General features: G+C 38.9%; 1 protein-coding gene and 1 pseudogene across 1 annotated transcript; one reads left to right on the top strand and one right to left on the bottom strand.

The window, feature by feature from the left end:
* Positions 1-6,530: 6,530 nt before the first annotated feature.
* LOC111915121 (alpha-1,3-arabinosyltransferase XAT2-like) lies at positions 6,531-39,182 on the top strand (annotated as a pseudogene).
* Positions 39,170-46,314, bottom strand: LOC111915139 (DExH-box ATP-dependent RNA helicase DExH3). Its single transcript, XM_023910816.3, has 20 exons — positions 45,798-46,314; positions 45,390-45,544; positions 45,147-45,234; positions 44,849-45,076; positions 44,627-44,722; positions 43,132-43,320; positions 42,890-43,049; positions 42,696-42,826; positions 42,441-42,608; positions 42,100-42,372; positions 41,819-42,013; positions 41,520-41,723; positions 41,374-41,443; positions 41,130-41,278; positions 40,737-41,042; positions 40,597-40,656; positions 40,366-40,518; positions 40,171-40,281; positions 39,590-40,089; positions 39,170-39,495 (listed from the first exon to the last, which is right to left on the bottom strand). The coding sequence occupies exons 1-19, from the start codon at positions 46,131-46,133 to the stop codon at positions 39,619-39,621; spliced, it is 3,543 nt and encodes a 1,180-aa protein (XP_023766584.1). The 5' UTR covers positions 46,134-46,314; the 3' UTR covers positions 39,170-39,495; positions 39,590-39,618.
* Between the last annotated feature and the right edge of the window lie 25,775 nt (positions 46,315-72,089).

Raw genomic sequence — 72,089 nt, forward strand, 5'->3', positions numbered from 1 at the left:
AATAGAGCGAACACTCGATCTATTTCGGGTCCTAATTTTTCAGGAACCGAAATGAACCGAACGCTCGGTCCATTTCGCCTCATATACAATGGTGACATTTTGGTTGTATCTTTTGTACACTTTATTGTATCTTAATTTATTTTATGTTTTTCTCTTACTTTTCATAAAATCCAAAAATATTTACTTTTCTGTTTTTAATTCTTTTTAGAAAATTTCATATAATCCAAAAATATTTTCTTTTCTGTTTTTTATTTCTTTTTCAGAAAAATCACTACAAAACTCGAAAATATTGTCTTTAATACTCCTTAAGAAAATAACAAAAGATCAAAAATAATTTTTTTTGTTAAGTCTTATTCTTAGTCAAGGTTATGGACTACTTCTTATGATGGAGCTGGAGTAGGTATTATTCTTAATCTTTGTACTAGCTAAGTGTCCCTAGAAGCATGTTGTTGCATGTCAACCAAAGCCTCCAAAGATTATGAGAAAAGCCTTAATGACTTGATATATACAAATCTTGTCTTCCCAATTAGGCTGCAAAATTTACTCTAGTCATGAGCTACCTTACTCTTTTCCTTTTAGGTTAAGAGTTTTCTGCATGGTCCTTCTATATAGCAGAGGTACTTTCGGCTCTTTAACCACCTCAACATTTTTCTCCATCTTTTTTTTTGTTTCACAATTGTAACCCATGAGACTCTCAGCAATTACCAGTGAGGTTTATGGTTACACAAGATCTGTGTTGATGATCTTAGATACGTTCACCACGTGCTAAGTGAAACCCAAAATCCAACACCTTAAATGAATTGACGGTCAACGCATACACGTTCAAGCTATTACTTGTTATCTCAAGAAACCTCTTTTTATTTTTGAGAGGTCCTTATGAAATTCTCTATCACCAAGGCAATTCTTCCCATGGATCCAATTTATTTGTCTCTGAGATTTCTACATAACTATCACCAAGTCACTAAAAAAGATCCAAACCAACTTGTTTAACAAGATACACTGGTCTCACAAGTCATTCTTCCACATTCGGTCTTATGTCAAGTAACCATGTATGGATTGAAGTGAAAGCCACCCTAATAGCTTTATATTAAAAGATGCCTTCCAATGTCTCTTTACAGGCATTTGATCGTAATTCAACGGGAAACCAAACAAGCACTTTGAAGTCTCTCTTGACTTTGAAGGTAGAGATTCGTGCCCGGGATCCACTGTTTTAAGTCTTCCTAGACATCACATATATCTCACAAATTATTTGCTTTATTTCTTTATCTTTGACACTATCTTGCATGAAAATCATTGATTTTCCAAAGTAAGGTTCGGTTTCTAATAAGCTATTTTCAGAAATATAGCTTCGGTTCATAATGATGGAATGGAGTCTTTTAAAAGCAAAAGGATGAGTCGGCATGAATTTGAAGGTTCTGGAATCTAGAACGATAAGTATGAGATGAACATGGAAAGGCACGTGAATTTGAAACGATAGCTGATGTCATGCCTGTCTTCACTATTTTCGGTGTAACAATTGTCTAATCACGATTTTCTAGGCGTCGATTGAGATATTTTCGCCTGTGATATGATTATGATTTGTTTCTCTCTCCTGATTGACAGTATAAAAGGTTTTCTCAAATTACCTTTACCCTTTTTACTGCTCTCATACTTGTCAAAGACGAATATCGGCGATTCTTCCTCCTATGTTCATCATCTTCTTCATCGAGCTTCAACAATGGCAGAATCTTCTTCAGTCCAAGAAACCTCTGCTCGATCAACTCTTCTCTCTATCAAGGCAAATCAGAACCTTCTGATCGATCTCACACCGTTTTCATATGATCCATATATGCTTAATGTGGTGGAATGTCTCAAGTACTTTCCACTCGTTATCGAATCAACGAAGGTTGAATCTGTCCCAATGTCTTTTCTCGCTCAGGTGTACTCTACTGCAACATACAGCAAGACAAAAGATAGGGTTTTCTTTGACATTCTTGATCAAAAGATGTCGATTTCCAAGAATCGGTTTTGCTCACTGCTAGGTCTTTCTTACGAAGCCTCCATGGTCAACCCTGACTCCATCACCGCTACTCAGCCCTTTTCAATGTTCTACAATATGGGGTATACGGAACTCCTCACGGCAGTGACTAAAGTCAAGAAGTCTTGCCTTCCTCCATGGTCAACCCTGACTCTATCACCGCTACTCAGCCCTTTTCAATGTTCTACAATATGGGGTATACGGAACTCCTCACGGCAGTGACTAAAGTCAAGAAGTCTTGCCTTCCTCCTCAATAGAGTGGCCTCTTTACTCTGTTGTTCAAAGGCCTTTCTGAGAGGGTTGTTGGTTCAGATGGGGATAGGAAGGTTTTCATAACCCTTTTCTATGGTCTTTACACTGGAATCAACATGGATTATGGATCTGTTCTTTGGATTCAGTTGGTGCAAATTCTCTCCTCTACTTCGCGTCATTCTGAAATCTCATGTGGAAGGTTTTGGACTATTGTTACTCACTGGGCTATGGAAAGGTTTCACGTCCCTATTATGGCAGACTCATTACTTTCTTTGATTTCTACCTTTCATACGACTAAGATCATAGTCACTGATCCTTTCAAGTTTCCCTTCAACGGGTCTATTCCAGCCTCTATCTATGCTTGTGTGCCTGATGCAAGCAAATTGTTCCAAGAATACAAGAAACTTCCATGTTCCGGGCCAAGGGAGTTAACTCTGGAGATGATCATGTCCATAGAGGAAGCTGATAAACCAGCAAAAAAGGGCAAAAATCCTGATTTGAAAAAAGAAGGAGAAGGAGGGTCAAGTGTCCAAGGTGACTACTCCAAAGAAGCGAAAGTCTGAGAAGGCATCTCCCTCACAACCGAAGAAAAAAAAGGTTAATAAAATGTCCAGGAATCCACGACGTGTTTCCACCAGTGATTCAGACTACACTCCCTCAGAACAGCAATCGAACACTCCACCAAGAGAAAGCAAAAGTTCTGACTCAGACGCTGAAGATTCGGTTCGTGGTGGTACACCTCCAGTTTTGCCTACGTATGAGGTACCAGTTCGCTCCAACCCACCTTCACCTCCACCTATCTCAATCCTAATATCCATAATTCCAATCCCACCTGTTATCACCTCCCAACCCACAACAACTATTCCTATTCATGCTCCAATATTCTCTGAAGCAACCACCGTCACTGCTACCCACACTACCAAACCCGAGGTTCGTGCCAACGTATCTGATATGGGGGTTCATACCTCAGTGGCTGAAACACTTGTTATCTCAAAACCTCTCTCTCCTACACCATCAACAGAAACCGCCACAGTTCTTGGGGGTGAGGAAGTCGAATTTGACTTTTTCTATTATAGTCCCTACATGGTGCAAAGCGATGATGATGATGATGCCCCTGTCACCAAGCGGCATCTCAAGGAGCTAAATGAAAAGCTAGACAAGCTTATGGCCTCCTCATCTACTCAGGATTCTTTTTCTGAGTCTGCTGTGAAAGGCATGATGGCCACCTGGATTAAGGAACACGAAGCTTCAATCACCAACGTCACCTCAGCTATTGATGCTTCAGCCAAAGTCTGCACCGAAGCTACCAAAAAAGTCGATAAACTAATTCATGATGCTAATCCTTTTCTCGAGTCTTTACATGGTGCTGCAAAGCAAAATGCCAACAAGGTCAATTCCTCGGTTCAGACCCTAACTCAATCTCTTCAACAAGAGAAATAGCATTTTGAGGCGTTTCGAAAGAACCTAACCTTTGATCATGTCAAGCATCAAGTATCTGTCTCTGAGCGTTTGGATAAACTTCAGGTAGATCTTGCCTTGGAAAGCATAGTGATGGATGAACTTTCTCTAAAAACCACTCTCCTCAAAACTCAGACTCAGAAGCTCAATCAAGCGAACAAGGAACTTGAAGCACTGCATTCGGAGCGGTCTGTGGTAAAAAGCTCAATTGGTGATGTACACTCGATTCTTCTTCATCTTCTCGAAGCCCATGATTTTGTTCTTACGATCTTGGTTCGACGTCATTTGGCTGACAAGTTGAGGCATGCTCTTGACATTCTAAGTCGAATTGAGGGTGTTCTGGAGTCCGTTATCCCTCCGAAACAAGGGGAGAAGAAAAGAAGTCTTCGTCTCAACCACCGAAACCTCAAAAACCAAAACCACAACAATCGAAGGTGGTTACTAAACCGAAGGGGAAAGAAGCTTCGGGTTCTGGTATACAAGATAAAGGAAAAGGCATTGTTGATGATGATGATGAGGACGATGTTGATGATATAGAAGAAACGGCTCCTAAATCAAGTTCTTACAAAGTCAAGCCCAATGTTCAAAAGATTAAAGAAAGAGTTAATGAAGCGATTAATAAGGAGAATGAAGTGAGAGAAACGAATCTTCTTAAACAAAGGAAATTGAAGTTTCCTCTGTAGTCGTTGGAAAGGCTTCGGAAGGAGGTAATTGAAGCTCCAAGCTCACATTGGCTAGAGCATGTTCTTTCATTCGATGTTGAGAGTTCTAAAGATTCTCAATTCGATATTCCAATCACTCGTAAGGCTTTCATCTTTCATTGCTTTGAGTCTACAGTGGCGATTTCTTCTCCTGACCCGAAGGTTGATCAAGGCTTTGCCCGAGTACTATCATGAGTTCTCTCAACCACAGTACCTGACTTGGAGTAGCAAGAAGATCACAATAGTTAAAGTACTGAAACCTACTCCAGCAGGGAAGTTCATTAATATCAAGCTCAAAGTGACTCAAGGATCAGAAAATTCGGTTCATACAATCTCTCTTGTTGATTTACCGAATCTGAATCCACATGATTGGATTCTCCTGAACAACATCTTACTTTCCATCCCAAAGGAGTATGAGCCAATTATAGATCACATCAAGTGTATGATGGTGTGTTACATTCATGAAGTAGGAAAGATGGATCAGGAGATTGCCACTGCTATATCAAAGAAGCCCTCAATCAAGCCAATCGGGAAAGCAGGTGACATTAAGTTGATGGTGAATGGTAAACTAGACCCACAGTTTCAGATTGTTATGTTTCTTAGATGCAAGGGTCAAAGGTGTCTGTTTTCTCTTGCTGATAAACACCTATTCTCTAATTCCTGCTTGGAGCACATACTTGCGATTATCCATAGGTGTGATCAAAATAGTGAGGCAGACAAGAAGCTGTTTTCAGATATGCTTCGGTGGTACATGGTTTTCAAACAAACTCTACTTTCCATCATACCAAGGTTGTTCAAGGTTGTGAAGCGACCTCCTCAACCTCCACCAAAGTGAAGTCTCACCCCAATTGACGCAAAGGGGGAGATTGTTGGGTCTATTGTGTAGTGTCTTGGGCTCGGTTATTAGTCCAGTTTTGTCACCGGTTTCAGCATGTCCAGCCATGTGTTTTGTTTTAGGGTTTTGTATATAAGTTGCATGCATGCAATCTTATCATTAACGATTTCATTATTATTATCATTTATTGTCTTGTAAAACCCTGGCTCACCTCTACAGTGGAAGTTCTTGATCGAGCTCTGCTGAGGTGTCACTATATTGGAATCATTAAGCTCTATTTTGAATCAACTCGTGTTTACATTGTTTGATTAGTCATTTTCTATTAACATGTTGAAGATCTAAAACAATCTAAAGAGTTTTTCGACTCATCACCCATGGTATGCATTTTTCTGGGGTTTCAGTCCAAACCTTGACTTTTTTGGACTCATGGTCCTTTTGGCCTAGTTTGTACATAGAATTGGCCCCCCGACTTAACTTTTGTTAATTTGTTGTTGTTAACACCCTCATGTGCCTCTCATATGATGGGTATAATTGTCTTTTCACATCTAAGGGACCAGTTTCGAACCTAAAAAAATATATCCTCTTTTTTTTAATTAATACCTATTTATTTATTTTAATAATTAAAAATTAAAATAGGTCTCTCTCTCTCTCTAAAGTAATGGAAGTTACAGAAAACATCACTAGTTACTACGTTTACGTATTAGTTTAACGGATTGCTTAATGGATCCCGAGCTCTTTTTCAAAGAAATCAAATTGTAACATCCTGTTCATTAAATAAATAGATAGATAAAATTGATGAACGAATATTCGCCCTATATCCATATTAGTTAGTGGAGTGTTGGTTTTGGAGAGTCGAATGTTATGATTTAGATTATTCGGGGGTTAAAGAGTAATTTTAGGACTTGTTTTGCAAAGGATTTAAGTGGTCAGGGGGTGTTTGTTATTATTCAGACTTAATTTGAAGAGATTTTGAAAGTTAAGGGTTGAATGGTAAGTATTGGATTAAAGTTGAAAAGATTTTATGGGGTCAGGGGCTAAAGTGTAAGTTTTGGGCTTAATTTGAAATGAATTTAGATGGGAAGGACCATAGTTTTTATTATGGAGATATGTTTTGAAGGGATCGTGTATATATAGTTACCACCTCCGAAACCCTAGCCCTAATAGAGCTCAGCCATCACCTCCCCCTTATGTCTCCCTCACCGGCCGCCACCCTACCCTCCTTACTTCTCCGACCACCAAGTCGTCGTTGTGCCACTCTGCTGAAGACATGAACCACCGTGACCCTCCAGCAGCCACCGAAGTCCATGGCGCTATCATCGTTTCCCTTGCTGGTGACGATGAGGACCATCGTGGGTCTCGTGTTCCTGTTGTGGTAGTTGTTGTTCAAGGCCGTCATCTACCACCGCTGCACCGCCTCTGTGAAGAAGACGAAGTCTCCACCGTAAGCGCCGCTATTGCCGCCTCTTGGCATCTTTCAGTTGTTCCGCTCACCGGTTGCCACCTTGAAATGTTGTGTGTTCGTGTGTGTGGGCCGTCAGTCGAATAGGGTTGTGAAGAACCACCATCGCAAATCACCGCCTCTCTGTGGTTCTATCGGTCCGTCATACACCACCATGAGGTGGGTGGTCGTGTTAATTCCCGAGCACGAGGCATGTTTTAGTGTGTGTGTGTGTGTGTGTGTGTTCTATGTAGTTTTGTTTGGCCAGAAAATTGAGAAAAGGCCACCACCACCACCGTAAGGTGGTGGCTGCCACCATGTACCACCGTCGGCCACCACTAGGGTGGTTTTGTGTGTGTGTTTATGATTAGAGAGTGTCTGTGTTATTGGGAATGGTGTTGTAAAGTGTAATCATGACGGAATAATGAAAAGAAAACCCGTAACCACCACTGTGACATGGTGGCCACCGCCGTGAGCCGCCATCGACCACTACTACGCGAGGTGGTAGTGGGTGGTGCCCGATTAATGAAACCCTAATGGGTCTTATGAGACCCTAGTAGGCCTAATGAAGCCCTAATTGATCTAAGGACTGAGTTGTGGGCCTATTGGGATATTATTGGGTTGAAAACCCTAATTTTGGATAATTAGGTTTGGACTTATCGAGACCCGCATTTTGGACCATTGGAGTGAAGATATGAGTCAAGCCCGATTACACAGTATGTTTGGACTTAATGGATTAAGCCCTTAATGTATTAACTCCTTAATGGGTTAAGTAGGAACACTTAACCCTAATCGTCATTTTATGTGAAAACCCCTAATTGGGTTTGGAGGCTTGTTGGGCCACTTATTGGACTAAGCTATTGTGGGCCTTTGTGTGCCAATTGGGAACACATTTTTGGACTAAGGGAAATTATTGGGCTTCAGGATGATACCCATTAGAGAGGCTTGGGCCCAATTTGGAAAATTGGGCCATAAGTGGGCCATAATTAGGCCTTGAGATTATTAGCTATTAGGCCATTAGAATGCCAATTGTTTGGGCTAGAATAATTTGTTGGGCCTTAAAGTAAGTCTATGTAGAGTTTTGGGCCCAATTTGGAGAGTGAGTTGCACCTTGGGCTTGGAACCCAATTATTAATTGGGTATTGTTTAATGTTGACAGTTTGGGAATCTATCATCCAGCAGCTAGAGTTTTATCCACAGGATTTCAGCAGTGCCAGGTGGGTCTCCTCACTATACCGATGGGTCTAAGGCACCAAGGTCGGCCGATTCAGTTAGTTGTAGTGTTTATTGTAGATTCAGATTCACTACTGATATGCCTGGTATGCATGTATATGTGGTACTTGCATGGAAGACCATGGGGGGAGCCCATGGCACCATATGTAAGACCATATGGAGAGCCCATGGCTTTCCTATTAAATACCATGGGGGAGCCCATGGCACTTGGATGTAAGACCATGTGGAGAGCCCATGGTTTCGTATTGAAGACCATGGGGGGAGCCCATGGCACTTAGGTGTAAGACCATGTGGGGAGCCCATGGCATCCTAGATTAAGACCCTAGGGGAGCCCACGGCATCCGTATATGTTTATATGCATGGTTATCTAATTTATATGGTTATATGACTGATATAGTTATCTGATTGATATGGTTATGTGATTGATATAGATATATGATTGATATGGTTTATGTAGTTGTTATAACTAATGTGGTTATATAGATTGTGTGGGGTATGCTCTGGGGAACTCACTGAGCTTCCTACTTACAGTTTTGTTTATTGTTTTAGGTATCATCGATTTGGAAAAGAAGAGTTTGGATTGATCGCAGTGCTCATACCTATGATTTCCGCAACGAATGATTTTGGGATGAACTCTGATAAATGATTTACTTAACGATGATTTGAAATGTTTGTAATAAATGGTATCAATGTTTTAACTAAATTAAAAATGAAATTTTTACCCTTGATTTTTAGGTCATTACAAGTTGGTATCAGAGCCTTGGTTTGAGGGATTCGGACATACTTTAGGGTGAGTCTGAACTCAAACTAAGGGTCTAAAAAGTTTTCAAAAGAAAAATGATTTTGAGTAAAGAATTTATAAGATAAGAAAGGGTGTTGTGCATGCAATCAGTCAAGCTCAAGTAAGTTTCCCCGAAATACCCACATTGTTATATATTATGAGTTGATTATGAATCTGTGAATCGTGTGCTGGTTAGGGCTAGGGGAGATGTTTGTATATGTTGTATGAGCTGGTAGACTTGCATGCTAGTGTTGCGTAGTCAGCGACAGATTGGCCTGCTATGTGATGATGTAGTCTTAGAGATACCGGATACCATGCTAGAATGAGAATGATAATTTTTATTAGTAACTTCTACGTATATGCTTTCAAAATTGTATGCGGTTAGGATCTTATAGCCTTAGAATAATTGATTTAGCCTTATTTCCTATTCCTTTTTTGGTTGTGGTCCTAGGGTACATTCTATTATTCGACAATCTATTAGATTATGTTTTGTGTATAATTTGCATGCATAAGGAAGCCGACAATGAGGATGGATGGATGTGGATAGCACGAGTTACGATATGTGGGTTGAATGTTGTACGATAGTCCTTTGGATTTGAGTGCTACTGCATGAATGTTGCTTGATTTGTGCTTTGTGGAACTCCTGAGTGATGGGAGTCAGCCACTAGGTGGATATGACAATATCCAGGAGGTGGATGGCTGGCATCATGCGAAGTTCTTCAGCAGCTGATGGCAGGGTGAGGTTGGGAACCTAGGGGAGCCTAGGATATGCTCCAGTGAGTTAGTGGGGCGATTCGGTGAGGTTGGGAACCTAGGGGAGCCTAGGAGGTGCTTCGGTGGATATTGTGTTGTTGTTTAGCAAACATTTAGTGCATCATGGGAGTAAGTGACTTAGAGGATTTGGGATGATTCCGGAGGAAAGTATGGATAGGTGTGGAAGGTAGTATTGGGCCCGTACTACTGGAAGCACAGGATCCATACTTGAATCGGGGAAAGTCATGGAGAATCTAAGAAGCCAGGGAAGGAGAATTCTTTGTTATGATTGGACCGTGGGGACAGCTGTTGTGCAGAATGCGGATAAGCATGCAAGGGGAAGGACCATGGTTTGGTCCCGACTCTGGTGGAGAGCTAGTTAGCAGAAGGTTTCCAGGATTTTGAGTTCGCCTTAGATCTCTTGTATCAAGCAACAAGGATTGATTGTGCGATTTATTTCTCTTTCGGGATTAGAGACTATGTCTTGGGGGTTGTTTGTAGCCCGGTTTAGAGAAGAGATCGCTTCAGCTACTGCAGTTCATCCGTGGATGATTGAGCTGGTAAGTGTGCCAAGGTGCGAGACCCTGAGTGATATGATTTCTAGAACTCGAGAACAGGAATTGATTTGGAGCACATTGGGAAGAGGGAATCAGATCAGGTGCATACATTGGAGGGTCACAAAAAGGGACCCAAGAGTTCGATTCAACTTTTAAGAGGCCAGCAGGGCCGGATTCAGTACAGTTCTTGCGGGAAACTGCACCAGGGATTTTTTCGTTTCGAGGGTCTTAGTAAGTGTACCTCTAGGTTTGGTACCTTGCTTGTGTTGGATTATACCTTCAAACATTGTCATCTGCCAATTGCATACCGTGAGTTACGGAGTGGTTAGTGAAAGGTTGTATCACTCTTTGCTGGTTTGGAGCGTTCAATGTTATCTGGGTTTAGGGTCGAGCTCGGCCCAGGGACATGATGCGGAAGGTCCATGGTCAGGATTGGTAACTCAGCCGGTATGCTCGAGTTGGCTTTTGGAGGTGCCAGTGGAAGTGGTCTACTGCAGAGGTTTTGGTCTGGGCATCGGTTATTTGGACTTCAAGATATAGGTGGGGCATCATTTCAAGGCGTCTGAGATTATTAGAGAGGCTTGGGCCCAATTTGGAAAATTGGGCCATATGTGGGCCATAATTAGTCCTTAAGGATTATTAGCTATTGGACCATTAGCATTCCAATTGTTTGGGCTAGAATAATTTGTTGGGCCTTAAAGTAAGTCTATGTATAGTTTTGGGCCCAATTTGGAAATTAGGCCATATGTTGGGCTTTGGCCCGTCACTTGTCTATTTGTCCTTTGGAGAGTGAGTTGCACCTTGGGCTTGGAACCCAGTTATTAATTGGGTATTGTTTGATGTTGACAGTTTGGGAATCTATCATCTAGCAGCTAGAGTTTTATCCACAGGATTTCAGCAATGTCAGGTGAGTCTCCTCACTATACCGATGGGTCTAAGGCACCAAGGTCGGCCCATTCAGTTAGTTGTAGTGTTTATTGTAGATTCACTACTGATATGCCTAATACGCATGTATATGTGGTATGCTTGTGATTATATGGTATGGTATTATGCTAGTTGTCTTTGTGATACTTGCATGGAAGACCATGGGGGAGCCCATGGCACCAGATGTAAGATCATGTGGATAGCCCATGGCTTTCCTATTAAAGACCATGGGGGGAGACCATGGCACTTGGATGTAAGACCATGTGGAGAGCCCATGGTTTCCTATTGAAGACCATGGGGGAGCCCATGGCACTTAGGTGTAAGACCATGTGGGGAGCCCATGGCATCCTGGATTAAGACCCTGGGGGAGCCCAGGGCATCCGTATATGTTTATATGCATGGTTATCTAATTGATATGGTTATGAGATTGATATAGTTATCTGATTGATATGGTTATGTGATTGATATAGATATCTGATTGATATGGTTTATGTAGTTGTTATAACTAATGTCGTTATATGGATTGTGTGGGGTATGCTCTGGGGAACTCGCTAAGCTTCCTGCTAACAGTTTTGTTTATTGTTTCAGGTATCATTGATTTGGAAAAGAAGAGTTTGGATTGATCGCAGTGCTCACACCTATGATTTCCGCAACGAATGATTTTCGGATGAATTCTGATAAATGATTTACTTAACGATGATTTGAAATGTTTGTAATAAATGGTATCAATGTTTTAGCTAAATTAAAAATGAAATTTTTACCCTTCATTTTTGGGTCATTACAAGTTGGTATCAGAGCATTGGTTTGAGGGATTCGGACATACTTTAGGGTGAGTCTAAACTCAAACTGAGGGTCTGAAAAGTTTTCAAAAGAAAAATGTTTTTAAGTAAAGAATTTCTAAGATAAGAAAGGGTGTTGTGCATGCAATCATTCGAGCTCAAGTAAGTTTCCCCGGAATACCCACATTGTTATCTGTTATGAGTTGATTATGAATCTGTGAATCGTGTACTGGTTAGGGCTAGGGGAGATGCCTGTATATATTGTATGAGCTGGTAGACTTGCATGCTAGTGTTGCGTAGTCAACGACAGATTGGCCTGATATGTGATGATGTAGTCTTAGAGATACCGGATACCATGCTAGAATGAGAATGATAATTTGTATTAGTAACTGCTACGTGTATGCTTTCAAAATTGTATGCGGTTAGGATCTTATAGCCTTAGAATAATTGATTTTGCCTTATTTCCTATTCCTTTTTTGGTTGTGGTCCTAGGGTACATTCTATTATTCGACAGTTTATTAGATCATGTTTTGTGTATAATTTGCATGCATAAGGAAGCCGACAGTGAGGATGGATGGATGTGGATAGCACGAGTGTAACGCCTGTGTTTCCGGGCTTGCCATTTTTAGCAATGTAATAGTCTAGGTTAACCTTTGTAACCCGTTTTGAAAATAATAATATTGTATTATTTGAGTATTATGTGTTTTGTGCTTAATTGCTTAATTATGTGGTTTGATTAATTAAGAATAAAAAAAATAAGCATCAAAATTGAAGTGTAAAATAAACTTGATATCTTTGGTTAATGTTGTAGTAGTTGAAACGAGGTTTTCGAATATATATAGAACGCCCAAATCTTACTTTGTATAAGGAAGTTACGATTTATCGAAGTTTCGGCTTAGCGGTATGCAGCCTGAAATACTCGATTTAAGATCGAGCGGTTTTTAGCCGAAGTAATCTAAACGAGGATCGAAGGTCTCGTTGTTGGTATCGAAGCGATAAAAAGTTAGGCGAGAACGGACGTCAAACGAAGAAGTTATGAATTTATAACGAAGTTTTTCTGTCGCGGCCTATTAAAAATAAATAATAAAAATAAATTTAAAATTAGCCGACGGAGTCTAAACGAAAGTTGTAGAGCGTAGTCTCACCTTCGCGTGGATATAAAGAACGTCGAAAACGGAGTTCGTATGAGGAAGATATGAATTTCTGAAGTTTATTAAATATTTTGTAATTAAATTTAATCTTTAATTCCGGTATTATCCGAGGACGAGTCATCGGACTCATCCGAAGTACGCCCCGTGTACACCGAAGTGTCGACACTCGCAGCAAGTGGCTCGGATGACGCATGCAATGACGATTTCGGAAGCAGTACGCGCCGCGTACTGCAGTACGCCCCGCGTACTCCGAGGCTCCAGCCTCCTATAAATAGGATCCGAAGGCAGCCGAGTCTTTTGTTCATTTTCTCTCTTCTCTCTCCCGTTTTGCATTGTTTTGCGTTCCAGAAATACCCCGAAGCCCCGGTATCATACTCGATCCCCGAGGCAAGTCCCGATATCCCGAAGATCCCGAGAAGTGTGGTTCCCGAGCCGAAGCTCTGTCCGCGAGAAGTTCGATTTTTGTGAAGATCTTCCAGATCTGCTGAGGATTACTACTTCTGCAAGTCGTAGTGTTGTCCGATCATCTTCTGATCAAGTGAGTGTATACTACCTTTCATAAACACGATAATAATACAAGTATTGTTTGAGTGTATTAAGTATATTGTTGTTTATATGTGTGAATGTATATTCACTCTCTTTTATCTCATGGATCTGATTTGTTTTCTATGAAATACGTGTTATGTGTGTGTGCCTCATCTGTTATGTGGAATATGTATTGATTAAAGCATGCTATACAGGTTTTTAAACTATGTATAAAAATGTATATTTTTATCTACTAATATGTTGGGTAGAACATGGGTAGATAGTTGGTGTGTAATAAACAGATGAGATGCCTCGTTGTTGTTTGGTTTAGTCATCTAGCGGAGTTTAGATGACGACCACGGACTTTTCTAGATAGTCTTGTGGAAACATTAGCAGGTTCGCCACCTGTAGGTGTTAATGAACTTGGGTGTTCATTCGTTGTACTCCATCCCCCTCATGGTTGCCTTATTTGACTTATATTGCTGAGGAACCCCCGAAGCATGTGTTGTCGCCCCGATGAAATATTCTTAGACTAGGTCCCTTATGTTAGTTGTTTTAGGGACATAAAGTGAGAATAACGGGAATGGGTAATTGGGTTATTGTTGGTTGGTGAAAATTAAATATGATTATTTATTGTGGGTTGAAAACCCTATATGCTCACCAGGCTCCCAAGCCTGACCCACTCAGTTTTAATTTGTATTACAGGAAGTGGCGCGAGGGCATAAGATGGATGAACCATCAAGTTGTTTTGTTTACAAGTCTGTATATGTATATATTTGTTGAATGACTTGTAATGTTATCGTTTATGCTTATTGGTCTGTATCGGAACATGACACCCCGAGTTTTGATTATATAATAAAAATACATTTCTTTTATGAAATGCTTTGGTAAACATTGTTTTATCATGTTTTGTTTTTGGAACAAATTCCGCAACTCTTTCAAATCAAAAGGATTTACTCTGAAAATATTTTAAAAGCATAAATGAAAAATCGGTCTTTTCTGGCCGAGATTTTGGGGATGTCACAGTTGGTATCAGAGCATTAGTTTAAGCGAACTAGAAATTTGTAGGATTTCTAGACTTAAACTTAGAATGCTAAGTGAAATTTTGAGATGTGTGTCTGTGATATTTTAGACACGAGCACCAGTTTATTTTAGGAAAGTTGCCTAAAATGCTTTATGTGCTAAATGTTATATATTGCCATATATGATATTATTTGTTCGGATCTATGGTCTGTTGCCGACCGGATCTAGAAACCTTATGTGTATAGGATTCTAAGCGTACGTCTACGATATTAGAACTAGCAAGTAAACGTTTCGGAGCGATAAGGATGATTTGAATATCTATCGTGATTGAGGATCTAATTTCACCTTATTCGATGTGTAGATCAAAATGGTGAGAACAAGAAGTGGAGTTGGAAATGCTGACGAAAACAGGAATCAACCACCAGTGATTGAATAAGTACCTGTCGTAGCAGCAGCACCTGAGCCAATAACCATGGCTGGTGTGCAAATGATGATTCAGAAGATGTTAGATCGTCAGATGGATGAAACTAGACGGTTGCTTCAGCAGAATCGTGAAGAACTGTCAATTCGTGTGGAGGAGCCTGAATTAAATGAAGGGCACTCGGAAGGTGGAAACTTCAGTGGGTCTGTTGGTCAAACCAACCCACCGATAGTTAGGCAAGATAACCATGATGGAAGGAATGATGGAATGGGATGCAAGTACAAGGAATTTCTAACTTGCAAACCATCGACCTTCAATGGAAAGGAGGATCTGATTGGAGTTATGGATTGGATCTCCGAAATGGAGTTAGCCTTCATGACGTGTGGCTGCAGAGGCAAGTTGCAAACTATCTATGCAGTGCGTCAGTTCCGAGGTGGAGCCGTTCATTGGTGGAACACTCTAGGGAAGACGTTAAGCCCTAATGAGCCACTGCAATTGACATGGGCAGAATTCTTGGTGCAATTCAAGCGCTAGTTCTTTTCGCCTCAAAATTTGTTGGAGTTGGAGAACAAGTTCCTGACCTTGACGAAAGGCAGCATGTCGGTTGATGAATACACCAATAGCTTCACCGATAAGATGGAGTTTGCCTTGCGTATCGTTCCAGATGAGCTGACAAAGGTGGACCGGTATGCGAAGGGACTCCCATGGGAGTACGAGGTGCCAGTACGTCAGGCACATACTCTAGAGGCGGCTATTTGGGCTGCCAAGTCTGTTGAGAACATGATAAAGGGAAGAACCACCGACAAGGTTGAGGTTGGTGAGAAAAGAATTTTTGAGGGAACATCTGGTTCCGGTAAAAAAAGCAAATTTTCGAAATCTGATTCGAAAAAGTTTGGAGGAAAAGGAGGCGAAGTGAAGTGGTGTGATAAGTGTAAGAAAAAGCACTTTGGGAAATGTAGCGAGGATGTAACCTGCTACAAATGTGGAAAGGTTGGACATTTTGCCAATGAATGTCTGAACAACAAAAGGATGTGTTTTGGTTGTAATGAAGAGGGGCATATTTTGAAAGACTGTCCGAAGAAAAAGGAGGCAGCTAGGCCCAACATTCCACCAAAGCCGAAGGCGAGAGCCTTCCAGATGACACTCGAAGCTGCAAAAGGTGAAGCTGATGTCGCTTCAGGTACCTTTCTTGTTAATGAATTACCTGCTCAAATTTTGTTTGATTCTGGAGCCAACTACTCCTTTATTTCGCATGAGTTTGGTAGAAAGCTAGCTTTGCCTGTTGATAGACTAGATAATGCTTTATTAGTCGAAGTCGCTAGTAGCAAGTTTGTACCTGTTAGTCATCGTATGAAAGACATCTTAATTGATCTGAATGGGAATAAGTTTCACGAGGAATTATTGCCTATCAAACTAAATGGTTTCGACATCGTGTTGGGAATGGATTGGCTTAGCGCCAATGATGCCGAAATTTTGTGCAAGAAGAAGATAGTTAAGGTAAACCCGCCTGGGAAAGATTCGTTTATGGTGTATGGGGACAAACGCAGAGTGAATTCTAGAATCATTTCCCTAATGAAAGCCAGAAGGTGTTTGACCAAGGGATGTACATCATATTTAGCATTCGTGATTGATGCTAAGAAAGAAAAGAAGGTGATGCAGAGTATTCTAGTGGTGTGTGAGTATCCGGAAGTATTTTCCGATGATCTTCCTGGATTACCCCCTGATAGACAAGTAGAGTTCAGAATAGACTTGTTACCAGGAACCACGCCAATAGCAAAAGCACCTTATCGATTAGCACCGACGGAGATGAAGGAGCTAATGATGCAACTTCAGGAGTTATTGGACAAAGGTTTCATTAGACCTAGTTCATCGCCCTGGGGAGCTCCGGTGTTATTTGTGAAGAAGAAAGATGGAAGTATGAGAATGTGCATCGATTACAGAGAGCTGAACAAGGCAACAATAAAGAATAGATATCCGTTGCCGAGGATTGATGACCTATTTGATCAATTGCAAGGTTCGAGCTATTTCTCCAAGATCGATCTTAGGTCAGGATATCATCAGCTAAAACTAAGAGAGCAAGATATCGAGAAGACTGCATTCAGAACTAGATATGGACACTACGAGTTCTTGGTTATGTCGTTTGGACTAACCAATGCTCCGGCAGCATTCATGGATTTGATGAATAGGGTTTGTAATCCGTTCCTTGATAAATCCGTGATAGTGTTCATAGACGACATTCTGATTTACTCGAAAAGCCAGGAGGAGCATGGCAGACACTTGCGAGAAGTGTTAGAAGTTTTGAAGCAGGAGAAGCTGTATGCAAAGTTCTCTAAGTGTGATTTTTGGATTCGTGAACTCCAATTCTTGGGTCACGTGGTCAACCAAGAAGGGATAATGGTTGATCCAGCAAAGATTGAAGTTGTGATGAAGTGGGAACAACCGAAGAGTCCCACGGAGATTCGAAGCTTTTTAGGATTAGCCGGATATTACCGAAGGTTTATCCAAGGTTTTTCTTCAATTTCTACTCCATTAACAGCTTTGACCCATAAAGGAGCTACTTATGCTTGGAGTGATAAGCATAAAGAAGCATTCGAGAAGCTAAAGAAGAAGCTATGCGAGGCACCGATACTTTCTCTACCCGATGGAGTTGAAGACTTCGCTGTTTATAACAATGCGTATGGGGTTGGATTGGGTTGTGTTTTGACCCAAAGAGAAAAGGTGATAGCATATGCGTCTCGACAGCTGAAAAAGCATGAAAAGAATTACCCGACTCATGATTTGGAGTTGGCAGCGGTAGTTTTCGCTCTGAAATTATGGAGGCATTACCTCTATGGCACGAAGTGCAAACTTTTTACTGATCATAAGAGTCTCCAATATCTCTTTAATCAGAAGGAATTGAATATGAGGCAACGACGCTGGCTAGAATTACTTAAAGACTACGACTGCGAGATACTTTACCACCCCGGTAAAGCTAATGTTGTTGTTGATGCTCTCAGTCGGAAAGTCAATCTTGAAAGGAGAAGGCCAAGAGCGTTGAGAATTGAAGTTGTCTCGACCATTGTGGAAAGTATAAAGAAAGCTCAAGAGGAAGCTTCTGAGAAAAATGAACGAAAGGAGGAACGTTTGGGTAAAACGTTGGTTTTTGGTACAAACGGTCATGGACTGAAGGTATTCCAAGATCATATTTGGGTACCTAAGTCAGGAGGAATTAGGGATCTTCTGATGGAAGAAGCTCACAAAACCAAGTACTCAATTCATCCTGGTAGCACTAAAATGTATAGGGACCTGAAGCCCTACTACTGGTGGCCGACGATGAAGCTTGATGTTGCAAAGTATGTGGCTGAGTGTGTGACTTGTGCGAGAGTCAAGACACAACATCAGAAACCTTACGGGAGTTTAGAACCATTGTCTGTGCCTATGGGTAAGTGGGAAGACATTGCTATGGATTTTGTCACTAAACTGCCCAGAACAAAGAATGGTCACGACATGATTTGGGTGGTCGTTAATCGATTCACTAAGAGTGCGCATTTCATAGCAGCCAAGGAGAAATGGTCTATGGAGAAGCTTGTGAATTCTTACGTGAAGGAAATTGTGAGGCTTCACGGTGTTCCGTTAACGATTGTATCGGATCGTGATAGCCGTTTCACCTCAAGGTTTTGGAAAAGTCTACAAGAGGAATTGGGTACCAAGTTGTGTTTAAGTACAGCTTACCATCCGCAGACTGATGGCCAGAGTGAAAGAACGATACAAACACTTGAAGATATGCTGAGAGCATGTACCTTGGAATTACTAAGTAATTGGGATGAACATTTACCTTTGGTAGAATTTTCCTATAATAATAGTTTCCACTCGTGCATTAAGATGGCACCTTATCAAGCTTTGTATGGACAGAAGTGTCGTACGCCGTCTTGTTGGCTTGAGGCTGGGGAAAAGCAGTTTATGGGACCGGAGATGGTTCATCAAATTGCTGAAAAGTTGAAAATAATTAAGGAAAGAATGTTAGCAGCTCAAAATAGTCAAAAGAGCTATGCTGACAAAAAGCGAAGACCGATGACTTTTGAGGTTAGAGATTCGGTATTGCTTAAAGTCTCGCCGTGGAAGGGACTTATAAGATTTGGTAAAAGGGGAAAGTTGAGTCCAAGCTTTATTGGACCGTTTAAAGTTCTTCAGAGGGTTGGGAACCAAGCTTACAAGCTCGAATTACCCGAAGAACTGAATGGAATTCACAACACTTTTCATGTGTGTTATTTCAGGAAGTTCACGGGAGAAGTTCCTAACATAATTCCAATTTCTGAATTGAGAATTGATGAGAACAAAAGGTTGATTGAAGAACCAGAGGCAATTGTTGACCGAAAAACAAAGAAGTTGCGACGCAAAATGGTTGGGTTAGTGCTTGTCCGATGGAAACACACGAATGAGCCGAATCTCACCTGGGAGACGGAGAGTGACATGTTGAGTCGCTATCCGCATTTGTTTGTTGATGTGTGATTCCGGGGATGGAATCATTCTAAGGTGGAGAGAATTGTAACGCCTGTGTTTCCGGGCTTGCCATTTTTAGCAATGTAATAGTCTAGGTTAACCTTTGTAACCCGTTTTGAAAATAATAAGATTGTATTATTTGAGTATTATGTGTTTTGTGCTTAATTGCTTAATTATGTGGTTTGATTAATTAAGAATAAAAAAAATAAGCATCAAAATTGAAGTGTAAAATAAACTTGATATCTTTGGTTAATGTTGTAAGTGGCTCGGATGACGCATGCAATGACGATTTTGGAAGCAGTACGCGCCGCGTACTGCAGTACGCCCCGCGTACTCCGAGGCTCCAGCCTCCTATAAATAGGATCCGAAGGCAACCGAGTCTTTTGTTCATTTTCTCTCTTCTCTCTCCCGTTTTGCATCGTTTTGCGTGCCAGAAATACCCCGAAGCCCCGGTATCATACTCGAGCCCCGAGGCAAGTCCTGAGATCCCGAAGATCCCGAGACATGCGGTTCCCGAGCCGAAGCTCTGTCCGCGAGAAGTTCGATTTTTGTGAAGATCTTCCAGATCTGCTGAGGATTACTACTTCTGCAAGTCGTAGTGCTGTCCGATCATCTTCTGATCAAGTGAGTGTATACTACCTTTCATAAACACGATAATAATACAAGTATGGTTTGAGTGTATTAAGTATATTGTTGTTTATATGTGTGAATGTATATTCACTCTCTTCTATCTCATGGATCTGATTTGTTTTCTATGAAATACGTGTTATGTGTGTGTGCCTCATCTGTTATGTGGAATATGTATTGATTAAAGCATGCTATACAGGTTTTTAAACTATGTATAAAAATGTATATTTTTATCTACTAATATGTTGGGTAGAACATGGGTAGATAGTTGGTGTGTAATAAACAGATGAGATGCCTCGTTGTTGTTTGGTTTAGTCATCTAGCGGAGTTTAGATGACGACCACGGACTTTTCTAGATAGTCTTGTGGAAACATTAGCAGGTTCGCCACCTGTAGGTGTTAATGAACTTGGGTGTTCATTCGTTGTACTCCATCCCCCTCATGGTTGCCTTATTTGACTTATATTGCTGAGGAACCCCCGAAGCATGTGTTGTCGCCCCGATGAAATATTCTTAGACTAGGTCCCTTATGTTAGTTGTTTTAGGGACATAAAGTGAGAATAACGGGAATGGGTAATTGGGTTATTGTTGGTTGGTGAAAATTAAATATGATTATTTATTGTGGGTTGAAAACCCGATATGCTCACCAGGCTCCCAAGCCTGACCCACTCAGTTTTAATTTGTATTACAGGGAGTGGCGCGAGGGCATAAGATGGATGAACCATCAAGTTGTTTTGTTTACAAGTCTGTATATGTATATATTTGTTGAATGACTTGTAATGTTATCGTTTATGCTTATTGGTCTGTATCGGAAAATGACACCCCGAGTTTTGATTATATAATGAAAAATACATTTCTTTTATGAAATGCTTTGGTAAACATTGTTTTATCATGTTTTGTTTTTTGGAACAAATTCCGCAACTCTTTCAAATCAAAAGGATTTACTCTGAAAATATTTTAAAAGCATAAATGAAAAATCGGTCTTTTCTGACCGAGATTTTGGGGATGTCACAACGAGTTACGATATGTGGGTTGAATGTTGTACGATAGTCCTTTGGATTTGAGTGCTACTGCACGAATGCTGCTAGATTTGTGCTTTGTGGAACTCCTGAGTGATGGGAGTCAGCCACTAGGTGGATATGACAATATCCAGGAGGTGGATGGCTGGCATCATGAGAAGTTCTTCAACAGCTGATGGCAGGGTGAGGTTGGGAACCTAGGGAAGCCTAGGATATGCTCCAGTGAGTTAGTGGGGCGATTCGGTGAGGTTGGGAACCTAGGGGAGCCTAGGAGGTGCTTCGGTGGATATTGTGTTGCTGTTTAGCAAACATTTAGTGCATCATGGGAGTAAGTGACTTAGAGGATTTGGGATGATTCCGGAGGAAAGTATGGATAGGTGTGGAAGGTAGTATTGGGCCCGTACTACTGGAAGCACAGGATCCATACTTGAATCGGGGAAAGTCATGGAGAATCTAAGAAGCCAGGGAAGGAGAATTCTTTGTTATGATTGGACCGTGGGGACAGCTGTTGTGCAGAATGCGGATAAGCATGCAAGGGGAAGGACCATGGTTTGGTCCCGACTCTGGTGGAGAGCTAGTTAGCAGAAGGTTTCCAGGATTTTGAGTTCGCCTTAGATCTCTTGTATCAAGCAACAAGGATTGATTGTGCGATTTATTTCTCTTTCGGGATTAGAGACTATGTCTTGGGGGTTGTTTGTAGCCCGGTTTAGAGAAGAGATCGCTTCAGCTACTGCAGTTCATCCGTGGATGATTGAGCTGGTAAGTGTGCCAAGGTGCGAGACCCTGAGTGATATGATTTCTAGAACTCGAGAACAGGAATTGATTTGGAGCACATTGGGAAGAGGGAATCAGATCAGGTGCATACATTGGAGGGTCACAAAAAGGGACCCAAGAGTTCGATTCAACTTTTAAGAGGCCAGCAGGGCCGGATTCAGTACAGTTCTTGCGGGAAACTGCACCAGGGATTTTTTCGTTTCGAGGGTCTTAGTAAGTGTACCTCTAGGTTTGGTACCTTGCTTGTGTTGGATTATACCTTCAAACATTGTCATCTGCCAATTGCATACCGTGAGTTACGGAGTGGTTAGTGAAAGGTTGTATCACTCTTTGCTGGTTTGGAGCGTTCAATGTTATCTGGGTTTAGGGTCGAGCTCGGCCCAGGGACATGATGCGGAAGGTCCATGGTCAGGATTGGTAACTCAGCCGGTATGCTCGAGTTGGCTTTTGGAGGTGCCAGTGGAAGTGGTCTACTGCAGAGGTTTTGGTCTGGGCATCGGTTATTTGGACTTCAAGATATAGGTGGGGCATCATTTCAAGGCGTCTGAGATTATTAGAGAGGCTTGGGCCCAATTTGGAAAATTGGGCCATATGTGGGCCATAATTGGGCCTTGAGGATTATTAGCTATTGGGCCATTAGAATGCCAATTGTTTGGGCTAGAATAATATGTTCGGCCTTAAAGTAAGTCTATATAGAGTTTTGGGCCCAATTTGGAAAATTAGGCCATATGTTGGGCTTTGGCCCGTTACTTGTCTATTTGGCCTTTGGAGAGTGAGTTGCACCTTGGGCTTGGACCCCAATTATTAATTGGGTATTGTTTGATGTTGACAGATTGGGAATATGTCATCCAACAGCTAGAGTTTTATCCATGGGATTTCAGTAGTGCCAGGTGAGTCTCCTCACCATACCGATGGGTCTAAGGCACCAAGGTCAACCCATTCAGTTAGTTGCAGTGTTTATTGTAGATTCACTACTGATATGTCTGGTACCCATGTATATGTGGTATGCTAGTGATTATGTGGTATGCTATTATGCTAGCTGTCTTTGTGATATTTGCATGGAAGACCATGGGGGAGCCTATGGCACCGGATGTAAGACCATGTGGAGAGCCCATGGCTTTCCTATTAAAGATCATAAGGGCAGCCCATGGTACTTGGATGTAAGACCATGTGGAGAGCCCATGGCTTTCCTATTGAAGACCATGGGGGAGCCCATGGCACTTAGGTGTAAACCATGTGGGGAGCCCATGGCATCCTGGAATAAGACCATGGGGGGAGCCCACGGCATACGTATATGTTTATATGCATGGTTATCTGATTGATATGGTTATGTGATTGATATAGTTATCTGATTGATATGGTTATGTGATTGGTATAGATATCTTATTGATATGGTTTATATAGTTGTTATAACTAATGTGTATTATGTGGTTATGTGGATTGTATGGGGTATGCTCTGGGAAACTCACTAAGCTTTGTGCTTACAGTTTTGTTTATTGTTTCAGGTATCATCGATTTGGAAAAGAAGAGTTCGGATTCATCGCAATTCTCACACCTATGTTTTCCGCAACGAATGATTTTGGGATGAACTCTGATAAATGATTTACTTAACGATGATTTGAAATGTTTGTAATAAATGTTATCAATGTTTTAGTTAAATTAAAAATGAAATTTTTACCCTTGATTTTTGGGTCGTTACACAAATGACTCTGCATCTGGGAATGTTGGCAAATCATCCTGTTCAATCATACAAATATGGTGTCAATGTCAACTGTTAGGCATATGAAAATGGTCTTAACTGATAATTGGAAAAATGTTACCTGAACTGAAGTTCTTCAAGGAATTCAGGTGTAAAAAGATCTGGTCTAGTGGAGAGACCCTAACCAAGTTTAACGAAAGTAGGACATAAATTGTCAATTGATTTACTCCCATAGGAATTAGAGTTTCAAACTTGCAATTATCGATGTTTGTTTAAGGTAAGATTGATCAAGAATTTCAGAATTTTGGTAAATTCAACAAAATGGGGAACTCACCTTGAAGGGACGAGAAGCATATTTGAATTTAAGAAATCTTCGTTGTCAACATGATCGGCGTTCTTTCCTCTTCTATTGGTAGCCTCTGCAAAAATCTGATATCCAAAATCACTACAAAATCTAAAATCACTCATATCTTGTAACGCCCGTTGATCCGAGCTAGTCAATTTGGAGACGTTAAGCGTCAAAAATGACTTTTTGATAAAAGATTATTTAGAATGAATAATCTTAACTGAGTGGTATTATATGTTTAATAAACTTCGTATGAGGAAGTTATGATTTTTCTAAGTTTCAGCTTAACAGTATGCAGCACGAAACCCGAATTTGAGATCGAGTGATTTTTGGTCGAAGCAACCTAAACGAGAATTGAAGATCTCGTTATTAGTAAAATAATATAATAAAAATAAATTCAAAGTTAGCCGACGGAGTCTAAACGAAAGTTGTAGATCGTAGTCTCACCTACGTGTGGATATAAAGAACGTCGAAAATGGAGTTCGTATGAGGAAGATATGAATTTTTGAAGTTTATTAAATAATTAAAGTATTTAATTTAATTAATAAATTCGGATATTATCCGAAGAGAGGATTCACTGGTCTGATCCGAAGGGTACGCCCAGCGTAACCTTTAAGTAACCCCAGCGTACCTCGGTATTATGCGGTCTGAGAGAGAGAGCCACGATTCACCACCCAAAGCTCGACACGTGGACGGCTGATCCGAACTACGCCCCGCGTAGTGCCTCGTACGCCTAGCGTACGTGCGAGGTTTAGCCCCTATAAAAGGGCAGCGAGGCCTCCGGCTTTTGTTGCTAATTTTTACACTTCTTCACCCTAAACTTCTTTCTTCTTGGCATTTTATACCCCCGAAGGCCCGATATTAGTCCCGAGTCCCGAAGCAAGTCCCGAAGCCCCGAGAACCCGAGAAAAATAGTTTTCGAGCCGAAACTTTGCCCTCGTGAAGCCCGGTTTTGGAGAAAACATCCCGGTTTCGTCGGAAAAGATTATTTCAAGAGACGAGATGTTGTCCGATCATCTTCTAATATTAATTATTTGCTATGAAATATGTGCTATGTGTGTAATATATTGTTGTTTATTTGAGATGATTGTGGAATGGAGGAATTATATAAGTTTTAATGAGTTAAACTATATATGTATTTTGTATCTAAAAATATGTTGGGTAGAACATGAGTAGATGAGGTTGTTGGTAGGTGATAAAAGGTGGGTTGGACCATGAGATAAAAGGATAAAGAGATAAACTTGTTTTAGATCCGAGAGTATGGATCAGAGTAGGAGGTTAGTTTTAGATCCAAGGGTATGGATCAGATTAAGAGGTTAGTTTTAGATCTGGGTATATGGATTAGGTAAGGAGGTAAATTTTAGATCCGGGAGTACAGATTATGTATTTTTGAATTATGTGTTCATACGATAAGGTATCATGCGTATAGTCCCTTTTAGGAACATGATTTTTATACGTGTATTGATTAAAGTATGAAATATACATATGTATGTAAAGTATTTGTTATTGTCCGAAATACGGGTTAGATATATTTGATGATATACAACGTGCGAATCAGTTATGGTTCAATATGTGTTAAGATGTGAATATATGATATTATTACTTAAAACTCTATGTTAAGTATACACTAGTTAGCATTGCCTAAACGGAGTTAATATCGAAAATTGATTATAAGCATTATAGGCTTCCCTAGTGATGGGTTAAGACTTAAATAGGGATGTTTAGTTTAATTAAGTTTGGACATTGGGTAGCCTCTTATTAAGAGTACGTGTGTTGTGAGATTGATGATCGGTGGAGTACGTCCTACATACAGAAGTACATTTTATGTACGAAGTATTTTTCAAAGCTCTGTGTGTAACACCGTAAAAATTTGAAACCATTTTTCACTTTTGAAACCATAAAATATCATTCACATTCATTTTAAAAACATCGTATCAACATTGTATCAGTACAAAACCCCAAGATCAGAATATATATAAACTCCAATGTGTGTGTGTGTACGAATCATGTCGGCGCCTTCCCGCGCTCATCACTGGAACCTGAAACACATAACACAACAACTGTAAGCATATTTGCTTAGTGAGTTCCCCAAAATACCACATACAACACATACGCCACTCGAGGCTATAATGCGACCCTTCGGTCGATGTGTCTCAGCGGGACCCTCCAGTCCCGTAGCTCGTTGGACCCTCTGGTCCGGTCATAGCTCGTTGGACCCTCCGGTCTGGTCTATATCATCATACAACATACATATATCACATAGCACATAATCTCATACATAACACATAAGACCCTCTGGTCATCGCATAATACCACTCTAGGTAACGTATAGTGAGAAGACTCACCTCGGTGTCTCGGTAAATATCTGACTCGGAAGAAATGTGATCTAGCCTCCGCCTAATCACATAAAGTAATACTCTCATAAATACAATTGTACTCAACCCTAAAAGTCAACAAGGTCAACGGTCAAACTTTGATCCGACTCGTCGAGTGCACTAGGGCGACTCGGCGAGTCTACACGTGTCCACTGACTCTCTTAGTCCCTCTCTTGGCACATCGAGTACTTCCCCTGACTCGACAAGTTCCACCCGGCATGAATCGCGGGGCCACCCCGACTCAACTCACCGAGTCTCAAGAACAACTCGGTGAGTTCCGCCTTGAAATCCAGTCCCCCTGACTCTCCCTGACTCACCGAGTTATTCCCCAACTCAGCAATTCCACTCATTGAGTGATTTACGGGAAACCCTCATCCTACTCGCCGAGTCTGTTCTTCGGACTCGGCGAGTTCATGCCATGCACAAACTCCATAGGCCTCCTGAGGTCAGATCTGTTCCATACATTCATAGATCTGGCCTTCCCAAGCATGATAATCACGTAAAGTTCAGACCTTGACACTCATATAACATCTAAATTGTGACATCCCCAAAATTACGGCCAGAAAAGACCGGTTTGTTTATGCTTTATAAAAATCAGAGTACTTCATTTTATAAAAAATGTTGCGGAATTTGTTCCCAGAAAAACATGGTAAATACGTTATTAAAACATTTTCGAAGAAACGTATTTATTCCATTTTAAAACGTTTGGGATGTCATCGTTAATACAGAAACATAAGCATAAACAGAACTTACAATGATTTACACTAGTGATCTATATCTCTTTAAATCTCTCAGTGTAATGTCACTTCATATCAACACCTGTGATATACATAAACTGAGTGGGTCAGGTTGGGAAACCTGGTGAGCACATAGGGTTTTCAACCCACAATAATATAATTATTTTTTTTAAACATCAAACAATCAACCCAATTACCCATTCCCGTTATCCTCACATTACATCCCTAAAACATCTAACACAAGGGACCTAGTCAAAGGACTATCATTGGGATGGAGTATACCTGGTGAGCACACAGTTCACACAGTTCGAATAAACACACAGTTCGAATAAACACACAGTTCGGTTAAACACACAGTTCGAATAAACACCTACAGGTTGCGAGCCTGCTAGTGTTCCACTGGACTGTCTAGAATAGTCCGTGGTTGTCATCTATACTCCGCTAGATGACTAGATCATCAAGAACAGCTATAACGAGGCCTCTCATTATTTTATTTTGTCACACAGCAACTATTATATCTACCCGTGTTTTACCCCGCACATTATGTAGATATAAAATACTTATACAGTTTGAATCACTGAAAACATGTATAAAACGTTCTTCCAATATAGATAGCAAGTATACATATAATATATACACACAGCACGTAAAATACTTCATATCTATGTGTAAGCTGAAAGTAACTATGCACTCACCTGAGTAGGTGGTGACTCAGCACTCGGACAGCGCTTCGATACTCTCAAAACGATATTCCTTCGATAAAACCTAGTACCGATACCACTAGGGTTTAGTTTAACGATAACCGCGACAAATTAATTAGTCTGACTATTATTAAGCATTAATAACGCTCAATATAACTCATAATAATAGCCCAAATAATTATTTTAAGGACCTAATAACATTCCTATAATTATTTGAAAGCTATATTAAAAATTGCGTAAGCGTAGCACACTTACAGCGAATTTTATCGAAAACCGGGACTTAATTGGAGCAGCGTTTCGAAACCGAAAAACTCCTTTTTCTCGGGATTCCGGGAGCCTCGGGGCTTCCCTAGGGTGCTAGGGGTTTAACTAGGGCTTAGGGGGGTTAAAACCCTTTAGAGAGAGAAAGAATTTTAGAGAGAGAAAGAAATTGGTTTGAAAAAGTGTGAAAATTCCGGAGACCCTCGCCCCCTTTTTATAGCTGCGAGGCCTCGGACTACGCGGGGCGTAATCCTCGGCTACGCGGCGCGTTCTCTCGGATAAGGATGCCAGCTTCGCACCAACTGGCTCGCACCCATTCTCGGACCCGGACCAGATCAAGCACGCTGCGCGTACCCAGCTTCGGACGCGGGGCGTACTCCGGACGCTAGGCGTACTCCGGACGCTAGGCGTACTCCGGACGCTAGGCGTCTCTTCGCTACACTGGGCGTAACCCTCGCACCAGGTGTCATCATCAGAAGCGGTTTCATCCGACGGCTGGGAGTTCGGCCACGTCATCACTTCATGCATCAGTTTCGCAAGTTCCCTTTCCAACTTTAAAAATTCATAACTTTCGCGTACGACCTCCGTTTTCGACGTTCTTTATATCCACGCGAAGGTGGGAACGTACTCTACAACTTTCGTTTAGACTCCATCGGCTAATTTTGGCTCGATTTTAAATTTTATATTATTAACGGGCTGAGACACGATTGGTCCGTTAAATCCTCATAACTTCTTCATCCGACACCCGTTTTCGCCCATCTTTTTCTCGTTACGCTACTCTCAACGAGATCTTTGATTCTCGTTTAGGTCGTGTCAGCTAAAAACCGCTCGATCAAATATTCGAATTTCGGGCTGTACACTACTAGTACGAAACTTCGAAAAATCATAACTTCTTCATACGAAGTCAGATTTGGGCGTTCTTTTTATCGATGTTCTTAGTTTAACATATTCTACGACTTCCCTTTAGATCGCTAAGGCTAAATCTCGCTCTATCGTAAATTCACTATTTACGCTTTCCGGTATCGTGCCGGTTCTGTCGCGAAACTTCGACGGGCCATAACTTCTTCGTTATAACTCGGATTTCGGCGTTCTTTATATGTACGGAAACCTTGTGACATACTCTAAAACTTGGTTAAGATTATTTATTCTAAATAATCTTTTGTCGAAAAGTCGTTTTCGACCCCTATTGCCTCTAAATTGACTAGCCCGGATTTGCAGGCGTTACATAAATGGTCTAACTTGGTGATTTAGCCCCAAAAATGACATCCCAAGCTCATGGCTCCCAAAATAACTCATAAAGCTCCAAGGGTTAAGGTCTCTGGACCTCTTTGGGTCCAGATCCAGAACATAGACTCGAGAAGGGACCAAATGCTCCACTTATTCATCCTCTAAAAGGGATAGAAAACCCTAACACTAAGAATCAACATCAAAACTGAAGAAGGTCCGAGCAAAATACCTCAATATGATCTCTAAGAACTCAGAAATCACCACAATCTCTCCTCCTTCAGCCTCCTCTTGCCTTGGTCGCCTCCTTCTTGCAAAAACACCCACAAAAGGATCAAGAATGGCCTCTCCTTCCTCACAAACGCTCTAGATATCTTAGGGTTTCTATCTGGGGGTTGGTGGCCGCAAATGACGGCCCTAAGGGCCTTTAAATAGGTCTCAAACCCTGGAAATGAGGGTTTCATTAAACAGCATGGACTCGTTGAGTCCACTCATGAACTCGCCGAGTCCAGCTGTGAACTCGCATACGAATCCACGACCATACTCGGCGAGTTTAGACGCCAACTCGCCGAGTGTGACATCCCCAAAATCTCGGCCGGAAAAGACCGATTTTCATTTATGCTTTTAAATATTTTCAAAGTAAATCCTTTTGATTTGAAAGAGTTGCGGAATTTGTTCCCAAAAACAAAACATGATAAAACAATGTTTACCGAAGCATTTCATAAAAGAAATGTATTTTCATTATAATCAAAACTCGGGGTGTCATGTTCCGATACAGACCAATAAGCATAAACGAATACATTACAAGTCATATAACAAATATAAACATATGCAGACTTGTAAACAAAACAACTTGATGGTTCATCCATCTCATGCCCTTCCGCCACTACCTGTAATACAATTTAAAACTGAGTGGGTCAGGCTTGGGAGCCTGGTGAGCATATAGGGTTTTTAACCCACAATAAATATCATATTTAATTTTCACCAACCAATAATAACCCAATTACCCATTCCCGTTATTCTCACTTTAATGTCCCTAAAACAACTAACATAAGGGACCTAGTCTAAGAATATTTCATCGGGGCGACAACACATGCTTCGGGGGTACCTCAGCAATATAAGTCAAATAAGGCAACCATGAGGGGGATGGAGTACAGCGAATGAACACCCAAGTTCATTAACACCTACAGGTGGCGAACCTGCTAATGTTTCCACAAGACTGTCTAGAATAGCCAGTGGTCGTCATCTAAACTCCGCTAGATGACTCAATCAAACAACAACGAGGCCTCTCATCTGTTTATTACACACCAACTGTCTACCCATGTTCTACCCAACATATTAGTAGATAAAAATATACATTTGTATACATAGTTTAAAGAAAACCTGTATAGCATGCTTTAATCAACACATATATCACATAACAGATGAGGCACACACACACATAACACATATCTCATAAAGAAATAAGCAGATCTATAAGATAGAAGAGAGTGAATACTCATTCACACATAACACAACCAAATATATACACATAGCACGTATTTTATATATAATACTTCATATTATTGTATTTGGAAGAAAATAACTACACACTCACTTGATCAAAAGATGATCGGACAGCACTACGACTTGCAAAAGTAGTAATCCTCAGCAGATCTGGAAGATCTCTTCAAAAATCGAACTTCTCGCGGGCAGAGCTTCGACTCGGGAACCGCACTTCTTGGGATCTTCGGGATCTCGGGACTTGCCTCGGGGCTCGAGTATGATACCGGGGCTTCGGGATAGCTTCGGCACGAAAAACGATGCAAAAGACTAGAGAGAAGACAAGAAATTGAACAACAAAGAAGGCTGTCTTCGGATCCTTTATATAGAGGCTGGAAGCCTCAATTACGCGGGGCGTACAGCAGTACGCAGCGCGTACTGCTTCAAGTTCGTAAGCGCATGCGTCATCCGAAGCCACTTGCTGCGATGTCGACACCCTCGGAGTACGTGGGGCGTACTCGAGTACGCGGCGCGTACCTCGGATCAGATCAATGACTCGTTCGGATAATGCTTCCGAATTTTGAATTAAATATAAATACCAAATGATTAATAAACTTCGGAAATTCATAACTTCTTCATACGAACTCCGTTTTCGACGTTCTTTATATCCACGTGAAGGTGAGACTACGCTCTACAACTTTCGTTTAGACTCCGTCGGCTAATTTTGACTTTATTTTTATTAATTATTTTTAATAGGCCGGGACAGAAACTTTCGTTATAAATTCATAACTTCTTCGTTTGACGTCCGTTCTCGCCTAACTTTTTATCGTTTCGATACCAACAATGAGATCTTCGATTCTCATTTAGATTGCTTCGGCTAACAACCGCTCGATCTCAAATCGAGTAAAACAGGTTGTATACCGCTAAGCCGGAACTTCGATAAATCATAACTTCCTCATACGAAGTCAGATTTGGGCGTTCTATATATATTCGGAAACCTCGTTTCAACTACTACAACATTAACCAAAGATATTAAGTTTATTTTACACTTAAATTTTGACGCTTATTTTCATTCTTAATTAATCAAACCACATAATTAAGCAATTAAGCACAAAACACATAATACTCAAATAATACATTATTATTATTTCACAACGGGTTATAAAGGTTAACCTAGACTATTATATTGCTAAAAGTGGCAAGCCCGGAAACACAGGCGTTACACCGAGTCTCCTCACAATTCCCAAAAATAAAAGAACAAAATAGGATACTTGGGAATCCGGATGTTACACTGTGTCTTGGGTGCTTGTGTCAGGGTACTATTATGTTCTCGGGTACGATTCTTTCACATACTAAAGTACTATAATGTGACAGAAGTACTATCATGTACAAAGTCTTCTTGACAATTTTGTGTATCGGTTACTGGAGCGTGCGGGAATACTCTATTAGTATTTCCCCATACTTTTATTTTGAGAGAGCTTTGGAGTCAGCGTTTCTTTTATGAAGTGATCGACTGAGCTTCATATGTCAGCGTTTTCTTTCACGAAGTAATTAAGGGAACTTCATAGACTGCCTAATAAAGTGTGTCGGTAATAGACCACTGCTTGGTATGTCTGGTGTTATATTGTTGGATGGGGTGCTTCTGGGGGTGAAATACCTCATGTATTCAGGCCACTACTAGGCAAAGTTCGATGCTGGGATAGGTAGAGTCTGGAGGTATAATACCTCATGATAGTCGGACCACGCCTAGGCATTGTTATCTAGATAACTACCCCTGACTTAATTGTCTTGTGGTTCTTTCTTTTACGAACGAAGGTTCGTGATGAAACTTATTCCATTCCTCTCATTTGATGTCTTTATTAATCCTCGTTTGCTGCCAGGGAATTTTCGAAGCTGCTTCGTCAGTTGTTGTTCATATCGATTTCTTAGGCTAGATCTCGTAAGATCATTGTATAGGGTCAGTATGTGGGGATCGACGGGATGGGATAGATTGTTTTAGAAATATGATTTATATGTGTTAATAATATTAGTGGTTTTGCAAGATCGAGATATACATTATTATCACGTGGTTTGAACTAAGAGCTTTCGTACTCTATGTTCCTTAGGTGATTGAGTTCACCAGGGAGATTTGAACTAAGTGTTCACTAGATGTTTGAACTAAGGGTTCATTAGGTGTTTTTGAACTAAGTGTTCATTAGGTGTTTTTGAACTAGGTGTTCATTAGGTATTATTGAACGGAGTGTGTTCAATGGGGGTTCTTGAACTAGGTGTTCATTAATTATTTTGAACTGCGTGTTCACCAGAGGTAATCTAAGAATCATGGCATCACTAGACTTTGTGCCAGTTCCCTAGGGCAATCCTTAGGAATGAATGGGAGAAGGGTAATTGGTTCTTAGGATAAATCTTTAGGAAATAAATGGAGATGATGGGGGTGGGTAATTTGATTGATTTTTTGATAATTGAATATAATAATTATATTATTGTGGGTTGAAAACCCTATATGCTCACCAGGCTCCCAAGCCTGACCCACTTAGTTTTCTTTGTATCACAGGTATCGATACGAAGATATATTTCATGGAGAGATTAAAGGAGATGTAAAATATTTAGTGTAAATAATGTAAGTTCTGTTTATGCTTATGTGTCTGTATCGGAACATGACATCCCGAGATTTTGTTATATAATGAAAATACATTTCTTTAAAGAAATGCTTTGATAAATCTTTATCATCTTTTGGGAACAAATTCCGCAACTGTTTTCTTCAAAAGATTACTCTGATTTTGAAAACAAGCATAAACAAATCGGTCTTTTCTGGCCGTGAAATTCGGGATGTCACATATCTCCCGATCTCTCTTTCCCTTCTTGATATCGCACTAGCACAATTTTGATTTCCAAATCGGACCTTTTTCAAAATCTGCAATATAGCTTGAAGATGGAGTAAACACATAGAGAAGACGAAGGTGCAGCAACAATCTCGTCGGAGTACATCAGAGAATTGTCAAATTGAATGTGTTGCAACTTTGGGGAAACAATTTCACAGACAGGAAGCTTTCTCGATGTGTCTTCAAACAAATTGTAACATTCAAAAAATTCACGTCAAATTTTTACTTTTAATATCAACAGAAGAGATCGAATATTAATTGTTTACAAAACATTTCCAAATCAATTATCATCAGAGTGTCCCAAAACAGATCATAAAGAGGAGGAGCAGTACGGTCACGCCTTCGCCTTCCCACGGTCTCCTGAAGTACCTGAAACAATAAACTAGAAATTGTAAGCCCGAGGGCTAAGTGAGCTACCCCCAAAATACCAATACCACACTGATAAAGACCAATTCAGTAACGGTCAATCAATCAACATGCATACTGGGCTATCGGCCTGACTGGTCCGTCCCACTGGGCCTACAGTCTGTCTAGATCTATCCCGAGCCTTCGGTATGACTGGTCCGCCACGTGGGCCTACAATCTCCCCGGACCGCTCATAGGGTATGTTGGCCTTCAGCACGGAGCAGGACTGCCTCAACCCAACCAACAAGCAGATAACCATGTGCGCATAACTATCCTATACGGCATATACACACATCAAGCATATCTATCTTACTGATCATCAATCATGAAGTTCTCTAGAACACTGACCTAGCGGGTCACTAACATACCAATCCCTACAGATCATAAAACATAACATACTGTCTACCCTGATTCCAATCAAGCAGATTGTAATCACATGTAGCATGCCATAACTATAATAAATAAAGGGTCGGCCTTGGTGCCGTAAACCTTGTCGATATAGTGAGGAGAACTCACCTCGCAAATGTCGACTCGGAAGGTAAACTCCAACTCTCGGATCACTCGACACAGGCTTCACCACCTATAATCATAGTTCAACATACTCATAAGTCCTTAACCTTATAAGGTACTCCATAACCCAATAGTCAATCCCCTGGTCAAGGTCAAAGTCCTCAGTCAAGGTCAACAGTCCATGTTGACCTCAACTCGTCAAGTACACCCAGCTACTCGCCGAGTCCCTTGAAGCACAATCAAACTCGCCGAGTCATCAACGTGACTCGTCGAGTTCCTTTGAATACCGATCAAACCTTAAGGCCACCCGTCGAGTTCCCTCCTTGCAACTCGACATATATACACGTGTACGTGTTCTTGGCTAAAACTCATCCGACTCGCCGAGTTGTTCTTCAACTCGTCGAGTTTATGGCAATCTTCATCGGACTCGCCGAGTTGTTCATCCAACTCGTCAAGTTCATGGCCATCTTCATGCGACTCACCGAGTTTCTCATCCAACTCGTCGATTCCATCCAGTCCTTTTTCCATACAGACCTATTTTGAGCCATGCAGCGGCTCAAATTCACAGATCCAGGTTCCTAGAGCATACTTATCACGTAAAGTTGCAAACTTTACGTACATGCATTGCTTTAAAAGCTCTTAATGCCAAAACCAAGCTCTTAATGGGTCTTCATGGACCAAAGGAACCTTAATCTCGACCAAAGCTGGAACTTTATGCTTCTATAACCCAAAGAGGGTCCAGATCTGAAGTTACAACTTCACATCTAGCCCATAGCTTGTCATACCAACTTGATATCCTTATAAAACCCTAAATCTCACTCAAAAAGGGAGGTCTAGACTGAAATAAACGAGGGTAATAGCTTAATACCTTCCCAAGAGATGTCCACAGAAGTAGATTCAGATTTCCTCCCAGCTTCTTGCCTCAATCACTTGCATTCCCCAAACTCCCACACCAAAATCTTCTCTCAAAGCTTCAACACACAATGAGCACACACACATACGAGTTAGAGATGCAAAGGGGGCTGCAAAGGGGCTGGAAGAGGCCTGAGCTTCTTTAAATAGGGGTGCAAACCCCGGAAATTAGGGTTTCTCCTTTCCAGCTCCTACTCGTCGAGTCCCACAAAGGACTCGCAGAGTAGCTCACTTAATTCACGATCCCACCCTCTGCTACTCGACGAGTAGGGCTACCAACTCGTCGAGTAGGGCCTAAACCAAGAAATTTATTTTGAAATAATACCTGAGAATCGGGGCGTTACACAAATTAACTGGTTCGCTTCCTGTTAATTTGTGTACATGTAACAAACTCGAAACCCTAATCGCATTAGGGAACTTCTTGTTTGGACCAATTCCAGAATCTCTGGGTGATTACGAATCGTTAGGTCGAATCTGAATGGGAGAGAATTATCTAAATTATTCGATTCCCAAAGGGCTTTGGTTTGTCCCAATCGATTTCAATTTCTCAATCGATTTCAAAAAGTATGTGTGTCTGTGTACGAGTGAATCCTTCTAAATCGATGCAGGTTTCAAACATAGCAATTAGTGTGTGTGTGTGTGTGTGTTAATTTCAATGTCTCTATGTATGAGTTTTTTGAGAGAGATAGAGAGAAAGAGACCCTTTTTTATTTTTTAATGATTAAAATAAATAAATAGGTATAAATTGTTTTTAAAGAGAGAGAGAGAGAGAGAGAGAGAGAATATATTTTTTTAGGTGCAAAAATGGTCCCTTATAAGTGAAAAGACAAATATACCCTCATGTGAGAGGCACATAAGGGGGTTAACAGCAACAAATTAACGGAAGCTAAGTCGGAGGACCAATTCTACGTACAAACTAGTCCAAAATGATCATAAATCCAAAAAAATCGAGGTTTTGACTAAAACCCCAAAAAAATGCATACCATAGGGATCATTTTTGCAATTTTGTCAAAGTTAAAGGCTCACAAAGCTCATGCTTATATATATATATATATATATATATATATATATATATATATATATATATATATATATATATATATATATATATATATATATAACTTATCTACAAAAATAATCTCGGAATAACTCACTAAACCATCCTATTTTGTCTCAATTTATTTTTGGGTAAATTACACGAATGGTCCATATGGTTTGGGGTAATCTGCGTGGTTGGTCCCTATAAAGAAATTTTAACTCGGGTCATCCCTACAATTTGTTTTTGTTTCGAATTTAGTCCTTTTTTTACTTGAAATGACCATATGACCCTTCTTGATATTTTTAATCAGATTTTATTATTAAATTAAATTTAGAAAACATTTATAAAATGAGAACCCGATCTCACCATCTCAATAGTCACTCCACCTAGTCATCACCGACGCCTGCAACACCGTCACCGCTTTCGGTATCCTCTACTACCACCACCGCCGGTCTCCTCCACCACCACTACCCAACTTATAGCGACCTTCTCTGAAAAAGTTGAAACCGGAATTTTGTGTTTTTCTTTCATTGACATCTAAAGTTTTTGCCCCTACATCTTGTAATCACTCCAGCAAACACCCACAAGCTCCTATTCAGCTAGCATACATCAGTTCTTGCTAGCAAAACCAACAAAACAAAATTTAGATACCATATAAATCTAAACAGTGATTCTGATTCCTGATTCATATACAACCCCTTTCCGATTTCTAATTCCTACACACAAAACCCTAATTCGCAACCCTATAAACCATATTTATCATCTACCAGATTCCTAATTCAATAGTATTTGCTCCACCCACCACCAGATTCTAATTTGCAAAAACCCACCTAGAAATTCATTACATTTACTCCAAATTCACCATATTGCATACTTGCTTAAGTCGTTTTTGGCAGTCAAGAATATGTGATCTCTAAAAACCATATACGACACCAAAGCTTCATTTTTAAACCGAAGATAAAACATATGCAAAGTTGGTTTTGCAACTAAAGGGAACTTATCTCAGGCCATCCCCAAAACCTGAAACCAGATCAGTACACAAACATTGACAATCGATTTGTAAATAGCAAGATTATCGAATAACCAATAATCAATACTCGATTATTGCAAATTAACAATCGATGTTTGTTTACTAGCGAAATAGAGAGGGCAGAGTACATCGACGGAGTAGAGGACAATAGTGGTTGGTGGATGCTGCTTGACGTTGACGATAGGACAGGCGGCAACAACATCGTGGTGAATCGAAGGCTTGTAGTGATATTTAGGTCACAAAGGGGTTATTTTGGGGTTCCATCACCGATGAAGTGAGAGGTGGAAAGGGAGAAGAATCAGATGCAGCTTGCCAGTGAAGATATGAGAGGGAGGAGTTCAAGTCGCCGATGAGGAGGGTCAGGGAGGCAAACACGATAGTGAGGAGGTGAGGATATGAGATGTAGATTCCCAATATGAATTGTTTTAACAAATACATTTTCTAAATAAAAAATTTAAAGTAAAAATATGAATATTAAATTGAAAGGGTAAAATTGTCTTTTTATGTTTAATAGGGACCAAACGCATGATAAAAACATATAATAGGGATGGTTCGAGTTAAAAATTCTTTCTAGGGACCAACCATGCAGATTACCCCAAACCATAAGGATCATTCGTGTAATTTACCCTTTATTTTTTATTGGCAAATTGCATTTTTTCGAAAGCATTTTCAGATTACTTCAAGATGAAAGGGATCATAAGAATTCATGGGCGTAGCTCAACCATTTTTACAAGCAATTCATTAGCAGCTAAAAATAAGTCATGGTTGATAAGACCCTACCCTAGAAAAGGAACGGATGCAATGAAATCCATTTGGGAATAGACCATAAAACCAAGTCACAGGCCTGAGTGCAACAAAATTCACACCGATCCAACCATCCTTTTCTACATGGCTGGTTTTTCTGGGAACCATTTTCATGCTTTTTCTAATATCGTAATTCCACTCTTCACAAATTCACGGATTTTTAATCGAAAAGTCAATCTCCTTGCGACGAATTACAAAGGTCGGTGGATAACAAAATTCCAAGTATTACTCAACCAACTTTCGTATCATCAAGTTGTCGATATTGACAATGATGATCAAGTCCATTGCTTCCAAGATGTTGTCGTTGGACTCAGATCACATAAAGAGCTAGGCATAGACACATCAAGGTCTCAGGTATCTCAACGGGTACTCCATTAAAGACTTGCATGACTTTTTGAGGTCTGCTTATAAAGCTAAACTCCAATAATCATATTCATAATCGAAGGCCTTTTTGATGATAATATCAAGAAAAGCTACCAGAAGACTAACAAACGAAGCATGTATTGTAAAAATGGCACAAAAGCTAGGTTACCAAGTAGTGTTGGCCAATGTAACTCTTACTACCAATCTTTCAAGCTTTGCTTGAATTGTGAACTCTTGTGATGTTTTTTTTTTGTTGGGAGTTCATGGAGCAGAACTAACAAACATGGTGTTCCTGCCTGACAATGCTGTGGTGGTGCAAGTGGTGCCACTTGGTGGGATCGAGGGGTTTGTGAAAACGGACTTTGGGGACCCATCAAAGGAGATGAAGCTGAGGCATTTGAAGTATAGTATAGGAGTGAAAGAGAGCTCATTGGCAAGACAATATGCGGCTGATGATGTTGTTTTAAGAGATTCAATGGTGATACACAGGCAAGGGTGGGATGCAATTAGGACTACTTATCTGGTTCAACAGAATGTAAAGCTTGATGTTCAAATGTTTAGATCCACTTTGCTAAAAGCTTTGGAGCTTTTACAAAACTAACGCCATCGGAATATTCAAGTCAGTGAATTTTCGAATTCCCAATATCATACTAAGAATTAAGAACAAAAAAAAAACGATAGTTTTCTTTACATAAATTTGTTAATTGTAATGATACACACTATTTTTCCCTCCAAAAGGAATAAATGAATAAATAAAAATGGAAGCAAATTTGTCGGTATTGTATCACCTGGCACAACACTTTGAAGTATCATTGATTTTAGAGTAAACTGCACTTTTCGTCCTTGTTTTGTTAATTTTTACATATATGGTCCCGGAAGATAAAATTTAGCCTTTTTGTCACATTTTTTGGGAACAGCTCAGGCGTTAAATTCGTACAAATGACCATTTTGCACGCGCCTATCTCCTTCACATCTTCCAAACCCTAAAATCAAACAAAAAAAAAAGCATGACAAAGATACAGCAGTAAAAAACAACAAAGCACAGCACAGGGACGAAATGTGTAATTTAGTACTTACCTTGGTTGGTAAAGATTTTGCAATGGGACTCAGCGCCTCTTTTTGTTTGTTTGTAATAAGGAAGAAATATGGTCGATAGCCTTTTTTGATGAATGGGTCTCACCGGTTAACCAGTGGAGAGCCTCAGAGGCAGCGCTTTTTTCAGCAAGTTTTTTACTCCCACATGGCTGCCCAACAAAATCCAACCCATTGAAAACCACAGTGGACCGGAACTTATTGTTTTTCAACTGTGATGTCTTGTAGCTTGGTGGTTGATGCCCCGCTCTTAAAAGCATTGTTTGTAAGTGATTCTTGGAGTTATCATGCTCAGCTACACTCCCACTTGTTGAAGACATGGATGCGGGTTTTTTATTTTTTGTTTCTTTCTTTAAAACAGCTTGTGATACTTTTCGACCGTGGACAAATCTACCCTCACATCTGTCCCCGGATACTAGCAGTTTTAGAGCCTCCACTAGTCCCTTTTCGTTTTCATTGCCAATGTCTATTTTCGGATTCAAAAGCTGCAATTCGTATTATTCATTTAGCATTAAGATTCAAGAATGAAGGAAATGTTTTCATGTCTGATTAGATGGTTTGTTTACCTTCATCTGGATGAGTTCATCAAGCTCTCTTTTTAAGGTCAGATAAGTGGCTGCTAACCCAGGCTTCATGAAGAACTCCAAGTAACCCCCCAACATTTTCAAGTGTCCATCCTATCCAAAAACATAAAAAATAAAAACATGCCTAAAAACTCCATTAATGAAAAAAATAAATAAATAAATAAAAAAGGAACATACCATGGCCCCTTTGGAAACGGTGCCTCCAAATAAGAGAACTACAGAATCGGATACAGCTGTTGAATCCCTTAGAAAGACAGTATTCACTTTCACCTTTTCATTGAATACAAGCCATGGATATGGAATTCTTGGTTCCTGAGCATTAACTGAATTCTACGTTCGAGAATTTACACATTAATTAGTTAATTTGAAGTCGGAAAGTTTTTAACCAGTGAGATGAACTTAACTTACTAAATAAAGCAATACAGGACCATCTTCCATTGTTTTCAATGATACTGATTTCTCTTTATTCTGCCAAAAAATAAAAATAATAATAATAAACATCATATACATAGAGCCATTAATTAGTTTGAGAGTTGACTGTCACTGACCACAACAGAGCAAATTCCGGGGAAGAGGCCTGAGCATATGATGGCTCGGATGAGATGTTGATCATGGCTCCATGTGTTGCATTTCTCCATATTTTCAACCAAACCACAGTCTCTAAGCAGATGATAAAACTGCTTCCTAAGAGAATCAATAGCTCTCAAAGTTTGTGAGGAAAGGAAATTTCTCCAACAATACTCTGCACCCGATTGCTGTCTTTCAGCAGCTTTCCAACCATCATAAGCACGAAGAAGAGCAAGGTGGTCGCTGTTATCACCTCCAGAAAACTGAGCTTTTGCAGACTCAGCTAACTAAAAGTTCAATCAAAAACAAATTTATATATTTAAAATTTAAATTTTAATTAATAATCAAACCTTGACTGTTGGTTTGCTACTTACATCCTTCTTCTCAAACGGCATCAAAAATGGATCTCTCACACTTAAACCAGCAACAACAGTCATTATTGGATCCAGGCAGTTGAAGATAGCCCCTAATATTAACATCTTCCCAAGCTTTGGCTCAACTGGAAGCACTGACAACTTACGTCCTGCCACAAACCCAAACCAATGTTCCAAATTATGAAAACAAAAAGGAAATCAATCAATTGAATCCAATTCCAAGGTGTTCTGTTCTGTTCATTACCTAATACTGTAAGATTCTCCTTGTCATCCAGAGCTCCAATTATTTTCAAGTATTCAATAGCATTTTGAACCTGTAATATGATGACAGACAAAATATATTTAGCAATTTAATGTGTATGACCAAAGTTAATGAATGTTGAAACTTACTGATAAAGGTTCGGGTGGCTGCAAGGCCTTTGATAAAAAGTCTGAAATACTACCAAGTTGCAAGCTTTTAATTTGGAGGCATAAAGACTGTAAGGGTGTCCTCAAAAGTTCTGGAAGTTGATATTCAGCAAAAGCATCATATACAGATCTGGGATACAAGTGGTAGCACTCCCCTGGTTGCACACGTCCAGCTCTTCCTCTCCTCTACCATAATAATTAATAACATAACAGATGAGATGAATACATAACAAATTTTAAAAAAAAAAAAAAAAAAGATGGAGCAAGTTGATGAGTCTTACTTGGCGAGCAGAAGCCTTTGAGATCCAGGCTGGAAGCAAACACGGGGTGTTGTTGAGTGCGTCGTAGGAAGTCTCTTTAGCTTTTCCACAGTCAACCACGTAAACTACATCATTGATGGTGATGCTTGTCTCGGCCATGTTAGTGGCTAGAACTATTTTCCTGATGCCATCTTCAGGTTTATTGAATATCAATTTCTGTTAATGAAAAAAAAAAAAAAAAACATCACCACCTGAGGGCTGAGGCTGAGTTCCTTAAAGGTGATAATAAGGAAAGGCATTACCTGTTCTGAGCTGTCCATCGAACCATGGCAGGCAAGCAGCAAAACTTTGGTTGGATCTCCAAGTAACGGATGAGATTGGAGTTGATCCTTGAGAGAATTTATATCATCCCAACCAGTCATAAACACCAAAATAGCACCTGGCCTTTCTTTTTTACATATATGACAAACAACATTCTCAATAAGATTGAACCCAATTGAATCCGGGTTCCAACATGACAGGGAATCCCTAGTCCACGGGTTTAACTCTCTCAAATCAGCAGCTCCAAGAGCATCCTGTTCCAATTTTCAAACCACAATTTATTTTTTTTAAACAAACAAACAAGTGAATACTCCTATACTACCTCCGCAGCTGAAGCAATTTGGGTCTTCCTTTTACGAAGAGTTTGTTTCTGCATTTTCCATGATTTCTCTTGGCCATAATTATCAATTTGATTATATGTTGACAGCCTATATCCAGTCATTTCTAAAATATTCTCCAGAAAATAGCTCCGAACTGGATAAGTGAAACCCTGCCAACAAGAAATTACCAATAAAGGCATAGTAATATTATTATTATTATTAATCGCCTTCATTTTTTGTTAACCTAAGTAACTTACAGGAATATGCATCATTGGAGCTCCACCAAAGTAGGAGGAGAAAAGCTCAGCATTTAGGGTTGCACTCATCAAAATTAACTTCAGTTCTGGTCTGCGAGGAAGAAGCTCCTTCAACACGATAAGAAGAAAATCTGCCATGAAATGAAAATTAATAAATATACTTAACAAAAAAAAATAATAAATAAATTACCCACCCTCATTCATCCCTCGTTCGTGGATCTCATCAACAATGACATGAGTTACACCTTGCAAGCTCCTGTCGAGTAGTAATCTCCTAAGCAAAATGCCAGTAGTGCAAAACAGCAGGCGAGTATCTCTTCCTTTTATTCCCTCAAGCCGAACTTTATACCCAACCTTCAAAAAGAAAAAGGAAAAAAATGTTATTATAAATATTGAGAGACTTTATAAAAGTGTGAGAGAGAGAAAAGTTATTTACAGAATCTCCAAGCTTCTCCCCTCGTTCTGCAGCAACCCTCTCAGCAACTGACATAGCAGATATTCGTCTGGGTTGGGTGCAGATAATACTGCAAACTGCTCCACGAGCAGCTTCAATTTCAGACTCTAAGATGTATTGAGGTAGTTGTGTGGTTTTACCACACCCCGTTTCACCAGACACCACAATTACCTGCCAAAACAATTTCAATTTCACTACTTTCTATTGCTTAGACTTCTTAAAAATTTTGAACAATGATGTTACTAACCAAAAAATTTAAAACATAAAAACACGCCTTGGTTTAACCAAAAACTCCTATTGCTAACTAAAATTTGCATGAGTCTATTTTAGGGTTTTAATCTGAATCTTTGGTTGAATTTGGTCAAATTCACAGGCAGAATGAAGAATATAACTAAGCCAGGGTTTTAAACTTTTAATTGAAGAAGATGAAGAGGATGGATATGAAGACAATAAAATAGATCTTGAGTCTTGACACCATTGTGATGATCTCAAACTCTTCCTTCAGGAGGGGGATTTGCATAATGCATTTCAGTGAGAAGGGAGAACTACATTACATCTTCATGCCAGACCAAGACCTTACAACACGCAGACATTGCAAGATGTTCCCAGGAGAGGCCTCATGAGAAGAACACAAGTAGGCAAGGATGTTGTGGAAAAACTTGCTTTTAGGGGGAAGGACGGTTGTATTAGAAACACATATTGTTACTTGTTACTTGTTAGCCATGGAACCACTCACCGGCCCAACCAACCCTTGCATTGGGCATAAGTGAGATCAATTCTAATCAGGTCTTTGTCTTTCCATAGAATATTACTAGTGTGAATTAAGAATTTCATAATCAACTATGCCATTTTAGGTTTAGGCTTTTTTGTTGCCCCCGTCATTTAAAAAAAAAAAAAAAAGTATTTCGTAAACTTTTCTATATATAATTTACAACCAAAATCCAAACCTAACGCATAACCAAACATCAATTTTCAAGTAATTATACCCATTCTTATTCCAACAGTCATACCTACTATCAAACTAATACCACTAGTGATTGCAGATTGCAAACCAAATGCTACCTTAGTTCTTGGAATCATTAACACTGAAATTGTTTTGGAGTTCTGTCATATACTCAACAGTTTGTTTATGCTATGGAGATAACTACATTAGTCTTCCCTATAAATCGGCTAGTGTTTTGATAGAATTACTCAACAGTTAGGTTGCATAGGTCCAGCAATATCAAGTCAAGCAGTTAACACTAACATTTTCCCTGACCAAAGCTACACTGTAGTGTATTGTAATAACTAGGATGTCAATATCCCAAAATTAAACACTTGCTATTATTATCCCAAAATTCCCTATATTTATACCACAATACCGATAGCACTGCAACAAACAGACTGTGCCAGTAGTTCAATTTTTATACCACAAATTTGAAATTCAAAACTAAATATCGCAAAAAATTGAAAGTTGAAACATGAATCCAAAACACACCTGATTTCTGGAAATAGCATTTAACAATGCTTCTTTCTCTTTATATGCAGGTAGGCTTCTCCGTAGTTCTTGCATTTTTTGGCCTTCAACAGATTCCTACAGAACAAATTGATTTGTCATCAGCATCTACCAGTACAATGATACAGTATATATGATAGTATATCCATCCGTGGAATGTAAGAATTACAATAATATACTTTTGCAAATAAGACTAAGATAAACCTGCCAATCTTGTTGTTTATTTCGCAGCTGAAAACTCTTCCTCCGGAGAATTCCCTCTGCAACAGGACTTTGTCTGAGAGGCTCATCAGCCTCACCAACAAGACTCTCGGATGTTCTTGATGTAGGTAAGGTGTTATTTGGATAACCATCTCTGGTAGCAGACTTTTGTGAAAGGTATGATTTTAGATGATAATCAACCCGGCTGTGTAATTCTGAAGGAAGAACCACCTGCAATATTCATGGATGCACATAAACGCATGCATTAAGTTTCAACAAAGCAAGCGACATGAGTACTTACCTCTCTTTGCGGGCGCTTATCATCTAAATCTGATCTGTAATTTGGCAACGGAACTTTACTGAAGACAACTACTTTTGAATATTGGTGGCTGCAAAGATTATTAACAAGACAAGTACCAACAGTCAATAGTTTATATTAGTGTTTCACTTGTTGTGATATTTTTTGAACATCATTTATCCAGAAACTACTTTATCTAGACAGCAGTTAATGGGGAAAAGAAACTGGGCCAGGTGATACTCATACCTATGTAAACCCATCCGAGTAGCTAGTGCTGAGAGTTGCTCAAAATCTCTTCTGTCTTTTCTCTCTCGTGAAACTACCTCTTGCTCATCTTTATTTCGGATTAGTGTAGTTAGCTTCCACTGCCATTCTTCAATGTTATCAATAGTGGAAGCCCCCTGATCAACAACACGACAAGTAGGGCGACATTTAAGACATTTTAGCTGAATAGATAAGGCGTGAAAATATTCATGCCAATTCCCAATTGCTGTTTTTTTTAGATGTTGTCTTTTCAGTTTAAGACTACCGGATTATATGAAATTTGTAAGGATTTGCGATACTTGTTGCAGAAACCTCACGGTAAGCACTTCTAATAACGGAAAGCAAAGTGCAAGAATCAAAACAGTCAAACAAAACATAAATAAAACTAACCAAACTTTGGGGCAATTGCAAATTTTCACGGTCAGACTCCTCCTCGGAAGCATATTCGTCGTAGGCGTAGCGGCCGTAGGGCAAACTTTGCTGGTAAAAGTAAGGTAACGAGTAGGAATCTTTATTTCTCGTTCTCTTAATTAGGTGTTTGGAAGAAGAAACATGAGAAGAAGACGAGGAACAAATTAACACTAGCGCAGGCCTCGATGATGGAGGAAGAGGTCGGATGAGTCTAGGGCTTAAATGGAGGCGACGGCGGAGCTGAAATGAATTAGTCCTGAGTGGGTTCAGAGATACTCTGAGGTATTTCTGGATGAAAACTGCGGGGTAAGGCATGATGAAAATCTTGGGGTTTCTTCAGTTCATCGTTTTCGAGGGAAAACCACAGTTTCGTGGAGGGTTTTAGATGGGGTTATGGCGTTGTCCGTTGAAGGGCCAAGAAGCTCTCGACAGTGTTGCGTGGAGGTGGAACGGGCAGATGAGTATTTATACATTTACTATAAAAATAAAATTTAAAACCTATCGGGTGATCATGGCACATGTGATGATGATAGGAAAGTTTATTTACCAAAATTGTTCTGGTCTAGGGTATACTATAAGAACTGACCGGGCAGGTGGGCAATAATTTAAGTTATGGACAAAAAATGTAAATTTAAGAATAATAGTATTGTGTATGTATGTAAATTTAAGAATAATATAGTATGTACGTGTGGAGGAAGTTGTTCTAAAAAAAAATATAACGAGTCAACATTGCTCCTCTACTATCGAATTAATGTGGTGTGAATATAGTGATGATCAATGACGAATCTTGGATTCAAACTCAAGTATGGTCATTTTAATTGATATGGCAAATTATATCGGTGTGCATAAAGAAGGGACGAAGCATCTCTACCCTTTTTTTGGGGAGGAGAGAGCTTAAAGAATTGTACCATAAATTCTTAAGACCTACTATTTGTAGAGCTTCTATAGCTCGAGCCTTTTAGTTCGTTATCAAACAGCTTAGAGGATAGTCAAAGAGTTAACTCATTTTCAATATTTGTTTGCCCTTGCTTTAGAGCCGACAACACAAGAAATAATGATTTATGTTCAGGAATAACCGAATGATAAGTAGAAATGGAAGGACATTCTAACTGAAACTGACTTACCCATAGAATGAACGACTTAAAGGATTCAGGTTTCTGGTTGAATACTTATCCTTGCCTTCTTGCATTCATGCCTAATCTTTTAGATTGATCTAGCATTTCATACCAGATTTCTGATATCTCTATCTTTTTTATCCGTGTTTTATATCTATCTTTCTCATATATAATTGAATATATTGAATGCTTGTTTGTTTCAAACGTCATCTTTGTCAAGAAATTCATATTCAAGTTGTTCGGTCTTGCATCTCCACAAAGTTAACCAATCTTTTCTTAAATTTGGAGTTTGCTTCCTTAAATATGACTTATTGGATAATCTCAAACAAAATATGATACGGGGCATATTAAGGACTTACAGAGGCCTTCATGGACAAATAGGATATGATAAAATGGGTGGAAAGAGTCTCTACTTTAAACTTGTTTGGGGTTTCAAAGTCCATCATATATGGACAGAAAGCTCTCAACATGTCGGAGCTCCTGAAAGGTTTTCTTGAATTAGGGATGCCCATGGACACCCTTTGTATCCATGTAAATTCACCCTTGAGTGATAAGATTGCCACTTTCACTCTTGTGACCACAGTGGTGTCCACAACATTAGCTCCACGAGAGTGAGGGTGGCATTCACTCAAGTGAAGAAGTGAACAAAGAAGAAGAATAAAGTAAATGTGTAGTTGATGGTGAAGAAGATCTTAGGGCTCCACTTCGCATCAGTTCCATGAATGAGGAGGATAATGTTCACTCTTGTGAATGACTCCATATCAGCACAACTCATGTGTCATAATGAATATACCTCATAGCCAATCATTTTTGTATGTTTATAAAATTTATTTTTTTGTTATTTTTCTCATACGACTTTTGCTTTCCCCAAACATATAATCTATGTACTTTATAAATTAATAAAATCGAAAAATAGCATATATTTGTATAGTAAGTTATAGTTTTGGTCCATATAGTTTGTACCCTCTTGCAATTTTAGTTTGAGTTTTGATAATTTGTAACAACCCAAAAACCAAGAGAAAATTTTTTTCATTTTTAGTTAAGGTTTACAATCATAAGTTTGATTCCAAAATCCATCACATAAACATCATGATGTAAAATCATCAGAGTGACAATAACAGTAAATGCGGAAAATGGTGGGGAGTGAATGTTGCGTCGTCAAGTCGGGCTCTTCCCCTTAGTACCGGAAGTACCTTAAACCACAATACTTGAAGGGTTTTAGTATACTACAACATCATATGGTGCACATACAATCCTAAATACCTTGGATCTATGTTTTCACTAATTATACATGAAAATGGTTTCCAATGCATTAAACCTATAACTAGCATGCATTCTCAAATACCAAATAAGATACTAGATAGAGTAACATACCTTTTGTGTTGTAGCTTGATTCCATGGAGCTCAAGAGCCTAGTGCCTCAAATGGTTCACACAACATCACCAACAACTTGGAATAACTTGAGAGAAAAGGCTCTTATGCTCAAATCGGCTAGCCCTCATGTGTACACACCTTAGTGCCAATTTCTTGAGTCGTGGGGTCCTTATATATTGTGGCTATTAGGGTTACACCATGTAACTCATGTCTTTCCATATTCTTCATGATTCATGGGTTAAAACTGTTGGGATTTAGGTAAAACAAATAAACTAGAAAAACAATTCCTAAGTTCACATGCAGCCTACTTTGGATCTATGTTTTAACTATTGAACATATAACTTTGAATTGCAAAACAAGAACCCTAGAGGTGGAGGCTATTTTCGAAAATAACTAATTAGGGTTTAAGAGTTACATACCTTTCAACTGTTATAGTAAACAATTGATAATCCTCTTGAACTTGATCTTCTTGGAAGCCTGGCACCACAAATGTAATGCCTCTAATGGAATCACACCCAATAACTAGCAAGAAGGAAACTAGAAGGAGAGAGAGAGAGAGAATAGGGTATGCAATTTCGGCACTAGGGTTTCTCCAAAAGTAAGAGTAGCCAATATTGGGAGCCAGAAGGCTCCTTATATAGCTGAGGGATCTAGGGTTTAGGGAAAACCCTAATACTCCTTTGCTTGGGGCCTAAGATAATCCAAAGGCCTTATCCAAGCCCCCTTAGACGAAATCATTAGGGTTTCCCCTATAGATTTCCTTCACCCCCTTCCAAGGAGGTTCTGGAGCCTTCCACTCAACTATTAGATAATTGCAAACTAGTCCCTGCACTTTATAATTAATACAGTTATCCCCAAAATTAATTCTAATTAATTTTTGGCTAACTATTAATTAAACATTATGATTTCTAATTAATATATTAATCTTTTAACATATTAATAACTCATTTATATTATTTTATTAATCTTATAATTAATCAATATTTCTCCTTTCATAATTTCTTTGTCAGGTTGCTAGGTTTGAGGGCAACCCAAAAGGATTGTGTTGCTATCAATTAAAGTACATACCAATTATAGTTATGGGCTTAGACACCTAATTCAACAGTCTCCCACTTGGATAAGTCTGTAACTATAATTGCTAGTATGACTTCTAAATTTGACCAGCAAATTGTAGCTTCTAAAAGCTGCTGCCGAACTCTGACCCAGTCAGTTACATGTCCTAAGATAAGTGATCACATGACCCTTCGTTCTGCTAGATTTCCCTAGACATAAGACATGGAATACAATCAATCTCTTTGTCCAGAATCTATGTTTCCCGATTTATGATTTGTGATGATATAGGACTTCTAATAGAACACATCAATTTAGTCCTGGTTGGGTCCAGCACAAAAGTCAACACCAAATCATCGAGGGCCCACAGATATCGCTTTTCCCATTAGGGCAAAAGGAAAGAATAAATATTGACTCATATGCTTGTATCTTTTACTCATCAAACCATACATGACAATACATTTTATAACACCAAGTTACTGACGCGTTTTCGTATCACCAATGTATAGCCGACTTGCAAATTACAACCCATATATCTCTATTTCAAGATCATAGATATGATTCTCTCAGTATTACTCGTGATGAATTCCATGAAGTAATACTCTGAGCGTGTGTAACAACCCGAAATTCTTTCCGTCATTTTAACCCGTTCCGTCAATAAAATTTATCGTTTTCGAATTGTTTCCGTTTCGTTATTAAATTAAGTCATTAAATTTAATTTCGTTCATTATGACTTAATGGGTGTTCAAATACGATAATAACTCAATAAAATATTCCAAATTAACAATTAGAAAAATTTTAGTTTCGACCACGTCGGGTTACAACAACTTAATCGTGTGTGACCAAAAGCCTCGTCTAACGTCAGTATCGGGTAGGATTCCACCGGGCCATAAACTCAACCCCTATATAAGGGATTGAGTGACATCATTTTGAGGCTTTTTCTCTCTCTTAAAACACTTTCTCTCATTACTCTCTCTCTAAAATCCGACTTTGATCCAAAATCATCCAATTCAAGCCTCAAATCATTAAGGTAACTATCCTAACTCATAGATTAGCATCTTTAGCCATCAAATTCGTGTTTAAATCATGAAATAGGACCAAAGACTTGTGTTTACGGTCTAGGAACCTCCCCAAACCGTGAACACCTCTAAAGAGGGTTTTAAAGCCCCAAAACCCCTCCAAATCACTTATAGTGCTTAGTTAAGACCTTTGGACTTGCATGCATGAGCTTAGGACCCCAAAATCGTACCAAATAATGTATGGACATGAGTTTACGACCCAAGAACATTCTTGGACCGTAAACCCTCATTCATGGACCATAAACACCTTTTTAAGGTGTTATATTGCCCTTAAACACCTCCATAAGCTTCCATGAGCTTCCATGAGTGCATAGAACCTTATAATCCTTCAAGAAATGCACCAAATCATACACAAATGGGAAAAACTTGAGTTTACGGCCCAAGAACATTCTTGGACCGTAAACACTTCATCTTAGACCTTAAACTCATCCAATGGGTGTTAAAGTGCCCTTAACACCTTGTATGGCTTAGAAATGGGTCTAGAACTTAGTATGCTTAACTTTCAACCACTAAAACCCATGAATCATGGACAAACATGAGTTTACGGTTGTAAACTCATGTGTTTAAGGTAGTACGCTCCCAAGAACATCTTCATAGACCGTAAACTACTTTTCCAAGGTCAATTCAAGTCCGAATCAGTTCCTAAGCCATGGAATCAACCCTAGAACCTTCCTTTGTGCATTGTAATTAACCTAGGACCATCAAAACACATTAAGAATTGGTACATAAGAGTTTGCGGAAGTAAACTCATAGTTTACTGCCGTAAACTCCTCAAATGGTCCTTAAAATGCCCAAATTCCCTTCCAATGCCACAAAACCAAGTCTAGCATCATCCCTAAAGTGTTATAAGGCCATTTAGTGTCACACCCCCAAACCAAGGATGGCGGAAACGTCCGGGGGTGGAGGACTTCATGTAGAGTATCACAACAACGAGTATAATAGTACTCAAAGTAAATACAACCATCATAAATATAATTGAAAAAGTTACACCAAAGTATATGTTTACATGATTCGAATCAATTACATTATGATACAAAATGAACTGTTTGACGATTTATCGTCCCATCCTCAAAACGTTGTTGATTTCCTGTTTTCACTGAATTCCTGAGAATACAAGTAGTTTTGAAAAGTGTCAACACAAAGGTTGGTGAGTTCATAAGCTTTTGACAGTAAGAGTTTGAAAATCGGTCTTTGTAAAGAGATGTATGTTACCAAGAAAAATCCAATATTTTCCTTATAAAAGTTATGTGGTCCTAAATACCAGGTCCGAAAATGAACAAGTATTTGTCATACTTAAGGATATAAATGTGGTTTTAAATTGGTGTAAAACCCTTTCTGATTTGAGAAAAATCCCGAAATGAATGATTTGTAGTCTTAAATACCAAGACTGAAAATATACCATAATATCTGTAATTATTGATATAAAAAGTTATTTTAAATCGACATAAAACCCCTTTTGATTTATGAAAATCACTGTAAACTTTATGTTGTTAAATCCCTATGTGAGCCGCTATAATCATACTAATGACTGAATAAGCCTGCCACGACGTTTCTCAGGCGTCGCGAAACTGAAATGACACTTGTCACCACAAACCTGCCGGTGTAACTGTTGCATGCAGCTCAGGTGTGGGGTGTCTAACCCAATATAGATCTATACACAACTATCACGTTCTCCCTCCAGGAGACTATGATTATAACTACCAGGAATTTAGATTCCGCACTCGGACGTACGGAAGAGATTGTCTCACAATTTAGGTTAACAAGTTTACGTGTGGTGTGCATGAGTGTAAAACCTTTTTATGTGGGAATAAAACCTTCCAAAATGTGTTTGTTGTGTTAATGGAAACATAAACCATACCTATTATAGTTTATCCCAAAACGTTTGTAATGTATAATAACTCTTTTATGAAAACGCATTTGTGTTATGAATCCATAAACTATGCTTATTATAGCTTAATATACGTGTTCTAAATGAATGAATAATCTTATCATGAATGACTAAGTTTCAGTTTATGATGATAAAATAAAAAAGAAACACATTCAATATTTAGAGCTTATTGTTATACACATTGCTCAACACAATACAAAGTGTTATGAAATTTATATGCTGTTAACTAAATTTAACCTTCCTGCGCTGTTTTAGAAAAGTCATATAAAAATCATACGAAGTCGAAAACTAAATCCGTAAATTCTGAAAGTTCTCAAAATGTGTCTAGTTTACTCATAATTTTTATCATGATTTTTAATGACCTCCAACTTGGGTGAAAAAGTCCATAATCACAGACTGGTCCGGATTGGTGTTTGAAATGATAGGCAGTTTTGTAAAAATCACCATAAATTGTAGAAAAATCGTATGGAGATATGCAAGTAGTCATTTTAAAGCCAAGAACTGGAACTACTTACACATAAAACAGTTTTGAAAACAAAAATGTTTAAGTTTCCCAAAACAATCAGTGAACGGAGTTGAACTTTTCTGATGAAGGCTGTTAGAAAAGTTTAGTTATGTTCTTGGTGTTTTAACTTGTATCCCCCCCTAAAAACTTGAGAAAACATGAAAATGTAGGGGTATGAACTCACCTTGAGTAGTTTCAGTAGATGAGTGTTGAAGAAGAGAAGTGTCCAACTCAAGAACACTTGAAGAATCACTTGAAGATTCGAAGATCTAACAAGAATGTGATGATGTTTGTGTAAGCAATCTATGATTTTGAGTAGGAGAATGTGTAATAATCATAAGAAAGATGATGATACTTACTAAATGAAGGAGAAAAGTCTTGGAGTATGCCTTGAAGTTCTCGAATTTGAGAGAGAAAGATGAGAGAGTTTGGAGTGTGATTCTTGGTGGAAAAATGAGAGAATGAATGAAGTGTGAGGAGAGAGGGTGGATGTTCCAGCTCTAAGAACGTGGGAAATGGATGGAAATAATGAGAAAGGACTTATGAAGTGACTGGGGATGGGCTGATGGCGAATAGTGACATGGAGTGGGTATGAGAGTGGTTGCTTGTGAATAAAGGAAAGTCAACACTCCAGCTCTTGTACTTCACCCACTCTTCTTGGATAAGGTTTATCCCCAAAAACATGGATAATTAATAAATATGGGGCCCTATATGTTAAAATAAAGTTTTTGGTGAAAAATACCGCGTTAAAATAATTAAAAACGAAGCTAAAATGAAGTCGTAGTCGAAAACCGGGGAGAAAAGGACTTCCAGCGAGGCTTCTCGGAAGGGGCCGAAGGTTCAGTCCCTTCTGATACTGGGTCCGAAGCGAGGCGAGACAGAAGGAAGCGAAGGGGAGGCTCGGTCCGAAGTCATCAAGAGCAAAATAGACCGAGGCTCGGGTTCGGGTCTTGTGCGAGGTTCGGGCCCGAGAGGACCCTTCGGGTTCGGTTCAGCAGCCTTCGGGTTCGGCTCTTCCAACTTCGATTCTTAGCAGGTTCGGTCCCTATAGGGACCTTCGGTTCTAAGAGGACTTTCGGCCCTAAGAGGGGTTTCGGCTCCTTAAGAGGGGTTTCGGGTCCTTAAGCCTATTTTACTCGTTTTTACCCCGTTTCAAGCCGTTTTTGACCCGGTTAAGGGTCGGAATGACCCGAATGACTTCAAAAAGTTACGGGAACTTTTGAGAGAGATTTGGGAAAGATTTCACATTCTTGGAGAGATTTCTCAGACAAAGAGAGATTTGGGAGAGATTTCACATCTTGGAGAGATTTCTCATACAAAGAGAGATTTGGGAGAGATTTCACATTCTTGGAGAAATTTCTCATACAAAGAGAGATGTGGGAGAGATTTCACATTCTTGGAGAGATTTCTCATACAAAGAGAGATTTGGGAGAGATTTCACATTCTTGGAGAGATTTCTCATACAAAGAGAGATTTGGGAGAGATTTCACATTCTCGGAGAGATTTCTCATACAAAGAGAGATTTGGGAGAGATTTCACATATGGAGAGAGATTTGGGAGAGATTTGACATACTTGGAGAGATTTGGTAGAGATTCTCGATTAAAGTGAGATAGAGTGAAAACGATAGAGAGAAGCTTCGTGTGTGACAAATGTGAGTGTCCGGCTTCGCAATGCAAAGTCCGTAAACCCTGTTAAGCCTTGTTTAAGGATCTTACACACTCCCGATGAGTATGCAACATTGTTTTATCGGTTTGGCTCGCCACGTACCACAATTTTAGGTTGAAGAGATCTAGATGTACGCACTTTTCGATTTATGATCTCTCATTAGAATAGCGAGTTGTTTAGGAATTACATAATGTAAACTCTAGTACCCATGGGCAAATTGAGTCGAACGGTTTGACTTGTTGACTTTGACTTGACCGAAAATTGACTGTTGTCACATCATCCCCCCGTTAGAGGGAATTTCGTCCCGAAATTTGAATTTAGGCAAGGAGTAGGCATGAACAATCGAGCCATGAAGTGGGGATACTTCCTAATCGATTGATTTCTCGCGCTCCCAAGTGACTCCAGGTCCTTGGTTAGTATTCCAGCGAACTTTCACTAATGGGAAGCGGCGTTGCTGCGTTCGCTTGACCTCTCGGTCCATGGTCACTATGGTTCTTTCACGAAGGTGAGGCTCTTATGGAACTCGTTCTCGTCGAGGGGAATTACAAGAGTCTCGTCGGATAGATACTTCTGCAAGTTCGGGACGTGTCGGGTAGAATGTACTTTACCAAGCTAGCGGAAGTAGATTGAAGTAGCGAGTTACAGGGCTGATTCTGACAAGAATCTCGAAAGGCATAATTATCTGGGGTTTTGGCTTTCCACGCTTTCCAAAGAGTACTAAGCCTTCCCAAAGTGAGGCTTCCAGAGGAATTTGGTCTCTTATTCTGGAGTTCTAAAGGTTTCTCCCTCTTGCTTCTCTTCCCAGTCAAGGGTTGCTCCCTTCAGGGTCAAAGTCGTAAGGGGGTTCCGTAATTTACGAGAAGTTCCAAAGGAACTAAGATGGTAGGTCAGCGAGACCCGGAATTTTGGCGTATTCATGCTGACGCCTTTGGTGCTGACTGTTTCTCAACGGTTTTTGATCAATTGAAAGGGTCCTTAAGAATTTCCACATTGGTAATGATGTGTCTTAGGAATTCGACTCCTCAATTCCAAAACTCATATCTAGAGAACTTCGGGTAAAGCTTCTCTGATCGTATTGCTTTCGCGGTTTGTTGTATCTGCTCTCCTTGGTTTCCTTCTTACTACGAGGGTAGATAAGCAAGTCATTTACAATGACAATGACTAACGGATCCTAGTAAGAATGGCATATCCTATGAATACTGCGAGCGGGTTGGTCCTATCCGAGGGGTATCACTACGGACTTGCAGCGTCCGCATCGAATTTGGAGGATTGTCCTCGGACATTCTTCTCCAATACTCGTGACTGGTGATATTTAGATCTCAGATCCAATTCCTAAAGGGTACTTCGTTCCTCGCGGTTGGTCGGCCTATTCGTCTATGCAAGGTAGATAGTAAAGGTTTCTACTGGAGTTATTGTCGGGGCCTCTGAAGTCGATGGAACTACGAGCAATTTGCCTTTGTATTTGAAGAATAAGACCAGAGCTTTCCAGGGTGAGAAGCTTGGTTCTTCAATTTCATTGTTGAGTAGTTCGATAGGTTTGACCTGACAGTTCTTGTAGCTCAGTAGGAAGCATGTGGGTTTGGTTTTCGCGACTAGACCTTTTCGGATGGTAGGAAATTTACTCGTCCTTCTAGGCAACCTTGGCCCAAAGTTCATGGCAGGACTCGTACCTGGTCCATCTATCATTAACTTGCGCATATAGGTCGTATGTGCTTAAGATTGGCAAGACATTTGGATGGGTGACTCTGCCCCAAATCCACAACCAGACATGGAACAGGAATTAGGGCGGAAGCACACATCCAATGTCAGTAGAATCTTAATTATACATTATCCTCGCATATACACGTAGTAGTGGTAGACTAACCGTATCCGTCCCAAGCTTCTGTGCTTGAACCTTGTCTGCTACATGCGTGACATTCTCGAAGGTCTCCTGTCACTACATGTGATAAGGTTTCGGGAAGTATAACACCCCTCTGGTGCGTGTTTTGGAGTTTCGCAGCGAGAGATGACCCGGAGATTTGTGCTGGACGCGTTTATGGGAGACAAAGGTTCCGATATTTTGGTGGGTTAGGTGAAGGGTCCTTTCGTAGTTGTTAAATCGGAAAGATAAGGACTATACCAATCGAAATTGAATGGTGACAACAGTATCTCTTTAGGTAAAACATTTGTTAAGTTGTATTCGTATAAAGCGCTCATTAGAGTGATAGAGTATCTTGTGTCTCTTTTCAGGGTGTTCCGTTTTGTTTGATGTTATTATTACTGTAGATTATTCATACCACAGTGTCTAGCACTGGTAGTGGGTGTGTTTCGATAGCCAGTAATGATACTTGATATCATGATCCCTGACAGGTTTCCCTACAATCGAGCAATATATGAACGTCATATGTAAGTTGATGTTGGTGAAATCGTCGAGTAGGTGGCTCTACCTTAATCCCACTTCTATACATAGAACAGTATGTCAAAACGGAATTATTCGCTTTATGTCTTTAGTATTTTGATTAGAATTAACCCTGAAGTATGCACAAAGTCATCACAACTTACAGGTAATGATCCTAAGATCATATATGAATGTCTTTGGTTTGATTTGAACGAGAGAGTATTTTAACTTTTTTTTTGAAAGACTGTGATTTTAGCAAGAATACCAAATTCATTACAAACATATGGTACTTAAACGTTTTTGTCGTTGGAAACATTACAAAAGTCCTAATATGGTTCCTTGTTACCCTTGCTGGTTCGTTTGTCACACTCCTCCGTCTCCCCCGTCATTCCTCTCAGTTGGACAGTTTCTCTTTAAGTGTCCCGTTTCACCGCATAAGTAGCATACTGGGTCTACCTTGGTGCTGGTGATTGAAGGGAGATGTTGGGTCGGGGCCTTACAGAAACGGACGGTATGTGCTTTCCTGTTGCAGTTGTTACATTGTAAAATTCAGCAAGCTCCTGTGTGATGGTAGTTACACTTGTTACACTTTGGGAGTGATCCCTTATATGGTATGGCCGGCGTTTGGGTGGCAGGCCCCGTGGCTAGTGTCAAGGCATGTGTCGTGACTGTTGTTGTAATGGTAGGGGTGGCCATGGGTTGTTGTCTTTTAGTGGATCTTTGAGATTGGTGGCGCTCTTTCATGTTCCAAAACTTTCTCTTCTTGTTCGTAGGTTTGTGGCCTGAGGTATTTTCGCTGGCAGACACCCGTTGGTGTTCCTGATTGTTACCACAATCTGCATTGTCAGTACCGCTTCCATTTCTGCTGGCGTTGTTAGCATTGAATTGCGCCATGACGGCTGCCGTGACCGCAACCTGAAAAGTAGCAGAGTTTATCTGTAGAGTTGGCGCCTTGCTAGTTGGTTGGTTGCCTCTTGGTGAATACATAGCTCTGTTTCACGATGAAAAACGACTTCGTTAGTGGAAATGATTATCTTAAGTGCATCCTTACGATTTATATTTACGCATATAAATTTTTGCACATTATTGTACTATTCCTAGTGTTTCCGCTAACGTTCTTGAAATGGAGTTATGGCAGTGGGTAGGAGTAGGTTTCATATGGGCATTAAGCTTTACTCATCTTAGAATCATGTTTGTCCGAACACGCTTGGCTGAGGAGTTTTGATGGGACCCGGTGCGTTAGTGCTGGTATGATCGCACCCATAGGTCTATGAAGAAGGAACTTCTCAACAAAATGTTTAAGGGTGCGATGATAATGAGTTTTTAGAATGGTTATACGTCGCGAGTTTCTAACTAAGTTTATCTTTTATCGATGTGTAACACAATTCGGTCGTTAAGGGTGTTCTGAAAACAATTCATAGTGAGATTCTTTATATGGTATATTCATGTATTTCAGTAGTTCTGTATCCAAGTGAACCCTTATACTTGACCCAAGCTAGGTCCTTATTATGACCAATTGAAGTATGCTTAGTTATATAACTAAGACTAAATAGACCTTCGATTCTGTTAGGTATATCCTATGCCCATCTTGTTAATATGATTCTAGTAATTCTGGTTTCAGCGAAATTTTTTGACCTAGATGTAGGTTTACCTCACATCCGTGCATGGAAAAGTTTTGATAGCAACTAGATCCCTCGTTTAGTATGACCGCTTAAATCCCAGTGTCGTGCTTACACCTAGAATAGAGTAACATCAACGCATACTCACGAACCTAATTTACAAGGTCTTGTGAGCGGTATGAACTGTACTTACGACGATCCGTCCCTTGCGATGCCTGAGGCAAAGTCGATGCACCTTCAACTCTGTCAATCGATGCTTGGCTGCAATCCTCCTCTCTTTGAATGTCGTGTGTCTACCCCGTTACTCTCTTGCCTCTTCCTGAGTGGCGATAAGGTCCTAAACAGAGAGTTGGTCTCCGAAATAGTAGTCTCTTTCCGAGTCTCGAGTACGTGAGACAGTGGGGCCTGTAGTAGCACGCAGTTTCTGAACTCGGGTTGTAGTCTACCTACTTTAATCCTCGATGTTCACGATCTGCCGGGTCTTCGCCGGGAGGGCTCTGTCAGTCGGTCCCCCGTGGTTGAGGTCATAGCACCCTCGTTGGTCTCCACATGGTGGTTGTTGTCATTGCTATCGACATTCAACCCTCGATCACGATTGCCCAACGGGGGACAGGTTCGATGTAGTCGAAACGGTTCGCGGAAACCCTTGCTATGAATGGAGGATTGATTACCTCCGGTTCCGCTTCTGATTCTCCTCATAACCATTCACCATTTCTCGGGTTCGGATTGGGAAAGTAGGGGTCGTTTGGTAGGTAGGATCTTGCTATGTTGTACTTGCGAGAATAGGAATGGAAAAGATGATTACTAGGCGTCTAACTCTATAATTAATTACTTATAGGGGTGACCCTTATTAGTTACTTCTATAATGACATAATGTATACAAATTACATAAAACAAGGTATGATAGACCTTCAATTAAGTGATCCTACCCTAAGTCCACATCCAAACAAGGAAAAGGAAGTAAGGCAATGACCACAAATTCTAAGTCTATGATTTCTAAGTTATATAATATCTTAGGGTATTCACTCAGGGACTATAGACCTATTATTAAGGATCTATTTAGTTTTCATATAAGTTATGATATTACAAAAATACTCCTATAGTATTTTAAACTCGTGTTCTGTTCTAATGTTCTCATTGTGGTTGATATGAGCATATTTAGTCATATAATTCATGCATTATCTTAATATTTTATGTTGTTGTTGTCTCATTTAATGAACAAAAGGTGCTTAATTAGTTTATAATTTCATTTTTTAGCAACAATGACATGCTCGGATGGAAAAGGAAGCGGAACTAGTGATTGGAAGCTTGGATCTTGGATTTTGAAGAAAGAAGGATGTTGCTGGACAGCTTGACCCCTCGTCAGTGTTTTAGCCATATCTCATGAACCGTAACTCCGATTGACAAGATTCAAAATTTTCTGAAAACTAGACACAATTTCGGACGACTTTCATGTTTTGAGAAAATGCTGATTCCAAACGGACTCGGCGAGTAGGCCATAAACTCGCCGAGTTGGTCAGAAGTTTTGTGATTCTTGACTTTGCCTTGCCGTACACGGGATTTTAAGTGATGAACTCGGCGAGTAGGTCACTGGACTCGCCGAGTAGCCCATGTTTTGTGAAAATCTATATAAAGGGACTTTCAGATCGATACCTTAGCATATAAATGAACCCTTGGAGGCCAATTGTCGACTAAAGGTGCTGCTGGAGCGTGAGAAGCTAGGGAATCAACCCTACATTCAATTTTAAGGAGAATCAAGTCAAAATCAAGTTTACTCTTACCTAATCTCTTGTTTGAACTATGTTTTTACCAATTGATTTCGTTTTTGTGCTTGTTTCTGCTGTAATCATGAGCTAAAAACTCATAACTTCTGTTTAGGTAGATGAATTTGTGAACATGGATTGATTATTTGATTAGGATTAATTTTAATTGGTGATTATGTTTTATTAAGCTTGTTAAAGAACCTTATGTGTTAACAATAACTATTCTTCTGTTAATAAATCAATAATTAAGTTGTATGAACATCTCTTAGTTGCTAATTTCATATGATTTACGTGATCACATAGTTGTATGTCTAGGAATAACGAATGTGAAACTAGAATTAACTTGAAGATAGGTAAGTTAATGTGTGAGCTTGTGTGATACACCATCAACAAGAGGTTAATTGAATCACCAATTTGATTAGCTAATTACAAGTCTTTCTAAACCCGAATCAACAAACTAGGAAATTCATTAATTTAGACAACTGGCCATTGCTTGAATTAATCTGTTTTCTAAGGATTAGCTATAGCGAATGTGAAACTAATCACTTTAGTCGGTAACCAATGAAGAATTAATCCGATATATTTACCATAAAATCATCCATGGGAATAAATGATTCGAACCTAAACAGAAGGCCTTTTTAATCATTGAATTTAGTTTATCTTTGTTTTCTTAGCTATTAGTTGCTTAGTTTGCGTGTTAGTAAAGTATTTAAGTTTCTAGTCTTGCAAAACTAGAGAAAACTATTTTTTTTACTTGTTTTATTTAGATAATATTAGCAATTATTTTAATTGCTTACCGTTCCCTGTGTTCGATACCCTACTTGCTTGAACTATATTACTAATCGATAGGTACACTGCCTTTCGTGTGTTTATTTTGTGTCTAAGTTAGTAGGATTAAAACTAGTTTGTTTCACACACATCAGTGGTAGTGTGGGTACGTGTTTATACTTGTTGTCATATCACAACCATTCTTGGACATGTGCTAATCACTCCTCGGACTAGCATAGTTGATCAGGCTATGCCATTCCCAAGACTGATCATAAACCCCCGAGCTTACCTGTGATATTCAACAATCGTTACTTTTGTTTTGTTCGAGAATGATGCTGACCTTAATATGTATGCATGCATGTATACTTTTAATAGAAAATTATTTATTTCTAAAAGTATGATTGTTTTGAAAACTTTAAATCAGAGACTTTTAGTCCCAATGCATTTATAGTTTGTATATCTTATGTGGTTCGATATACTGAGTTCACTATAAACAATGCTCTGATACCAATCTGTCACACCCCCAAACAAAGGATGGTGGAAACGTCCGGGGGTGGAGGACTTCATGTAGAGTATCACAACAACGAGTATAATAGTGCTCAAAGTAAATACAACCATCATAAATATAATTGAAAAAGTTACACCAAAGTATATGTTTACATGATTCGAATCAATTACATTATGATACAAAATAAACTGTTTGACGATTTATCGTCCCATCCTCAAAACGTTGTTGATTTCCTGTTTTCACTGAATTCCTGAGAATACAAGTAGTTTTGAAAAGTGTCAACACAAAGGTTGGTGAGTTCATAAGCTTTTGACAGTAAGAGTTTGAAAATCGGTCTTTGTAAAGAGATGTATGTTACCAAGAAAAATCCAATATTTTCCTTATAAAAGTTATGTGGTCCTAAATACCAGGTCCGAAAATGAACAAGTATTTGTCATACTTAAGGATATAAATGTGGTTTTAAATTGGTGTAAAACCCTTTCTGATTTGAGAAAAATCCCGAAATGAATGATTTGTAGTCTTAAATACCAAGACTGAAAATATACCATAATATCTGTAATTATTGATATAAAAAGTTATTTTAAATCGACATAAAACCCCTTTTGATTTATGAAAATCACTGTAAACTTTATGTTGTTAAATCCCTATGTGAGCCGCTATAATCATACTAATGACTGAATAAGCCTGCCACGACGTTTCTCAGGCGTCGCGAAACTGAAATGACACTTGTCACCACAAACCTGCCGGTGTAACTGTTGCATGCAGCTCAGGTGTGGGGTGTCTAACCCAATATAGATCTATACACAACTATCACGTTCTCCCTCCAGGAGACTATGATTATAACTACCAGGAATTTAGATTCCGCACTCGGACGTACGGAAGAGATTGTCTCACAATTTAGGTTAACAAGTTTACGTGTGGTGTGCATGAGTGTAAAACCTTTTTATGTGGGAATAAAACCTTCCAAAATGTGTTTGTTGTGTTAATGGAAACATAAACCATACCTATTATAGTTTATCCCAAAACGTTTGTAATGTATAATAACTCTTTTATGAAAACGCATTTGTGTTATGAATCCATAAACTATGCTTATTATAGCTTAATATACGTGTTCTAAATGAATGAATAATCTTATCATGAATGACTAAGTTTCAGTTTATGATGATAAAATAAAAAAGAAACACATTCAATATTTAGAGCTTATTGTTATACACATTGCTCAACATAATACAAAGTGTTATGAAATTTATATGCTGTTAACTAAATTTAACCTTCCTGCGCTGTTTTAGAAAAGTCATATAAAAATCATACGAAGTCGAAAACTAAATCCGTAAATTATGAAAGTTCCCAAAATGTGTCTAGTTTACTCATAATTTTTATCATAATTTTTAATGACCTCCAACTTGGGTGAAAAAGTCCATAATCACAGACTGGTCCGGATTGGTGTTTGAAATGATAGGCAGTTTTGTAAAAATCACCATAAATTGTAGAAAAATCGTATGGAGATATGCAAGTAGTCATTTTAAAGCCAAGAACTGGAACTACTTACACATAAAACAGTTTTGAAAACAAAAATGTTTAAGTTTCCCAAAACAATCAGTGAACGGAGTTGAACTTTTCTGATGAAGGCTGTTAGAAAAGTTTAGTTATGTTCTTGGTGTTTTAACTTGTATCCCCCCCTAAAAACTTGAGAAAACATGAAAATGTAGGGGTATGAACTCACCTTGAGTAGTTTCAGTAGATGAGTGTTGAAGAAGAGAAGTGTCCAACTCAAGAACACTTGAAGAATCACTTGAAGATTCGAAGATCTAACAAGAATGTGATGATTCTCATACAAAGAGAGATTTGGGAGAGATTTCACATTCTTGGAGAGATTTCTCATACAAAGAGAGATGTGGGAGAGATTTCACATTCTTGGAGAGATTTCTCATACAAAGAGAGATTTGGGAGAGATTTCACATTCTTGGAGAGATTTCTCATACAAAGAGAGATTTGGGAGAGATTTCACATTCTCGGAGAGATTTCTCATACAAAGAGAGATTTGGGAGAGATTTCACATATGGAGAGAGATTTGGGAGAGATTTGACATACTTGGAGAGATTTGGGAGAAATTCTCGATTAAAGTGAGATAGAGTGAAAACGATAGAGAGAGGCTTCGTGTGTGACAAATGTGAGTGTCCGGCTTCGCAATGCAAAGTCTATAAACCCTGTTAAGCCTTGTTTAAGGATCTTACACACTCCCGATGAGTATGCAACATTGTTTTATCGGTTTGGCTCGCCACATACCACAGTTTTAGGTTGAAGAGATCTAGATGTACGCACTTTTCGATTTATGATCTCTCATTAGAATAGCGAGTTGTTTAGGAATTACATAATGTAAACTCTAGTACCCACGGGAAAATTGAGTCGAACGGTTTGACTTGTTGACTTTGACTTGACCGAAAATTGACGGTTGTCACATTTAGCAAACCAAGAACACCCCCACCATGAGTTTACGGCCGTAAACTCATGGGGAGTGGGTTATTTGGACTGTAAACTCCTAAAGGGTTTACTCTTGAAGAGTAAACTCCATATCCAAGCCATACTCGTCCATAGATGCTACCCGGGTCACTCCAAACACTTGAATTGAAGTGTTTCCGCGTTTAGAAGTGTTTTTTTTATTTAATAGACCAAGGTCTAATTTGATACAAATTATGTATCTCTTCATATTACATAGGAATCTCGCGTGCTTCAAGCCTTGAACTGACATTTAGCATCCAACCGGCACATCTCTCGTCTGGTGAGTTCATACCCCTACGCCTTTTTCCGTGTTTTTCAATGTTTTCAGGGGGAATACAAACAAATTATAAATGTTTTCAAAACCTAAAACTGATGTACTTCTATAAATATCTGGCTAACTTTTAGATATCTTTACCCCTTATGTATTATGCGGAGCATAAGGGATGTTTATTTGAATATAAATACATGGATTTCAATTATAGTAAAGGAAACAATCAAATCAATCAAATTATTATGGGAATAATTTGGGATCTTTAGTTCTTGTTTTACGAGCACAGATTTATGTAAAGTTAATAAATAAACTATGTCTGATTCAGTTTATCTCTGTTTAATTTAGAGTATATTGCCAGATAATTCCATTGTATTTAATTGCTTTCACTGTATTATGTTTCAAAACGATTAGTATGTTTGATAACATATGAGAACACCGTGAATAATTTAATACTAGCTTGTGAGATTCGTCTTTATTAAACCCTTTGGGTTATCAGTAAATTCTCCCCGGAAGTGTAACCAGAGTCTCCTGGAGGGAGAGCGTGGAATTTGTGAATAGATCTATTTGGGACTGACAATCCCACACCTAAACTGCTAGCTACAGTTAGGCGGGCACACCTGGGGTGACAAATTCTGGATATCGTCCGACGTCTGACGAACGTCAAGGAGGTCTCGGTGTCGTATTAGCATGGTTACCCGACTCACAATACGTATTAATATAATTTTATTCACGGATTTTATTTTCATATCTATCTTGGATCTATAGAATTTATATCTAGTACGGGATAGTATTCCCATGGTCTTTATATCTAGTACGGGATGGTATTCCCATGGTTTTATATCTAGTACGGGATAGTACTCCCATGGTCTTTATATCTAGTACGGGATGGTATTCCCATGGTTTTATATATAGTACGGGACGGTAATCCCATGGCATTCAATCTATAGTTTTTGTGTATTAAAACTATCTTATATCTAGTACGGGATGGTATTCCCATGGTTTTCAATCAATATATTTTTATGTATTAAAAATATCTACTGTTGTACTGGATGGTATTCCCAGTGGTTTTCAATATATAGTTTTATGTATTAAACTATACACTGTTGTATTTAACGGAAATTCTGAACTTTAACTAAACTTTACTTTTAGGAAAAGAAGGGTTTTTTTTCTGGGATAACTGAACTGTTCTTAACTAGACCGTGTAACTAATGGATAACTAAACTTTACTTTTAAGGAAAATAAGGGTTTTTCCTAGGATAACAAACTGTACATAACCGGATCGTATAAAAACGGATAACTCAACTATACTTATAAGAAAATATGGGATTTTCTTGGATAACAAACTTTTTTGGAAAACCAAAGGAAACTTGTACATTTTCAGAAAACAAACCTCTTATGAACTCACCTGCTTTATGCTGATTTTTAAACTTCTTGTATTCTCAGGTTCTCCTTAGACAGGTATCCAGCGTTCTTTTGCAGAAGACGAGCATATAGAAATTACGTCTTACTTTTGTTTAATCTTATGTATCTACAAAAGTAAACAAACTCATAAATAATACTTTATTATTTAATCACCAAAAGTCAATTACATTTACTTTGTAACAAGTTTCTGAACTAGACTAATCTAACCACCAAAATGAATATCATCTTTCAGCCCTATGCTTCGAGCATGTTGAATATGCTTAGCCCTACTCAGACCCTTTGTGAGGGGATATGTTGGGTTATCTTCAGATGACACGCTCCTTACAATAAGGTGGCCTTCTTCTACTCTATGCCTGATGAAATGGTACTTTTTGTCGATATGTCTGGTTTTACCATGGTCATCGATCCTATATTCGAAGCAGCATATGGGACACGATTCATGATGTCTCACATACAAACATGATACTAGACCAGTCTTTTGCTATAATATTTCTATTTCTATTTGCCAAGTTCTCGTAATTCAGATTATGAAAAGGGATGTCGTAATCATAATCGAATTTTAGAACGCAAATAATATTCCCATATATAGAATTTCCTTATGTTGAACCATTCCAACATAACATTCATATATATACTTGACTAAATTTCATTAAAATATCACAATTTAAGCTTTTAGTAAATGGGTATATTTTTCTGTCCCTTAATTATAGCAAAACAACTTTTTCCCAATTGAAACTTTTGTTTTCTATAATTAACATTGCTAACTTGCAACACTTATTATAATTATCATGCTCCCACTAACATGAGAATTATCAGAGTAACACTTATGCTCCCAATAGCTTTGACATGTACTTAGAAATCAGTTGGACTTCGAGAAATCAATACTTTATTGACTTTCTTACCAAAGTTCAGACTTATAATACGAGATGCTTTGATAAAAACTTTTTTAAAATCATACACCTTTCCTTAGATAGCATACATGTGTGTCTAAACAATTTCAGAACTATGAAAAGGGATGTCGTAATAATAGTCTCAATTGTTTATACCTTTGCCATTCCTCACAAGTCGATGTTAGTGTGTCGGTTAACCACACACGCTCCACTAACGACTTTGAGAATGCAAATATCACAATTGCTATCTACTTAAATTCTACTTAGTGAAAGCGTTTCCTCACCATCATTTTCATGAATCAGAGAGAAACCTTAGGACACTTAGATTTTATGGTGTATGTGTTCCTATCCATGTGAATTTGTCAAAACCATAATCACAAGACAAGGTTAGTGACAAATCCAAACTCATATGGATTGAACTTGTGCAGTATTGACTTCTTGCCACCTGGCAGGACAAGGGTCTGCCATTGCTTCCAAGTTGTTATGCAACCAATTGAGAACTCTTACAACTCATGTGAAAAGCCAACTTTAACTGGAATGGGCATAGGAATATGTCAACACGATAGCTTATAAACCTCAAGTCGTGAGCTAGTGAGAAACTACGGGTTTTATTCTTGATTAGATCTTGAAATTCTTTCAGGATCTTTAAGACTCCCACTGTCCTCTTGACGTATAAGACTTTCTTGCCAAATATTCAAGAGATAATGTGGTTTCTTTATCAAGAAAAACACTTTACACAATTGGCCTTAGTTGGTCTTTGTTTTATCCAAAACATCACAGCTTACCAATTTCAAATGTACAAGAGTATGACACATTCTATTCTTACATTTGACAAGTGTTAGTAAACCTTCTTTAAGATATTTCACTCAAATTACAATCCTTGAGTATGACTCTAAGACTTGTTTTGGAATGAAGTATGACTCATCTTCTTGATTTAACCACTTCAACAATTCATGACTCCTCTTCTTAGCCATAAGAATGCACTAAGATGTCATTAGAGGACTAATTGTGATATGGTTTCTAAATCATTAATATGATCACAAAACATGATCCTAAAGTACTTTCCCATCTTTTTTCAGATTTGAGAAACTTTTATCTTTCTGCCTAATTCAATTCTTCTCATTCGTTTTGCCATATATCGAAACTTTTCCAATGTTTTAGAATTATACTTAAACTTGTAAGTATAACTATATTTACAAAACTTTAGTAAATTATTACGAATAGTCTTATCGATCTTTTGTGGTGGAGCTGACCAGCATACAACCAAGTGTACCCGATCCCTTTGTCCTTCACTTGACTCACATATACATGTAAACAAGGAATTCTTCTTACTTTTCCAAAGATAAATATTTTCATTCATCATATTATACAACTTGCATGATTCCAAGTTTCGGTCCAATTGAAACTCGGGCGATGAGAATCTTTCCTTATTTGGAAATTTTAGACACTACCACAAATGAAAGTATCAAATTCATATTTCCATTATTACTAGAAACATACAAACATCATTTTTCCATAAATGTCATTGCAAGGAGATATAAAATAAAATAAAACAAAATTTTATTTATTTAAAAAATGAGGAAAAAACTTTTCCCTTACAATGCAACTTTAAATGAAAACTATGTTGTTATATATTTTCTAGCAATCTATCATAACTCTCTAAGTAGTAACTCAAGAATCCGATCTTCGAACCATGCGATTGAAATCCATCTTCGTGATCATATTCAACATACTATTTCTTTAAGTTTCCTTCCCTTTGTTTGATCCTGCCAACCATAAAAATGTAACTGAGTCACATTTTGTATTAAGAATCATCAATAAGGGACTTAACAGAGTTAGATAGTGGACTTACCTGAAGCAGAGTCAAACTTTTTGACTTGACCTTTTCTCAGATCTTTCAGGTAGTTAGGGCAGCTTCGCAACCAATTCCTCTTCCTTTGGCAATAGAAACATTTGGACTCTCTGGGAATGGTACATGGGACTATTTTAGACTTAGCCATTCTCTTTACCATTTGGTCAACCGATTCGACTATGAACGATCCCTTTCCATTGGGAAGAGAAAGCTTTTATGGATATTCAATGTTACCATTTTCAATGTCCATGGAAGTTTGGGAAGTTGATCCTCTTAATAAAATGTGTTCTACCAGTGCTCCAAATCATTGCTGATTCAGCAGCACCAAGCAAATAGATAAAATCATTAAGCGTTATGTCATAGTCTTTTACATAGTAGTCCTTAAAGAACTCACTATGGGAATTAGAAAGTGCTTAAAGAACTTAGTCAACATCCAACTTCCTCAAGGCTTTGACACCCAACTCTCTTGGTTTGTCAATATGTGACTTCATCTCCAAGATGTGAGCACACATAGACCTTGCTTGCCAATAGGGCTTGAGTGACCTTAAACTTATGGGTTAGTGAGAATAATTGAAGGAGGTGGAGGAAGTGAAGAATGATTTTAGGGACATCATCTTCATTAGGAAATCTTGTTCCAAGAGATTTGGGAAGATCATAATTGTCTGAATCCGACATCTTTTGGGAGATATTCAAGACAGTTGATTTAAAGTCCTTAATATAACACCCAATATGAAATATTAAGGCTAGGACCCAAAATAATATTTTATAACTTGGAAGAGGGATGCCGTAATCCAAGCTATAAAATATTTGAAGGTAGGCAAATGACGATTCACCAATTTCCACCATGAAAAACGAAATAATTTATTAGGTTTTAATTGGAATTGGAACTCCTAGTTCTTTTGAGATTCCTTGAACTTTTCAATGGCATGTTTCAATCTCGATTGTGCCCTCTCAAGTTTTGTGACTGGGATGCCGAGGATCACAAAACAAGGTGTGAATAACCATGCAAATATACTTGGTACCCTTAATATTTACCACTCAATTGATATGTCGGTTAACCACACGCGGTCCACCGATACTATAAACATTAAGTTACCCTTTGCCTACCTTGTTAAATCAAGCTAGTGTGTCGGTTAACCGTACGCGATCCACTAACCGACCTAAGCAAAGTGCAAAGTGTAATTTCATGGGTTAGCACCAAATTCACATTTTCCTAAGTAACTAAGATTTGGAATTCGTAATAGTTTAGTTACTTAGTATTTATCATTAATACTTTTAATGAAGGGAGAATTCTAGTCCTTGTCCTACCCATTCGACTAACGACCCTCCACTAGTCAAGGAAGCGGTGGGTGAGAGTGGACACCCATTAAACTGCCATTTTATAGGCAATAACCTTATTCCCCCTTTATAGACCGGCTTCGTGAATGAGGCCTACTAACGGTAAGACTGACTTTGTTCTTATACACACACACACACACACACACACACATATATATATATATATATATATATATATATATATATATATAATCAACTTATAATACTATAAAGTATAAGGGTTGAATTTTAACTTTTAAACTTCTAAGGGTTTAACTTGGAATTAAAGTATTCATGAGGGGAAACTTTACAAATTCCAAAACTTGAGGGCAAGTTTTGAACTATTCAAAAAAATTTCAATTCCATAACTTATGTGTTTAAAGTAGTTTTAATGAAAAACTCTTCAAGTTCCATAGCTTTAGGACAAGTTATGGAAGACTTTAAAACATTTAAAAATGAGACTCTCCATTTTTCATAACTTATGGAAATCTTATGAGTTTTAATAAGCATAAATGTGTCTTTTCATTAAACTTGAGGACAAGTTACAAAAACACATATTATGAACAAATTTTAGATTAATTTGGATTGAAAACATATTATCACATAACTTTTCTATTAATATAAATCAACTCATAAGAACAAGATAATTCAAATCAAACATTTTTCATGTAATTAGCCTAACCATTAAGCTAATACAAAACATGAATCTATTGACAATTATCTATGAAATTGGATTAGCATGAACATTACCACATCAAAAACAGGTTTATAGGTTCATAAACAGCTTAGGGTAATGATTCTAGTCCAATTCCAGCCTTAAAAGTCGAAAATATGTTGTCAGGGGCTCCTACTAGTCGAGTGTATGAACCTACTCGACGAGTAGGATGATTTTCTTCATGGACTCGGTGAGTCCATCAGTGGACTCAGCGAGTCCAGTGCCCAGAAAGCCAAAATTTTCGATTTTTAAGCTATTTCAGCAAGTATAACTTGAAAACAAGCCTTGTCTCTAATACCAATGAAGGGTTTTAGTATACTACAACATCCTATGGTGCACATACAACCCTAAATACCTTGGATCTATGTTTTCACTAATTATACATGCAAATGGTTTCTAAGGCATTAAACCTATAACTAGCATGCATTCTCAAATACCAAATAAGATACTAGTTAGAGTAACATACCTTTTGTGTTGTAGCTTGATTCCATGGAGCTCAAGAGCCTTGTGCCTCAAATGTGACACCTCAAATGGTTCACAAAACATCACCAACAACTTGGAATAACTTGAGAGAAAAGGTTCCTATGCTCAAATCGGCTAGCCCTCATGTGTACATACCTTAGTGCCAATTTCTTGAGCCATATGGTCCTTATATATTGTGGCTATTAGGATTACACCATGTAACTCATGTCTTTCCATATTCTTCATGCTCCATGGGTTAAAACCTCCATGGAGTATCCATGGGTTTAGCCCAACATGAAGAACTATGGATCATAAGCCCACATATATAAGAACGAATGATTTACATAATCAATCCCCATATGTTTAATTAGTCTCCTTTTGATCACAAAATTAATTCCAAATTAATTCTTGATCAATACTAATTAAATAATATGATTTCATATTAATATATTAGAACTTATAATATAGTAACAAATCATAAATATCCTTTTCTCACAAAAGTCTATCCAAATTGTTCTGGTGTCATGCAACCCAAATGGACCATGCCAATCGGGTCAAGTACATACCAATTATAGTTATGGACTTAGACACTAGTCCAACAAATACAAACTGTAAGCAAAAGCATAGTGAGTTTTCCCAAAAATATCACATACTAAACATACAACTAGGCCAAGTCCTGGGGTATATTCCAACGTAAAAAACATATATGGGCCCCGCCCTTGAGCCTTGCCATGGGGTATATTTCAAATCGATCGTATCATAATGGGCCCTGCCCTGGGTATATTTCAACCCAAACATATCATAATGGGCCCTGCCCTGGGGTATATTTCAACCCATCATGCCATATTGGGCCCCGTCCTGGGGTATATTTTAACCTGATCATGCAAACACAACATATATGTAAGAGTAAATTACACGAATACTCCCTATGGTATGGGGTAATTTGCGTACTTGGTCCCTAATTTATCTTTTTAACTCGAAAGGTCCCTACTATTTGTTTTTGTTACGCGTTTGGTCCCTACTATTTGTTTTTGTTACGTGTTTGGTCCCTTTGTTACCTAAAAAAACTATTATTTAAATAGGAAACAATTATGGGGTAGGTAAGGTAAGGGGGTGGGTTTGGGGGTGTGT

This window comes from Lactuca sativa, chromosome 8 (genome assembly GCF_002870075.4).
Source record: "Lactuca sativa cultivar Salinas chromosome 8, Lsat_Salinas_v11, whole genome shotgun sequence".
In the NCBI taxonomy this organism is placed as follows: domain Eukaryota; kingdom Viridiplantae; phylum Streptophyta; class Magnoliopsida; order Asterales; family Asteraceae; genus Lactuca; species Lactuca sativa.

What these genes read in the sequence shown, in the direction of transcription:
- LOC111915139 (XM_023910816.3), bottom strand. Translation starts at nt 46,133, where the DNA reads ATGCCTTACCCCGCAGTTTTCATCCAGAAATACCTCAGAGTATCTCTG. An exon ending in TGCAATTGCCCCAAAGTTTG is followed by an intron (nt 45,545 to 45,797) that starts GTTAGTTTTATT and finishes GTTGTTGATCAG; the next exon opens with GGGGCTTCCACTATTGATAA. An exon ending in CGAACGAGGGATGAATGAGG is followed by an intron (nt 42,827 to 42,889) that starts GTGGGTAATTTA and finishes ATTTCATGGCAG; the next exon opens with ATTTTCTTCTTATCGTGTTG.